Genomic DNA, 72,089 nt, shown 5'->3' with positions numbered 1-72,089 from the left:
CTCCATGTGTTGCTAAGAAATGAACAGAATGGGAGTTGTTTCAGTGTGAATGTAAGTACGATGATTTCCCACGTGTTACTTACTAGGGAGGAGTTATCTTTTCATAGCTATAAGTAGGCATCAATCTAAGACTGAGCACAGTCACTTCATTTTCCTGCCCAGGGAAACATTAGGCTGCTCCTGAGATTTTGCAGAGCTCAGAAAAAGCACCACTAGAAAGCAAGAACAAGTGAACCTCAGTAAAAGCTGGAACATAGCTCTGATGCCTCAAGAGAGAGCACCCAATTTGTCATGCTTACAATTATCCTCCTGGCTGTTCTGTAACTGCAGTACTTAGGCTCTTTGCAGTGCTGCCTGGACCATGGCTTTGGAGAATATCAGCAGTCCAGAAGCATGTCAAGAACAGGCTACAGAGGCATGGGTACTTCCACCCTGCACTAAGTACCTATGCCCACTGCTGCCTATGTGCACTCTCATCCCAATGACAGCTGTGTGCTTGGTCTTATTCATTGTTGGTGTGGGTGGCAATGTTCTGACTGTAGTTGTGACAAGCCGGTCCCAAGAGCTGCGAAGTACCACCAGTCTATATCTGGGGAGCTTGGCTGTCTCTGATCTGCTACTGCTCATACTTGGACTGCCACTTGATTTGTACCGTCTGTGGCGCTCACAGCCATGGGTGCTAGGTACAATGCTGTGTCGTGTATGGCACTGGTCTGGGGAAGCATGTGCCTACTGTTCCATCCTGCATCTGACAGCTCTGACAACTGAACGCTATGTTGCCATTTGCTTCCCATTGCGTGCTAAAGTGCTGGTGACCCAACAGCGTGTGAAAGCATTAGTGGTGGTACTATGGGCTATTGCACTACTCTCTGCTGCACCTTTTCTATTCCTTGTGGGAGTCCAGCAGGCCAACAGCACCTCCAGTGACAATGACTTCACCCGTGAATGTGGCCCTACAGACTATGCTGAACAGTCAGGGATGCTGAGGACTATGTTCTGGATCACCACCAGCTACTTCGTGCTGCCCTGTCTTTGTCTCTACATCCTGCATGGCTTGATTGCCCGGGAGCTTCTACAAGTCAGCAAGACACACCTTGGTGGGGCATCATACCGGAACCACCATCGCACTGTGCGCATGTTAGGTGAGTAAATGGAGGGAGTAGGAGAGGGAGTATTACTTTAGTGCCCCTATACCCAGTTCATTCCTATGTCCCCCAATCCCATTGAATCACCATCTCTTCCAGGCTCATTCTGTGCCAGTCATCAAGAAGAAAAAGAAGATACCTGTCTTTTGTTTACTCTGCTGGCTGTGTTCTTGTGGGACGGAGGGAAGGAAGGAACAGAGATCTGGGTTTACACTGTATCTGAGAATGTGGAGTATAAATTATAGTCTGTAGCCAGATACCATCCGTGTTCTTTTAAAAAATCATCTTCAAGTCCTTTGTCGATCAGCTATGTGGCAGCATTTTTAAAAAGTCATCTTGCATGGTACTAGCCAAAACAAGTAATATGGGGGCAGGGGAGAGAAAAAAGACCAAAGTGCCTGGCCGCTAAGATTCCTGACCATACTTTCTTAACCTCCCAGGGCAAATTAGTCTTGTGCATGTCTGGTAGATTGTGCTCTCTTGTCTCCTGGGTAGTTCCAGCCCTGTTCAATAGCAAACAGCCTCCTGAGCCTTTAAAAGAAGTGTTACTACAGTTTCCTGACCCCAAGAACTTCTAAGCAAACCCACCATGTCTAGTGTCAGTTGTGTCAAAGCAACAAGTAATTGTCTTTCCTCTTTTCCTTCCTTTTCAGTTGTGCTGATTTTGGCTTTTGTCATTTGTTGGCTGCCCTTCCACATCGGCAGGATCATATACATCAACCCAAAGAATTCCAGGATGATGTATTTCTCCCAATATTTTAATGCTATTGCATTACTGCTTTTCTACTTGAGTGCTAGTATCAACCCAATACTTTACAACCTTGTCTCAAAGAAATACAGGGCAGCAGTTTGTAAGCTACTGGTGACCAAGCGATCTGCAGAAAGGGCTTCTACTATTACCAGAGAGACTGCTGGCTACGTAGAAATCAGTGGTTAGTAACATTAAGATCATATGCTTATGAGATTCTGATTCCATTGCTGTCACTATTATACTTTTAAAGCAGATTGGTGAAATCAGAGCAAGTTTTGGCTATTTAAGCTGCTAAACTATTAAAGTTCAAATGCTTGTTCATGTATATGCATATGTAGAATTGTAAAAAACATACCTAAAAGAGCCGTTATCCATACTACCTTTTTGTGCAGATGTCAACCTTTTTGATGAATGGCTTCACTACCATTGTCATTTCAGACATTACATAGTCTGTTATTTGGGAAACTCTTAAAAATGTGGTTGTGACTTTTGCTAATTTGCTTATGCATCCCACAAAATGAATAAGCAGCAGAGAGAGCTGAACAAGAAACAAGAACAAGAAAGTGTTTTTAAAAGGTTACAAGCAATGATCCTCTGAGGACTATACATGTAAGGAAACACAGTTGAACTTGACAAACTGTTGAAAACAGATAGAAATCCATAGTGGTGCAATGCACTGATGGTTCTCTTCGTAAATATCACCACAGTAAATCCCATCATTACTTCTCTGCAGTGAAGCTATTCTGTAATGGAAAATGCTGTCATGCTAAATGTTAGAGACCTTGGCAGTAATTAAAAAAGAAGGGCAGGTTTGTGAAAGCAGAAACCTGGCCAGATATTTTTTTTACAGGAGACTATATGTCCCTGGGATAACACAGTTCAAGTACCCAAATTAATAATGATGTCAAACAATTTTTTGCCATTTTAGCTAAAAAGGGTGAGCACCATCTTTCACCATTACAAAAAAAGGATGACTTAAACTAGTTTTGTAACAGTCAGAGAAATGGCAAATTCACTCCAGAAATCCCTTAATAATCTTTATAGGCAAACTAATAATAGATCGTCAGCAGCGTTTCAATCTTGTTTGCAGATTTCTTTCTGTTATTTACATGTGAGCATATACAGTCAGCACTCCATATCCACAGATTTTTTTAATCCATGGATTCAAGCATCCACAGTCTGAAAATATTTTTTAAAAATACAGTATATAAATTTTAAAAAGCAAATCTTAATTTTGCCATTGTATATAAGAGACATCAATTTACCATGCCATTGTATTTAATGGAACTTGAGCATCCACAATTTTGGTATCCATGGCGGTCCTAGAATCCAACCCTAGTGGATGCCAAGGGCTCACTATATATTATTTTCATTTAAAATATATATTTTAGCTGTGTACACTAAAATCAGATTCTATGGTCACACCACCCAAATATAGCACTTTGATGCGACTTTAACTGCCATGGCTCTATCCTGTGGAATACTAGAATCTGTGGTTTTCTGTGGTATTAAGAATTGTGTGCCAAAGAGCTCTAGTACATCACTATACTACAAATTTCAGGATTGCATAGGATGGAGCTATGGCAATTAAAAGTGCTCTAACTGCCCAGCATGAAAGAGACTGATATTTCTTATCAACTTGAAAGAAACGAGACTGAGAATTAGTGAAAATCTTAGAAAATTGTTCAAGTGTAAATGATTTGTACATAAACCAAAATTATTTTCTGTAAATATTCCACAGCAAATTCAAGAAGTATCTGCTGTGAATGTTATTGATTAAATATTTGAGAGTCAATATCCTCAAAAAATGCTCACTCAAATATTCAATGTCAACTATGCATCTGTGCTTAAGGCAATATGTATCTACTTGGAAGAACCTGAACTTGGTATTGCGAGAATTACAGTTGAGATTAAAATATTGCTTTCCCTGATTTTGTAAATATGGGATGCAAAAGAGATTGGCTGTCACACAGAGAGACCAAATTGGGAGGGTTTGGATCGGAAAAATCTCACATGTTACCATGCCTATCAAATGTGGCAAATGGTGCATACTCTGCAAATTTATGATACAGTCCTAAATTGTATTGGAAGTCCAGTTCATACAATATCCTTTTTAAGAGCAATGTTCAGAAAATCCTTTAGGAAAGGATTGTAAAGGATTTTTAAATATCCCACCAACATATCAGCCGGCAATTCTTCCACAGATAATGATAGGTAAAGTAAGCCAGTATGGTATAGTAGTTTGAGTGCTAGACTATGAGTCTGGATACCAGGGTTCAAATACCTGCTCAGCCATGGAAACCTCCTGGGCAAATCACACACTCTCAGCCTCAGAGGAAAGCAAAGGCAAACTCCCTCTGTACAAAACTGGCCAAGAAAACCGTAAGTTGAAAATGTCCTGAAGATGCACGACAACAAGGTAGAATGGGTAGATTTAGAAAAGAATGCCTTTCTGCCAGATGTAAACATATATTTCTCAACAAAGTATGCTCTAAATTTTATCTAATTTTCATCAACAACATATGCTCTAAACTTAACCTTATCCTATTATTACTGAAATCCTATAGCAGTTCCTACCAAGATAACTGTGATAACGAACCTTAGATACCCATTTTCCCCTGTTCTATGGTGTATCATTTTTTAAAGATGCAAGTTATAATTTTAAGTATTGTTTTTCAGTAATAGCCAATTTGGAAATAAATCTGAATTGAAAGCTGCAATTATTGTTATGAAAATAGATAGAACTGCAGTAATAAAAGCTAATGTTTTGCCAAGGCTTTTATTCCTTTTCCAAATGGTCCCTGTTATAAGAAACAGAATACCTTACTAGAGATTTTGAGATTTAATTAGCTAGCAAAGAGACCCATTAAAATAATGTAAAACATTTGGGAGTCCCTAATGTCAAATTGTATTGCCAGGCCTGTTGTTTTGTATGGATGTAGGCATGGACATTGCTCAGAGATATAAGATTCTTGGAACTTGTGGACCATAATTTAACATTTGGTAGGCATGGATATCCTTAGTGTAATAAAATTAAGGAACATGCTGAATTTAAAAATAATTTTATTAGAATGGCCTGTAAATTTGTTATAGGTACAAATAGAAACTTCTTCCTAAGATAATATTAGCGACCTTACTAGCATTTTAAAGAAAAGAATGGGTTAAAAATTGAAGATGGTGGCTTTATGATTATCATTTGTAAACTTTCAAGACAACTGGAAATTTAAATCAAAGGCAGGTTACATACCGCCCATTTGGGGTGGCCTGCACCCGCCCCTTTCCCCGCTGTATCGGGGCCTCAGCTGTCAGACCGGGAGCCTCCGAGGCCCCGATCCGCCGCTTTGCAGGCTGCGGGGAAGCGGCAAAAGGCTTCAAGCCCCAAGGACACCCCAACGGCAGCGGGGACTCCCAGAAAGGGGCCGCTCAGCCCCTTTCTGATTAGCGTCGCTGGTGCAGCCTTCACACGGCTGCACCAGCATTGCAAACCAGGAAGGAGCTCCGTTTCAGAGCTCCTTCCTGCTCCGCCAAAAGGGCGCATTAAGCGCCCTCGCGCAGAGCGATGGCGTCACGTCTGCGGCATCTCATTTGGAGGCGGCGTGTTCATGACGCCATCATGGCAGTGGCCGTGTGGAACAGCCGCCGCCATTTTGTGCACACGGAGCGCGTACTAGGGTTAGGGGGTGCGGAAGCACCGCCCCTTCCTAACCCTAGTACGCGCTCTGCGCGTACTTTAATGGCAGTCTGTAACCCGCCAAAGGTTTTTTTTTATAGAATGCAAGCATCTTATATGCAACTTAAGGGCAGATTTAATCAAGGAAAGAATAATGCAGCCATAGAGGTTAGAAAAAACGAGTTTTATGGTGACAATGTAACTTTAAAACTGTTTAAACTATGCTGAAACTAGTGACAGAAAATGAGCCTGTAAAAGAAAATATGGTTAATTGGGCCCAATATTTTGGGCATAACGTTTATATTGATGTACAGGGAAGAAATGTGGTCTAAAGATATAAAACGTATATTGTGCAATATCTTAAAAGAAAACTTTTATAAGAGGATGGTATTCTATATAAACTGTTGCAAATGTTCCAGAAAGTTTCAAATCAATGTTGAGGATTTCAAGAAGGGCTCCTTTTTTCATATGTGGCAAACCTGTAAAAAGGCAAAAAGTTACTGGTCTATGATTTATATGTTAATCTAAAAAATTAAAAGTAGATTTTATAATGTTACCAGACTTTTTTGTTGGGTATTATGGATTAAGAATTTAAAAATAAATGTGGATTAATTCACCAATGCATAACAACAGCAGCAAGAATATTATTTGTTCACATTTGGAAATGGACTGTATTCATTTTCCTCTTTTTGTCTTTTTCTTTTCTTTCTGTATTTTTATTTTCTGAATGTATGTTACCTTGATTGCAAATTGTTGTTCATGTTAAAATTAATTTTAAAAATAAGGAAAAAAAAATTAAAAACCCTAAAGTCCTCACTGCTCGAAAAAGCCCCAGCTATACCAAATTTTCTTGAATACTGTATTTTTCTAGTCTACAATAGTGGAACAACTGCTAAGGAAGAGCAAGGAAGAAAGTCAAAGGCGGCTTACTGTTGAAAATTTTTGGAGAATCTACACAAAATCAGCTTAGACAACTAAGAAACAGAAATAGTAAAATAATTCTCATGGGATCAAACATTGATAGGAAGAGGGATTTCAGCCAGGAAATCAGAAGAAGATTAAGAATGGGGAGAGCAGCTATGAAAGGACTAGAAAAGATCCTAAGATGCAAAGATATACAACTCAGCATAAAAGTTAGACTCATACAAGCCCCTGTATTCCCTATTACCATGTAATAATAATAATAAAAAAAATTTTATTTATATACCGCTAAAATCAAAGTGGTTAACAACAAGTAAAAACCATCATGTATGGATGTGGGAGCTGGACAGTTAAGAAAGAATATAGGAGGAAAATCAATTCATTTGAGATGTGGTTCTGGAGAACAGTGAGGATTCTGTGGACAGAGAGAAAGACAAACAAATGGGCCCTAGAACAAATGAAACCTGTACTCTCCCTGGAAGCCAAAATGACAAAACTAAGGCTGTCATACTTTGGCCACATCATAAGAAGGCATAACTCATTGGGAAAAATTAATGCTAGGAAAGGAGGGAGGGAAACAGAAAGAGAGGAAGGCCACATGCTGAATGGGTGGACTCTGTTAAGGAGGTCATGACTGTGACTTTGTAGGAATTAAGAACAGTGGAGGACAAAGAGTCTTGGAGAAGTCTCATTCACAGGGTTGCCGTGGGTCAAAATCAACTCAAGGGCAGTTAACAGCAACAAATAACAGTCCCTAATGGTCAGAACAAATTAGGCTCCATAAAATGCCTTTCTTTTTATTGCATTGCAAGTTGTAAGTAAGAGCTCATTTCAGAACAGCTTTCTCATCCACAAAGTCTTTGTGTAAACAAGGAAAAAGATTTTAAATCATGTTCCCTCAGTACTAACCTAAGGAAATGTTTAAAATTTAATTCACACTTATCTTGATGGTCCATGGTCTAATCTTCAAATCTTGTGGAATATCAGGCAACACATTAAGGTAAATATTTTGATCAGTTTCTGAACCTTTTGAAGAAGAAGAGAACCACTTGAACAAGAAGTAATTTATGAGTTCTAGGAGGACAAATGAAATTCTAGTTTTTGTATTGCTTTATTTTTTGTTGCTAGGTAAATTATGAAAAGTTATAACCCAGGTAATTCAAACTTCCTCTGATTAGATCATTGTTGTGTTCCTTCAAGTCATAAGTGAACCTATCATAGGGTTTTCTTGGCATGATTTGTTCGGAGGGGGTTTACTATTGCCTTCCTCTCAGGCTGAGAGAATGTGACTTGCCCAAGGTCACCCAGTGGGTTTCATAGCTGAGTAGGGAATCAAACCATCGTCTCCAGAGTAGCAGTCCAACACTCAGACTGCTACACTACACTGGGGGAAATGTTTTAAGCTGGCAAATGATGCCATTGCTTCCCAAACTGAAATCAGTGTATAGAATGGTTACAATGGTATTTGTAAAATAATATAAGTAATGCTTAGAAAGGAGATACTATGTGGGACCCAAGGTGTACTTTCCAGCATCACAAGGGCTTTGCTCACAGAAGGGTCTCCATCTAATGTTCAATAATCCCCCCTGCACCACAACTTGCTCTGTTCAGCAGAGACCCTCAACTTACGTGTACCATTTTCAGGCAACAAAAGGGGCTGCCCCGTGGAGAAGCAAGATGCGAACATGTATTTGTGCCCGCCCAAAGGCATGCTTCTAAATTGGGATCTGGCTCTATATGAATAACTAAGGCCTGAAACAGACGGGCTGAAAGCGCCGTGCCAGCACTAAAATTAGGGTTCCAGAGCGTGTGGGAACCACACGCTCTGGAATCCTAACACATATGGATGGTGTCATTTTTATGTGACACCATTCATATGTGGCATGCGTGCATGATGCAACCGCAGTGCCGCATCTGCACCACCAGACACCACGCTTGCATCTTGGATATATCAGAGCCAAAAAGAACCTGGTTTTTCCTCACAGTTTGGCTGCTGTGGCGTCTCTCCGGAAGAAAACTGGGCGCCCTAAGTTTTTGAAGTGTATGTAACCACAAGACAGTACTAACAGCTACACTTGCAAGCGAGCAGTTATTTATGTAGCATTTAATTTTTAGCTCTTTCTCAATTTTTAAGCATTTTTTTGTGACTGCACATTTTCTTTGAATATAAATCTTTCTGTTTGTGACCCATTATCGTCTCTCTGTCCCATAAGTAAGCCTTCCCCTTCAAATAAAGCAAGGCATTAAAAGACAAATGAAAATATATCATCAGATTTTCTTTCACTGCTACTGATAATTCTTTTACTGTGGGGTAATGGTAATTTCCAAGGTAACACAGCAAAGGAGTTCTTCGGGGGAAAGCGCTATTTAGCTTAAGAAAGGCATGGCTAATATTTTCTGCAAATAGATCTATTAAATAGGCTGGCAGCACATATTATCTACTTGCTTTGCTAAAAATCATACTGTTTCAGTGTTTCCATGGACATTTCATCATATTGCATCATACAACAAATATGCTACTTTATATTCCAGGGTTTTATTAGTTTCCTGCCAGCTGGGATGCTATTGTCATTGATCAAAATGCTCAGAGATACTGAAACTCAAAACCTGTTTTTCATTGAAATGAACATACTGGTTGTTACTCCTTATCTGAGATAGGTTACTTCTCTCTCGGAGGTGCATTATTTCCTTTATCATAGGTATACTATCTAAAAAGGAAGACAGCCAAAGAGAGAATAAAGCTAGTTGTACAAGTGGTTAAATACAATAATGAAATTACTGCCAAAAATAATGAAACTTTTTGCCTGCAATAAAGTGATTTTCAAATGAATTGCAACAATTGTTTTAATCCAGAAGCCATGAATAGGCCCAGATTTCTAGTGACTAATACATTCACTAAGGTGGAAATATGGAAGCAATGATGCCAGATGTTTTCCATGTAATTGAGGTGGTGAATCTGCTCGGCATTAAATTTTAACTCTAAAAGAGACATCCAAGTTGCTGAACTTTGTCACCAAAATAGAAGAAAAAGCAGAAGAAAATCCACCTCCATTTTCTTCTTTCAGTATTAGTTGAAAGAAGCAATATTTATTACAGTACAAGTGCATTGATTGAAAAATGGGCTCTATTGTAATATATAGGAATAACTGGCAGACTCAGTGAATATAATGACTAATTCTGTTGGTTCCTAGTTTATGGACTTTATCACATGGGGGGAAATCAGGAGAAAAGAGGGGGTTCAAATGGACATTAGCCCATGAAAACTGCACATCATGGTGAAGATTTTCCACACACATTGCAATTAAAAAGTTAATTCACGGAAATCCCGTGAATGATTTATTGCTGGCTATTACCTGTTTATTGCAGGGATGAGTCCTCTTTAATTGCGACGTTGTGTGAAAATCTTCACCGTGATCCTGCGATTTTCATGGGCTAATGTCCATTTAAACCCCTGCTTTTTCCTGAATGTCCCCATGTGATAAAGTCCTATGTCTTATCAGGCAGATAATGGTAGATTTTGTATGTATAGGTACTTCTCATTACATTGTTCATACCAAAAGCTCCAACAAGGTCCTAAAATTCAGGCAGAAGTAGTATTCCACATAGACTCTATTAGTTTAAATAGGCAGGATACAGACCGCCTAAAAAGGATGGTCTCCCACTGCCCTGGTTTGCTCTGTGGGGAAGAGCTCCCCACGGAGCAAAAAGAACCCATAAAAAACGGGTTCTTCTTGCTTTGCGTTTGTGATGCCGCAATGCTCCAATGGAACACTTGCAGCATCACAAACGCCCTGGGATGTGCGGACACTAAGCGTCCATCACGTCAAAATGGCGGCGCCTGTGTGTACAGGGCACCGCCATTTTGACGCCTCCATCACGTGCTAGGGGTGAGGCCAATATGAGCGGTGTGCCCTCGGCCAACCCCTAGCACATGACGGGGGCGCCCTATCCGCCAGTATGTATAGCGCCATAGATCTTATCTCCACAAAGAGCCTTATTGCATGAGAAAATAAAGCCGAAACGGAACGGAGAGTAGTGGCTTTCTCCATATGCTGGCATAGCATTTTTGTTCTTTTCTCAAGGGAGATGGTCATAAAAGTAGGCCTTTTGTTGCACTGGAAAAAATCTATTTGACAGCTTTTACTGCTGTCTCCCTCAGAAAGAGAACATACTTACTATAGTGGCATGTGGAGAGGCACGGAAAAAGCCATTACTCTCCTGCTACGTTTTGGCTTTCTTTTCTCATGCAACAAGGCTCCAAGAGAACATCTTTGATAAAGCCAGTGAGACTTAATTTTCCATTCAAGACCAAGCTCTCCCCCAAATATTTTGCATTGCTTTCTTTCTAGCTGTTGTGATACCCCTGCCTATCAAAAGATCCTAGTGCTCTGACCCTATGAGCCCTGGCTCTGCTATGCCACTGGTGTCCGTACATGAGACTAGGAACTGCTTGTGTGACAGTAAAGACTTTCCACAAAACATTGGAAATAAGACTGGTTATTTATGCCACCTAGCTCTTAGCAGTTCTTGTAATCCTCAAATAATGAAGATGAAGGAAACAAATAGTACAAATATTAAAAGGATTGGTATTGCAGCTAGCTGACTCCAATGTGTTTATCAGGAAATCAAAATATTTCTTCAGGTAAATGAAATATCCACCTTTTTTTAAAGAAAAAGTAATAACGAGTATTTCAAAACATATATTTGGACCCATCTCAGGAATAACTCTGGAATATTTTCACAGATATATGTCATTCCAACTCACATATAGGTAATGCAATACATAATCAGGGCTCATGGTTTCCTATACTGGAAATTGTCCGCTTTGCAAAGTACATTTTGGAACTTTAAAGATAATTGAATTTACTACCTAACACTCAAATTTCCCAATTCATTGGACCCATAGGAATGGGTCAGTTCATTGAAAGGGTGTGCAAGGATTTACTAATTTGAGGAATGTGCAATTTTACCTATGAGCTATTTGAACCTGAATATAATAAACAAACCACTTGCTTTGTGAAAGCAGAACAATGCAATGTCCTGTCGTTGTTTACTATGATGCAGATGTTGTGTTTGAAATAGTGAATGGTTGTGGCTATCTCCAAAGGAAAGAATGCAGTCAGAAATGGTTGTGATTAAAATACCTAAAGGAAAGAACACAGTCAGAAATCTCTGTATCATAAAAATGGGGCCGCCCAGCTCAGCAGGATGGCCCAGTTGCCGAGCCAGGAGAGCTGTGTCCATGGCTGGCTCCTGGCTGGCTCCGGCCCCCAGCAGCCCTTGCCACAAGCTTCCAGGCCAGCAATTGGCTGGCTGGAAGACAGAAGGGAAGGCACTTACTCCCAGACCCAGGACTACATGTCCCAGGAGGCCCCAGGACCAGAAGTACTTCCCGATTGGGTGACGTGAGCCCCAGCATTGCCCAGGATTGGCTGCGGGGCTCAGAAGGCGGGACTCCCTCTCTTTCTCGTCCCCCCCCATTGGGTGGCGGGCCTATAAAAGGCAACGTGGGCTGGGGCTTCGCCGCCATTCTCAGCCTGGCTCATCCCAACTTACCCTCCCTCATTTTGGCTTTGGGGAGCTTCCTCTCACAACTTGGGGTGGTTGGTGATTGCATAGGTCTTGGATCTCTTGAGTGTGGTTTCCAGAGCTGCGTAGCCCTGGATCAGGAGTCCAACGGGGACACGGAGTGCCGAGATTGCATTGGTATCACCATTGCAGGAGCCACATCGATTCAGCATCCCCTGGTGACAAGGGGCAGAGATGCACATATGCAAATAACTGGTTAGCATAGGGCGATGGGTGTTGTTAACCAGTGGCCCCCTGTCATCCCAAAGTTTGGCCGTGACCAAGTAATTGGGTTTCATCGATCAATCAGGGATTAATGGATGACAGATCCAGACCTCATGCACTGGATCCAACGGTACGATATGTTGTTGTTTAATAAAGTTGTGGCCTTTATTCTTCCAAATATTGGTGTCTGTGGTCTTTTCTGCGGCAACTCCCATACTTGGCAACGAGTATCAAAAAACAAATGATAAGAATCTGCTTTGTGATACTAGTTAGGAGTAAAAACTTTCATGGTTTCAACAGTAACTGGTACGCACCTTCCCAAAAGCTCACAATTGGTGCTTTTTTCTCATTAACATGAATGAGAACATGAGGTGAACTAGGCTGAGACTGGCTCCAGTTCACGTCTAAAATAATTCAGAGCTGAGCTGGAATTTGGACTAACTCCCATTTTAATCCATGCCAAGCACTACCTTGGCTCATGTTAATGAGTCGAAGTAGACAATCTCCATGTTTAACACTTTTTCTTCCCACAGAGATACATGCCTCCATGTTTACCTTCCAGTCACCAATCAAAGAACAGGGCACATACATGCAAGATATATTTGCAAGCCTAATTCACCTCAAAGGGTCATTCATCTTGTATCTTACATTGTGAGGAAAATCACATACCATGACAGATACCTTTCCCCATACCCCTGCAGTGAAACAAAACAAAAATGGATCAAGGTATCTTAAAATGTTATCCTAAATGCCATAAGCAAATGCTGTTCTGTATGCTGCTGATATGACCTAGAATCATAAGAGCTGGAAGAGACCACAAGGGCCATTCGCTCCAACCCCCTGCCATACAGGAACTCTCAATGAAAGCACCCCCAACAGATGGCCATCCAGACTCTATTTAAAGATGTTCAGAGAAGGAGACTCCAACACACACTGAGGCAGACTATCCCACTGTCAATCACATCTTACTGTTAAGAAGTTCTTCCTAATGCTGAAGAGGAATCTCTTTTCCTGCTGTTTGAAAACATTGCTCCATGTCTCTGGAGCAGCAAAAAACATGCTTGCTCCATCATCAATATGAGGCCCCTTGACATGTTAAAACATGGCCGTTGTGTCACCTCATAAACCTCTCCAGGCTAAATGTACGCAGCTTCCTAAAGTGCTCCTCATACGGCATAGTTTCCTGATCTTTCACTATTTGGTCACTTCAGCTTGTCAATATCCCTCTTGAATTATGCTTCCTAGAACTGGATGCAGTATTCCAGGTGAGGTCTGACCAAAATCGAGTGGCACTATTACTTCCCTCAGTCTAGTAGGCACTACACTCCTATTGATGCAGCCTAGGATCATATTGGCTTTTTAAACTGCTGCACTGCACTGTTGACTCATGTTCAGCTTGTGGTCTAGTAAGACTCCCAGACCCCTTTCACATGTACTGTTGTCAAACCAGGTGTCCTCCCATCCTATATCTGACCCTTTCAACAACAAAAAAAAATCTGCCTAAGTGTAGTACCTTACATTTCTCCTTGTTGAATGCATTTTGTTAGTTGTGGCCCAACTCTTTAACCTGTGAAGGTCATTATGAATTCTGATCCTCTTCTCTACAGTATTAGCTACCTCTCCTAATTCGGTGCCACCTTCACATTTTATAAGTGTGCTCTCTATTCCACCATGCAATCATGGATGTTAGGTCTAATCTGCAAAATGTCTTAGGTTTGTTGTTTGTTTCTGTGTGTCCTTAAGTCAATTCCAACTTATGGTGACCCTAAGATGATCCTATCATGGGGTTTTCTCAGCAAGTACCGTATGACTTGCCCAAAGTCACCTAGTGGGTTTCTATTACTGAATCTGGATTCGAATCCTGGTCTCCAGAGACCTAGTCTCGTGCTGAAACCACTACACCATGCTGGCTCTCTATTTCTTAGATCTCTACTCCTAAGGATTACAAAGAAGAAGACTTGACTTGAGGGAGAAAAGAATCTTACAAACAGTCAAAATGTGGTGAAAGCCTGTCTTGCCTAGCCTGATAAGATCTTAAAACAGATCTGACTAAACACTTTAAATGTGGATTACCCTTTCAACTCTTTGTGATCTCCTCAAACTAATAATAATAATAATATATTTATTTATTTATATCCCACCTCTCCCTTCTGGGATCTAGGTGGGTAATAACAGTCCAGTAAAACTTGTAATGTCATTTGATGCTAGCTTTCACTCTGGCCAAGAGGAAAATAGGAGAGGCAAAACATTGTCACTGGGAAGATATTGTCACTGTGGCCACCAGGAGGGCACTGCCTCAAAATATTTTAGCCTAATAAGTAATCCAAGTATGCAGCCAGAAGTTTGCTGGTAGCAGGTACTAAGGCAGTGGTTCTCAACCTTCCTAATGCCGCAGCCCTTTAATACAGTTCCTCGTGTTGTGGTGACTCCCAACCATAAAATTGTGGTGTCTCACTTCCTACGACCATTGGAAATATGTGTTTTCCGATGGTCTTAGGTGACCCCTGTGAAAGGGTTGTTTGACCCCCAAAGGGGTTGCGACCCACAGGTTGAGAACCACTGCACTAAGGGGTGGAAATAGAATTAATGTAACCAGTTAATATGAACCAGTTAATGTGAAGCAAAGATGGACCCCTGTGCCCTTCCTGCAGCTGTCCCATCAGCCCTAGCCTGCAGAGACCATGATAATCAGAGATGGGATGTTGAACAATATCTGCAGGGCCACAGTTTCCTCATTCCTGCTGTAAAGGGACCCCTCCTCTTATCCCAAGGAGATTATCACACCAGACCCTTTACTGCTGCAGCCTCAGCAAAAAAAAAAAGAGTAAAACATACCAATTTGATTGCAGCCACCACTGCATTGGCTTTCATTCGCATGACAGGAGCTGCTGCCCCCACCGCCTCTCCCTGAACTGTGCCCTCCCTCTTTTGTACCTTACCCAGGATGCTTTAGTATGTTTTTTTAATTCAACCTTCTTGAACAATTCCTGAGCTCTGCAGCTCCGATTTAACCTTTTAAAAGATTTGTTAAATTTCAAACCTCCAGAGCTCCGAAATTGCACGAAAAAAGATAAAAAAGTGAGGGGGAGGTAGAAAAGGGGGGAGGGGACCGTGGCACCATATGACTGCCAATCACATGAATGCCCTGGAAATGGCTTTTCACACCTGTGGCATTGCACAATTGACATTTCATTCATGGCATGGGTTCCCCCCGTGTATGAAAAGGGCCGACTGGGGGACGGTGCAGCTAAAGGTCGGAGGTAGTGTCATGCGATCAGCATCACTGATGCCAGTTGTTTCCCATAGGAATCACAGATCAAAAGCCATGTATGATAATGTCCCAAGACTGCTACAGACCAGACTTAATTTTTAAAAATGTTTGTATAAACTGTCCATTGTTATTCTGAAGAAAAATCAATCAAGCGGTCCTGATTTACAACATGTGTCCTGTCTGAATTGGGCTCCTCAACTTTTTCACACCAGATAGCACCCTCTGGGCTGCTATTTGCCTCTGAAAGTCCTGTTATGTTGCCTATATAACTTTCAGAGACAAAGAGCAGCTGATGGAGGGGTTTTGATTATTTTTATTTGAGCATGTAGAATAACACATCACAAACTGCTTGTAAAAGTCCCCATAGTTTCAAAACTGTTTTTCAATGGGTGTGCAAAAGATAAGATTCCAACTGCAATGTTTCTGTATAATTCAATTATTGGTTGGATGTATAGCGCAACTCACACTCACTACTGACTTCTGCACACAGTCATTATTATTTGATTACAAACAAAATTTATATGCATTGGTCTTAGAAACAGATCTGTCCTGATACAGCAATGATAACTCACAAGTGCATGAAAGAATGTAGCTGTATGGGGGGAATGAGCACATGGCATTCACAAGCTGTACATCAGTAGCCCACATGTACAGCAATAGATTATAGTACCAATCACATGGCTGGGAAGGGAAAGACTAATTCATACCACCTCAGCAACAGCAATTGGTATCTATGTTGACCGTGTGGTCATTACGTGTGATCTCCAACTTGCCTATCCATCACTACAACAGCTTTTGGAGGGTCACATATTCCCATCTCTGCCATAAACAATTCCATATTTTCAATTAACAAACTCATTAGGATGTAATTTAATGAAATACATTAATTTCTAAACTAACATTAACTATGGAAAACTATTTTGAAATACAAGAAAAGTACAGTGCTACCTCGGGTTACGAAATTAATTCGTTCCGCGGTGCCGTTCGTAACCCGATACATTTCGCAACCCGAAAAGGCTTTCCGTTAGCGCTGGAAAGCCGCTAGCCGCGCTTCGCATTTAAATTTCGCGCCGAAATGAATTTCGTAACCCGAAAAATCTTTCGTTACCCTGAACAGTTTTTTCCAATCTAACTTTTTCGTACCCCGGAAATTTCGTAACGCGATCAATTCGTATCCCGGGGTACCACTGTATACATACTCCAAATATTCCTAGAACAATAATATAGTAATTTATCCTTGGAATAAACATTGTTCTATTCTTGTTATAGTTTGCCCTCTAGTGGTTATTCTGAAACATTATGAAGAACAAAAAATTCTGACCCTAATTTGCACTAAAAGAGAGAGAGGATGAGATAACAGAGACAGAAAGAACAAAATGTCAGGGTTTTTTTTTACACTTGCACTGGTTTCTGTGCACATACTGAATAGCACTTTACTGGCCCAGATTCTATTCTGCAGCAGCCACCAGCACATGGCACAGGGGAAAAGCAAATGTTCCCCTTAATCTCTTGCAGACTATAAAGCACTACAAATTGAACATTCAAGACTCTTTGGGACAGCCATCTCCAGTCTGGGGCTCCCTGGGTCTGCTGGACTACAGTTCTATTATGCCAGTCTTCCTGCCTGCTGACTGAGGATGACTGGAGTCTGACCTGTCTGTATCCACCTCGTAAAGGAAGACTATTTTAGGAAAATGGCTTTCTACGTTGCCTGACGGAAAGCGTTAGGTGTGGCAAGAATCCCACCCCCCTCACAACATTTGCTGTTCAAAAACTGATGATTTCAATTTTTTTCAAGGAGTTCCAATGTTTGGGCCAAAGATTGGGGCAGCTGCTGCTCACTGATGACGAGCCAACTATGGTGACATTATTGCATCCCACATATATGTGTTGTGGTATTTATTAATGATTTTGTAAATTCTTGAATTCTTCTCTTATACTGTTGATCCTTTAATCCCAGGATTGCAGATTTCATCCTTGTGATGTTGTTGTTGTTGCTACTGCTGCTGTTGTGCACCTTCAAATCATTTCTGACTTTATGGTGACCTTAAGGCAAACTTATCACAGGAGTTTCTTGGCAATACTTGTTCAGAGGGGGTTTCCCTTTGCTTTCCACAGAAGCTAAGAGACCATAAAAGATTTAAATTTACAGCGCTTTATAAATAAAGGTTAATAATAATAATAATAAAAGATTATCAGACAAGGGACAAAACATCCTCGTCCTGTTCTTATAATTCAATCACACAAAAAAATTCATACGATGTTGTGCTTATCTGGACATTATCCCATCTGGAAAGCGTGATTGACTACAATTGCGCAAAAGACTTTCAAATGATGTTGCGTAGATCCCATCATTGTCCCAACATTGAAGTGGCATTGCCTGACATTTTGCATTAACAGGAATTTGCGTTAATGCAATGCTGCCTCAATGACAGGACAATAATGCTTAAATATGAAATCTGTTTGTGGGATTGCAGTCAAAGACAGGATAAGGATGGGGGAAGCGATCTCCTTATCCCATCCCCGTGTGATAATTTCCTTTGACTTGCCGAAGGTCACCCAGTGGGTTTCCATGACTGAGCAGAGATTCGAACTCTGATCTCCAGAGTCCTAGTCCAACACTCAAAGCACTACATCACACTGACTCTTCATCACCATCCAGGTGAGTCTTTGGAACAAAGGCACAATAGAATTGGCTGAACTGTTCATTTGGGAACTGGCCACAAGGGGGCAAATCCATGGGAGCAGCTGTTTTGTAGTTAAATATAAAGGACTGTAGGTTGACAAGTCTGTTTTTGGAGCCAGTTTTTAATTTGTTAGAGTCTTAGCACCAGAGCTAATTTTTAATTTCTTAAGTGACTTAGTGTCAGAGCTTGAAATTATTACTTTTTTCTTTTTTCTTTTTTGGCTTTGTGTTGTGTGCATTTGTTTCCAACCTATGGTGATTCTAAGGAATAAGACATCCTGGATCTCAAAGGAAGTACCTTTTTGTGTTGCTAATGGAATTTAAAATGTATTTCCTGGACTTTAAAATATTTTGTTTCCCAGTACCACATGGCCAGAAGGAGGAGTGGCTTGTCTACACAGATATACTCAGAACAACACCATCTTGGCAAAATGCAAACCTGTGACTAACATCATCAAAAGAATTTCCCTTATTATTGTTAACACCTTTGTCAGTGGAGCTTCAAATGCTTGCAACATATATTTTATAAATTTTGGCTGACCCAATAAAGGTATCATTGATTTTGGATGTTCTTGTACTTTGCTTCTGTATATGGCTGGCACAGCTACCCCGGGTATGTTTCCCAATTAGTATAATGCTTCACTATAACCTGGCATTTGGATTATTTATCATGTGATCAGAATATATTAAAAATGTTACTAAAAGCATGGAAAAAACTTTGAAGTGGTTTTGAATTTGAGGAAGGTGTTACCTAAATTGCAGGGTGCTGGGGAGACACCCCCAATTTGCACTCAATGAATATGCTAGGATAACATCTGTCTGGGCTCTTTCATACCTTTGTATAACAGTTCCAAACCCACAGAACTCCAGAGATGGTTCCCAAATTAATGTTGTTTATTTATAAACAGGGAATCAACACACACACACACACTCTCTCTCTCTCTCTCTCCCACACACAAGATGTGTAAAAAAATTAAAGGCAGGTTAAACTGGGTAGAGATTAGAAGGATGGGGCCCATACATTACCAATGCAGAGGCCAGAAGTCTAGATCGGGGGGGGGGGGGGGGATCGCAGAGAAAGTGGACTCAGAATGTTAGCAATTCTGAGGAGTCTAGGTAAAATCATGGCTTCTGACTTCACCCAAGACTGAAAACAAAGAGCAAACAGCTCTCCTTTATACTTTTTCACTGTCTCTCATATGCTTGGCAAAATTGCAGTACATGGGGTGCTTTCACCTGGGCCTACATGACAAGATATCCCCTTCAGGATCGAGTTTGATATCTGAGTTCAGTTAGAGACAAAAAACACTATTGGAGCTAGTAACAATGACTGCCAAATTTCTAATTGCTACTGAATGGAGAAGTGGTGAAATATACATAACTACTTAAATTCTGGCACACTGCAGACAAGATAAACCAACATTTCACAGATGAAAACTGGCCAAGCATCATCAGAGTATGGTAAAGGTTCTTAATGCAAAATAATATTTAGGGTAGGAGAGACTGCAGAAGTTTGTTTTTGTTAGAAATCAATGCAGTGCACTGGCACACAAGATCTGACTAAGAAGCAAAGATACCAGTGGCTCAGAGAACAAACAAAGGAGCTTATCAGATGAAGAAATAAGCCATCTCTTCCACATTCAATTCAGGATCCAGGATGCCCCAGATGTTATCAGACCTAAATCACCACCTATCTAGCTGTGATGCTGCTGCCCTGATGCATCCTGGGTTGAAGCCTAACTCAGCCAGCCATTTTTTGAAGTCAGAAACTCTCCAACTTTGAAAAAATTGAAATGTTGTCCTTGCCATTGAACAACAACAGATTAACATGGAAATCACTCCCCTCAAACCAGGGTCACACAGTTTGTGTGTGTGTGTGTGTGTGTGTGTGTGTGTGTACACACACACCCTATATATACCTCATTCACTTCCATGCCAGCATTCTTTGAAGATGCCAGCCACAGATGCTGGCAAAACATCAGGAACAAACTGTTCTAGAACATGGCCACATAGCCCAAAACCCCCACAAAAAACTATAAATTAAAATTTAATACAGACAAAATAGAGCTGCTCTTGATCAGTTGTAAGGCAGATCAGGAAAAAGTGACTCTGCCTGTAAAGGATGGAGTTATGCTCCTCTTGAAGTCTCAGGGCCACAGTTTGTGTGTTCTCCTCGACTCAGCTCTGAGCCTGGATGCCCAGGTTTCAGCAGTAGCCAGGAGTGTATTTGCACAGCTAAAACTTGTGTGCCAGCTGTGCCCAGCAGATCCTTGCCTTGATCACATCCCATTTGAACTACTGTAAAGCACTCTATGTGGAGCTGCCTTTGGAAACAGTTTAAAAACTTCAGCAAGTCCCAAATGCTGTGGCCAGTAAGCTTACTGGGACCAGTTATAAGTAACATACAACTTCCTTGTTAAAACAACTTCATTGGTTACCAGTGTGTTTCCAAGCACAATTCAGAGTTCTGATCATGACCTTTAAAGTCCTATATGGCTTAGGTCCAGTACATCTGAAAGACCATATATCTCCATTTGAACCTGTCAGAGTTTTAAGATCTATTGGGGAAGGCTTTCTCTCAGTCCTCCAACCATCAGAGGCTTGCTTAGGCCCCATTCAGACTCACTATTAGCCCTGGATGGAACTGGGCAGAATCAGGCCCTCTCCCCCCAAATCTCTCCGGAAGCATGAAATACCTTAATTGGGGTTATTTACCCCTGAACGCCATTGCAGCTCTTAGAGGAGAGTTCACATTAGCGGTAATCGGTTTTAAAAAATCCTCCTTTGCTGTCAATCAAATTCTTTTCCACTTTGGTAAAGGTGACGTTTCTTACAGCGATTGGCCAACCGGATGGGTGATTTCCCCCTTTCCCCAGGCACCCAGTATGCGCACATTTTGTCAAACCTAAAAACTGCCTGTTTGTATTGTAGGGATTTGGGTCACTGCAGGCTATGGCTCTTCCCTTGGCCCCGTTTTTAACCCCAAAATGCAATCAAATTTAAAAACCTCCCGTGTGTGTGTGTGTGTGTGTGTGTGTGTGTGTTATGGATCTTCCCTTGGCCCCATTTGCCCCAAAATACAAGCTAATGCCATCTCTACATCCTGCATCCTTGCCACCCCAGAATGCCTCATAATAATAATAATAATAATAATAATAATAATAATAATAAATTCCTCACCTTGGAATGCCAGAAATGCCATGCATCCATTGCTTTCCCTAGGCTACCCCTGAATTCCTTAGAAACAGTAACAAAAGCATTCTGTATCAATTTGCCAAATTGAAAAGAGCAACATTTGTAACATTCACATTGTAGCATTCACCTATTTAAAAAGCCTTGCAAATGCCTTTTGTAAAGTGCCTTGCTTCTGGAAGCCAAAATGAAAGGGAAGCAGGCAGCTAGCAACATTCTATACATATATATATATATATCAACCTGAAGCGAAAACAATGCGCATAGTCTGCAAAAAATAATAATAATAAAATTTTAAAAAAGAGAAATCTGCCTGGTGGGAGAGCAGAGGCTTGATCCATTCGGTGCCCTCCCTCTGACCTGCCCTGAACTTGACCCTTCCTCCTCCTCCTCCTCCTCCATTACATTCTATCTATATAGCTATCTACCATCTGCAAAAAGCATGTACATTTTCTGTCAAAAATAATTTTAAAAAAATAAAAAAAGAGAAAGCTCCCTGGTGCGTCTCCTCCTGGTCCTGCTCCCGATTGCCCTCTATGGCCCCTTGCTTTCCCCCGGCTCCTTCATCCTCCTCTTCCTCCTCCTGATCCTCCTCCGTCTCTGAGGACCCTTTGGCTCCTTCCTCCTCCTCCTCCTCCTCTTGATCCTCCTTTGTTTCTGGGGACCCTTTGGCTCCCTCTTCCTCCTCCTTCTCTGATGAGGGGAGGGAATGCTCCCCTCTGCTCTCCCTCTGCCCCAAATTTTGCCGATGAACTTGACCCAATCATGATCGGAGGCAACTTCATATTCACAGAACCCAGGTTTTTAAAAAAGAGATGGCTTTTTCTCCGAGTTGAAAAGACCTGCACCAAGTGGCATTTGCCCCTGAACTGATGTGAAAGCCTCTGATTCGGTTATGGGAGATTCGGGGCCAATATGAACTTCACGTGCAAGATTCGATTTCTGATCCAGGGTAAAAGGTAGTCTGAATGGCCCCTCTGTGAGGATACAAGAGAGGCTTCTCAGTGGCTGCTCCCACCCTCTGGAACTCCCTTCTGCAGGAGGCTAGGTAGGCTCTCTTACTGTTTTCCTTTCACAAGAGACATTTTTGTTTAATCACTTTTAATGTACAGTGAACCCTTGTTATACGCTGGAGTTTGGTTCCAAGATTCCCTATGGATAACAAAATCCATGGATGCTCAAGTCCCATTAAATATAATGACATAGCAAAATGGTGTCCCTTATTTTTTTAAAAAATGGAAAATAAAGGTTTGATATTTGAATTTTTTTTAACATTTTCAAACAGTGGATGCTTGAATCCATGTATAAAAAATCAGTGTAGAAGAAGGGCCGACTGAATAAGCATAGAATCATAAAATCATAGGATCATAGAGTTGGAAGAGACTGCAAGGGCCATCCAGTCCAACCCACTGCCATGCAGGAAATCTCAATCAAAGCATCCCCAACAGATGGCCATCCAGCCTCTGCTTAAAGACCTCCAAGGAAGGAGACTCCACTACACTCCGAGGAAGGAGTTTATTCCACTGTCGAACAGCCCTTACTGTCAGGAAGTTCCTCCTAATATTGAGGTGGAATCTCTTTTCCTGTAGTTTGCATCTATTGCTCCATGTCCTATTCTCTGGAGCAGCAGAAAACAAGCTTGCTTCCTCCTCAATATAACATCCCTTAAGTATTTAAACAGGGGATGTTTTATCTTTGTATGTCTTTTAAATAATTTTATATTGTTTTATATGATTATTTTAATTATTTTTTAATTTATTATTCTGTTTTTTTAGTAACATTTTCTGGGACTGTTTTTGCAAAAAAAAGATATAGCCGATAGAGAGAGAGAGAGAGAGAGAGAGAGAGAGAGAGAGAGAGCTGAAGTCAGTGTCTGCTGCTCTCCAAATGTTTGGCACAATAGTTCCCTTAATGCCTGTTTGTTGGCCATACTATCTAGGGTTCATGAAACAGTAGTCTAAATCTCCTGGAGGATCCCCATTTTGGTAGGATTTCTGTAAAAGCTAAGAAGAACTGTGCTGAAAATAGCCGTCCAGCATTCTTTTTCTGCATTGGCTACTCAGATGCCTGCCTATGAGTAGTTTGCAAGCAAAACTGTTTGTGTCCTTCAGCAAATGGTATTCAGCTATCCTGGTACTGAAATTCATTTACAGCCACAATGGCTGGTAATTTATCATGCAACAATTTGTCTAAAATTTATTGTTGTCTAAAATTGATGGTTGTACTTAGTTGGCTTTTTGGTGTTAAAGCAAAAATTCAGGAATTCTGGAGATTCCTAGATTCCCAAAAAACAGATATATATCCATATATATCTGCAAGTAAACTGACATGATGTTATAGCACTGGAAGCAGATTCACAGGAGTGTTGGAAGTGACCTAAATGAAAAAATCATCAATGCAGAAAGCACCCTGGTTTCTGAGTTGATACTACTGAAATGATAAATGAGATCTCCAGATATTTTAGATAGCAGGATTGTGCTGCTAGAGTTGTCAGCCACTGGCCATTCATTTTCTTAAATGTAAGGTTATCAAAACATATCTTCAAAGCACAATGTCTCATGAGGCCCAAATACTGTCACTTTGATGTAAGCTCTCAAGTATATTAATATTGATAAAGTCAGAACTGTGCCAAGCTGTTGTCTCCTTTTAACACATTATCACTGTGTGGCTTGCATTTCATAGTAATTTTTTTTAAAGCATCAGGGAATGTTGTTCTAAGGATTGTGTCCTTGTATGACTGATTGAACAATAACAATATGCAATTCAATGGAAACACATTCCAAACTTCTTGGGAGTCTGCCACCACAAGCTCCATGGGACTGGTATGCCATAGTATTTATATATAATATCACTGATCTCATAGGAATTTTTAATGCTCTTCATAATAATGAATAAAGTTCCTTCAGTGAACAGGATCAAAATCCTTACTGTGTCCAGTTCTGGGTACCACAATTTGAAAGAATGCTGAGAAGCTGGAGTGTGTCCAGAGGAGGGTGACCAAAATCGTGAAAGCTCTGGAAACCATGCCCTATAAGGAGCAGCTTGGAGGAGTGGAATGCTTAGCCTGAAGAAGAGAAGGTTATGGGTAATATGATAAAAGGTAAAGATTTCCCCTTTGACAAGGTTGTCAAGTCATGTCCAACTGTGTGTGTGTGGGTGGGGGGTGCTCATCTCTGTTACTAAGTTGAAGGAGACAGCCTTGTCAAAGACACCTCTGTGATCATGTGGCCAGCATGACTACACGTAACTCTGTTACCTTCCCACCAAAGTGGTGCCTATTTACTTTCACTTTTACATGCTTTCAAACTGCTAGTTGGCAGAAGCTGGGACTAGTGACGAGAACTCACTCTGTCACGCGGCACCTGGGCCTCAACTGCCGACCTGCCAGTCTTGCAACCATTAGAGTCAGCGTCTTAACCACTGAGCCACTGCATCCATGATATGATAGCCTTGTTTAAATATTTGAAAAGATGTCATATTGAAGATGGAGAAAGTTTGTTTTCTGCAGCTCCAGAGACTAGTGCCTGGCACAGTGGATTCAAACTACAGAAAAAGAGACTCCACCTCAACATTTGGAAGAATTTCTGGACAGTAAGAACTATACAACAGTGGAATATGCTGTTTTGGAGAGTGGTGAAGTCTCCTTCTTTGGAGGTTTTTAAACAGAGGCTGGATGGCCATCTGTCGGGGATGCTTTGATTCTTGAGTGTCAGGGGGTTGTACTGGATGGCCCATGAGGTCTCTTCCAATTCTAGGATTCTAGGATTCATAAAAGTCAATATTTTATTTGTCTCTATTTTTCATGTTTATCAGATGCCACCCTATTTTTGCCTGCTCTCGTTCTCACTTTGGAGACACCAGGCTGAAATCTGTAGTCACCCATTACCTCCTGCAGTACTTATTCTTGACTTGGTCACACACATTCATGCTTGCACACCAACATGTCGAAGAATTCAAAGATATAGCTGTGTTAGTATGTGGTATCCGTATGTAGAGAGATGTTGTAGCACCTTTGAGACTAACTAAAGAAAGAAGTTGGCAGCATGAGTTTTCATAGACTTAAATCTACTCCAAATGCATCTGAGGAAGTAGACTTAAATTTACAAAAGCTTATGCTGCCAACTTCTTTCTTAGTCTCAAAGATGCTACAAAATCTCTCTACATACCAACATGTGAAGTGGATGTTTCTTTGTTGTGCTACTGGGATACATATTAGTGTTTATGCCCTTGCTCTGATTCACATCTAATAGTATAACATCTATAGGGAATCATGGACGTTATGCATCAGAAATGCAATTTATACACAGATCTTTTCATCTCCTTCATTGTCCATCCTCATGTCATAATGTCAGACAGAGGACTAGGCATGAGTTATAGGAATGTTCGGACATCAATGTATGAAAATATCCAAAAGGAAAAGTACATGTTTATCATAAAAAATTAAATGCTAGAACAAACAGAACAAATAAAAAGGTTTATGCATTTATCATTGAAATGTTTTGTGTTAAATGTAAATAAATCTTTAGATATGAGCTTACGCCAGTTATACATTTTTTAAATATGCACCCTGCCATAATTATTAAAGGATATGCCTAATCAGTGTGGAGTGCTTGTTTACGTGACATATATCTTTATTCCTATATTTAGACTTTTGAAGAGTACATTTAATTTAAAATGCATAGATGAAAATGCAAGATTTTGTGAGGGAACTATTGCAATAACTTGTCTACTCCCTTTCCTTTAAAAATTGTATACACTGTAGATAATGTGTGTAATTGTGCTTTTTAAGCCATTTAAAACATGTTTGGGCATATAATCCTAGGGGCAATGTGTACATGTGTTTTAGAAGGAAGATTAGCATCAGTTTTTTAAAATTAAAAATGTCCCTTGCTTTTGGAGATTGAGTTACAAAAATAATACAAAAGAAGCCAGTAAATTGTAAGAACAATTTTGGTTACTCTGTATACCTCATAGTAGGCAGAGATTCTGGCTGGTTACAGACCGGCACTTTAGTGCGTGACGAGCACGCACTAAACGGCGGCGGCCCTTCCATACGGCCACCGCCGTGAGGACATCACGGCCACGCCACCTCTAGATGGGGCGGCGTGGACGCTTAGTGCACCCTGAACACAGAGCAGGAAGGAGCTCCGTTTCGGAGCTCCTTCCTGGTTTAGTCCGCTGGGCGCAGCCTTCAGACGGCTGCACCCAGCGGACTAAAAGAGAAAGGGGCCAAGCGGCCCCTTTCTCTTCTCCCCGCCACCGCGGGGTGTCCTTGGGGCTTGAAGCCCCAGGGACACCCCTTTTCAGGCTGCGGGGAAGCGGCGTTTTGCTGCTTCCCCGCAGCCTGAAAAGCGGCGGATCGGGGCCTCAGCGGCTGCCGTTCTGGCCGCTGAGGCCCCGATACTCCGGGAAAGGGGCGGGTCCAGACCGCCCCAAATGGGCGGTCTATAACCCGCCATAGGTACTCCTGAGGAATCATCCCAGCTGGTCTCAACCAAGTGAAGGGAAGCATTCCCTTTTTGAACAAGTGACACTTTTTTGTAGCCCTCCTTAATCTAGACTGTCATATATAGAGAGGTGACGTGTCACTGAACATGCAGTTGCCTCTCAGCTATAGAGTAGCCCCATCTGCCCTCTCTGTGCCATCCAGCTCAAAATACCTATGGCATACTTATACGTTTTTGGGTTGCAGATCCAAACTTCACCAGTCAGTACAACCACTGGCCATGCTGGCTGGGCAGTTCTCAGAGTCATAGTTCAAACAAATAACTTCTTCAAGTTGTGGCTACCACACAGTATTATAAGGTGTGAAAGAGGAATATTCAGGGTATCTGTATGTTGTGTGTTTTCAAGTTGTTTCTGACATATGGTGATCCTAAGGTGACCTTATCACAGGGTTTTCTTGGCAAGATTTGTTCAGAAAGGGTTTGCCTTTCCCTTCTTCTGAGGCTGAGAGAGTATGACTTGCCCAAGGTCACTCAGTGAGTTTGTATAGCCAAGTGGGAATTTGAACCCTGGCCTCCAGAGTTATAGTCCAGGGCTCAAACCATTACACTACACTGGCTTAGGGTATCATTACATCACATGGTTGAGTTTCATGGAAGGTGGCATAGAATATATGCTATATGTTAAGCCAGTTTTTCATCCTTAGACACCAGTCAGGCAAATACTGAAAAATGTAAAACTACATATTCTTTAACTGATATATTTCAGTATTTATGTGCTGCTGGATACATATACATTGACCAAATTTTTTTCCCCTATTCAGGAATTTTTAATATAAACATTTAACTTTTAAACTAATATAACATATACTTTTTGAATCACTTTATATACGGATACCCAATATTATTTATGTCAATTTTTCTTTTAAACCTAGTTATTCTTCTAGTAGAAATACTTCCTTTTGATCTAAATTCACACACACATGGAAAGACTATATTTATATGGGTTAATGATGCTCATGGCTTCTCTGATTTGTTAGAGCTGCCACAGTAAAAACTGGGGACAGCTCCAGTGCAAAGAGAGAATTCTAGCAAGTGCTGCTTATTACTGGATACATTTAAGTCAACCTCATGTATAAATTGAGGGCAAGTGTTGGGGCCAAAATTATGGATTTTGACAAAACCTCTGGATAGGTCAAGTGTAAAACTTGGGGCTCCTTCAGTGTGTGCATGTGAGGGGCAAGAGGGAAGCAGCAACCAATATGAGGCTTTCACTCCTGAGACAGCAAAGTGCGCCATAGGAGAGGGACCATTAAACAAACAGCAATCAATCATTCAATCACCAAGGACTCTGTCTGCTTGGCTCAGGACAGAAAGAAACTGCATGGGAAAATCTGAAAGAGCTGCTATCATATTACCATACTGACCCGTAAATAAGTCAACCTAGGATTTTGGGGTCAATTTTTGGGCATAAATTTTTAGACTTATAGATGAGTATATACAGTACTTGCTTTCATGAAGCAGCACTTGCTGAAAATTGTCTTCGACATAAGCATTAAAGTTACAGAAACCCTCTCCAGTTTTCAGTCTGGCAACCCTGGCTTTGTCTCATCCCTGGATAAAGCAAACCGTCCATTATACTTTTTTCTCTTGCTCGAATGGAGTGACTCTGTCACATGAACAACAGGCTCTGCTAGATTAACAATATAATTGGGGCACCTGTTGTAAAGGAAGAGGAAGGGCACCTCCCCAAGATGACACTGTTGTGAGTGCTGGTCCTCCTTTTTCTTACAGGGAGTGCATGTGCCAGAGAGGCTGGTAGGTATTTCCTGATTGGGAGTTAATAGCTGGGTGCAAGAGTTGGGAGATGAACAGAGATTGCAGCTGGAATCCTTGGAATGTAAGTAAAGGTTGTGAGGAAGTGACACAGTCTTCCCCCAGATAAGGAGGCTAAGGAGTGTGTTCATTTGCTATATGCATTTATAGGGAAGCAAAGAGGGAGGGAGCAGGGACGTAGCCAAGGGGGGGGTCCATGGGGTCCGGACCGCCCTTCCATTAAAAAAAATGAATGGCATACGCTGCTGCACTGCCGTGCCCAAGCATAATGGTGGCACTTCGTCTGGATCCCCCCTTCCTAAAATCTTGGCTACGTCCCTGGAGGGAGGGAGCCAAGAATTCTAGAAACACCCTGGGATGAAGGGATAATGAGATCTCTGGGACCCTGGAATTTGGTTTGGAATAGCTGGTTTGATTCCTACCCGGAGGGCCTATGTTGTTTGACTCCTTCCTTACAGGGGCGCAAAAGGAAGGCACCCAAACCCATATTATATTGCACTGGGGAAGGGAAAAAGACAGACAGACAGACACACACACACACACACACACACACCAGCCTTGCAAAGCAACCGGGGCTTTTCCCCAGAGCTGGGGAGTAGGAGTAGGAATAAGGAATAAAGGATTAAGAGGTTTTTACAGGAGTAGGAGTCAGAGTAACATTAAGAAAAAATACTTACTGCGGAGTAGGACAAGGAGTAACCCCAAAATCACCACTACTCCCCAGCCGTGAGTGGCACTTCTCTTGATCTGCACCCCATACTCCTGTTGATATATTTTCTATTTCAATATTTTGTTCCAATATTTCTATTGCAGTAATCCAATCAATAAATTTGACATTTTTGTGAAAATATACTAAAATAACTTGCATTTTAGATTTTATTGTTTCACCATTGAAGCATATGTTAACATAGGCCTGGTACATACCTGCTTGAAGGTCCGGAGCAGCAGCGGCATTTTTTCCTCCTCAGGGAAGCCACAGCCGCCAAACCGCACAGCTTCCCTGAGGAGGAAAAAGAACCCGCAAAAAGTGGGTTTTTTTTCTGCCGTGCCAGTTATGTCTGAGTGCGCAAATGGCGCACTCATGACATAACTGGCATGATGCAACATGTGGATACTATGTGTCTGTTACATCATAATGGTGGCACCCGTATACACAGGCCACCGCCATTATGCCTCTGCCAGTACGTGTAAGGCTTAGGGAGCGTGTGGTGTGAGCACGGTGCTTTTGCGCTGTTTGTACCACGCCAAAGACTGAGACTCAGGGCGGCTTACAATATTAAAAAACAGTACAATTAAAAGCATACAAAAATAGTACATTAAAACACAATTAAATTGTAAAGTCAAAAACTTTCATGGCCGGCATCCATAGTTTTTTGTGAGTTTTTCGGGCTATGTGGCCATGTTCCAGAACAGTTTCTTCCTGACATTTCACCAGCATCTGTGGCTGGCATCTTCAGAGAATGCTTTGCCTGGAAAAAGTTGGGTGTATATATACTGTGTGAGCCTGGGAATGCAGGAGTGATTTGCATGTATATTGTTCTGTGCTGATGGCCAGCCACAGGCTGGGAGGCTAATGATCACCATTTAGCAGACATTAATCCTCTTTTGCATTAGCCTCCCAGCCTGAGGCCAGCCATCAGCACAGAACAATACAGGGCAGCAGCTACATGTATTGACTGAATGTTCTGTTTCCATTTGATTTTTCCATATAGGTAAAAGCTTACTGCATGCCTCTTTCAATGCTAGGGGGATTTCTTATAAGCAGCTGGCTCATTAGTTCATTCATAGGCTTAGCATATCACCCAAATGAACCCCTGTGGGAGTATTATAATTAAACACTGTCTGTGTGATGTAGTCTTATCTGCCTTAGGGTGGAAAAGGAAGAATCGGTTTTGCTTCCTTTTTTGGCTCTCTCATGGTGCAAATCTCAGCTATTGCCAAATTATGTTGTGCTTGATTTTGTTTTGTTTTATATATATACACACACACTAATCATTGTGATTTTAAAACCACTGTCCAGAGAACATATCAAACCTACCTATTATAGCCATTTATTCAGTAGAATCTGCAGCAACACGTGTGAGAAATTATAGATTTAAGCATGTGATTTGCTCAGCCCTATTAATCTTTTGTTTATCCCAATTAGAAATAAAACCACAAATATGTTCAGAATGTTGAGAGTATGCATTACTAGCAGTGAGGTGCTGCTACAAAATATTTTGCCCCTTGCTGTTGGTTTCTCTCAAAGGTGGCAGATACACAAGGGCAACTTGAGCATAGATGTTAACTCGCCTGTGAAATCCCAGGGATGGATTTCACTAAGAAATTTGTTTTAGAAACTGGAGGAGTTGCTCAGGTGAAACTAAACACACCTAATGTCAATGTGGCATATTGTTGGTCTTCCCCTGGTGAGTAAGCTGTTGAGTACTCAGCACTCTTTACAATGGCGTAACACAGTTGCCTGCAGCCTGGCAACCTCCAGATGTGTTTGACTACAACCTCTACCATCCCAACAATCATGGACATGCTGGCCAAGGTGTTTGCAGTCACCAGATCAAAAGTGTAAGGGACTAGTTGGCATAGTTACTTTAGTTTGGGGCCTCTTGGCAATACAGTTTACCATATTCTCTCCAAAAACCAAGGTGGCTAGTGTCACATATCTTTTATTTCCAGAGATCTTTCCCTGTCTTTGACTATTTAGTCCCCTGAATTTGCACCTCAGAACTAACATAGAGATCTGTGGCACTCTTTGATATGGTGAACATATCAAAGCTTGTCTCCTCTGAATTCTGCTTAACTACATTTCCTCAGCTGACCTACAGTATCTCATATTGATCTATAAAACCCTAGGGCCATGTCTGGATATAGAAATAAATTGCTCAGATTAAATAGATACATGTACTGCACAAACTTAACATCCAGCAGCCTTCCTCTTCCCTGCCAGGAAAAGCAAAAGACCAGATAATAAGGACTGATTATTAATTATTATTTCCCTGATATTGTTTGTAGATATACATATCTGATCATGTGTTTAAATTACACCATAGGAGTCCATTTCTAACAACCATCTGTGATAGTCTACATTCAACAACTGCTAACAATTTTCTTTTTAAAAATATCCTTGTAACTGTATATCATTCTTCTCTTTATGGTTTCACACAATGGCTTAATGAACAAAAGCTTGCCTTTGACTTAGAATCTAATCCTTTGTTTAATTAGTTTTTTAAAAATTGAAATATTTCTAGAGTGGTGTAGTAATTAGAATATTGTACTAGGACTGCGGAAATCCGGATTCAGGTCTCTACTTATCCATCATGTTCTCTTGATGCCATTGGGCCACATCTCTCAAACAAACTCACTTCACAGTGTTGTTGTAAGGACAGAAAAGGAGGATTGGGGGTCTTGAGCCTTTTGGGGGAAAGTTGGGATACAAATGTAGTAAATACATTTCTTTGTCTCCTGCAATGGGGAGAAAATTGTAATAATTGTTTGTTTTTGCATGCAAAGTGGAAAAATACTAACGCTTGTACTCCTTCTCCAGATTCCCTGGCTACACTTCTTGAAATGCAAAAATAACAGGGCCAGCTAATCTCTCACCAGAAGAAAAGTTGTTGTGGATTGTCCAGTCTGGACCAGTATCTTCCAAAGAACAAGCAGTTCTGACACTAATGCAATTCTGACTGCTAAACTAGGGATAAAGCTTTAACATGCCTGCTCATGAAGATGACAAAAATGAGGTGTGGTGAGAGACAACGTGGGAGACTTGGGCTTGTCATTGCACTTGTTTGTGTACATCATCAAAAAGAAAACTTTGATGTAATCACTTTGGAATTAACATTCAGAGGAGTTCGCTAGCTCCTGCTAATGTATCAGAGAAATCTGAATTATCATCATATTTGAGACAACCTGTGTGCATGTGCCTTCAAGACACCTCTCGACTTAGGGCCACCCCATGAATTTTATAGGGTTTTCTTAGGCAAGTAATACTCAGAGGTGGTTTTGCCAGTTCCTTCTGCTGAAATTTAGCCTACAGCACCTGGCATTCATTGATGGTGTCCCATCCAAGTACTAAACAGGTCTGAACTTGAGTTGTTTCCAAGATCAGAATATTTAGGCAGATCAGAAAGAAGAATTACTGTAATGACAGTAACGGGAGACATCTGAAACATCAGGATTTTAAACTTCTACATGCACATATACACAGTTTGGAACTCTGTTGTCCTTCCCCAAACTTCATATAGAACAGAGAGTGTTTCTGTCTTTGAACAATTCATTGGCATTTAATGAATGTTACCATGATAATGCCAGTATATTTGAATAGCTGTGGAATTTCCTTGTGCAGCAAGCTAGGCTGGCCTTCTCTGCTCTCCTTTTGCTGGCAGGTAGAAGCCATTCTATTTAAATAGACATTGGTTGATTAATTATTGAGGTATGTGTGCTGTAAATTTATCCCTATCATGCTTTTAGATTATTTATACTGAATAATACGGTTTTCACACTGATGTTTTTAATATGATTTCAACTTTTAAAAAAAACTTTTTTAACATTAGGGTTTGGGGTGTAGTTGGGGTTTTTAGTTATATGATGTTTTAACTTGTTTGTTACTACTTTTGTTGTTGCCCTGCTGCCTTATTGATATAAGAATAAAGTTGGGATATTTATGCACAAACACAAAAGCTCTGAAATGTAGTAAAGACATGATAAGTGGCACAAGCATTACTTTCTAAGTGTAACTACCAAGGTTGATCCAAGACATTTTGCTACATGAGATAAAGCAGAACCATCCATCCATGGTCCAGAAAGGGGTTTTGGCACACAGGACAGGAAGCTGCAAAAGCGCCTCTTCCATTCCCTGGTAGTAAACATATACAATAGCAAAGGAACTAATAATTTATAGTACTTTCACAACACCCCAGTTCATGACACCTGAGGCAGTACTGTTTAATGGCAGTACTGGCCTTGGCAACTACAACACAATGTTTAAGAAGCCAAAGAAGGCTAAGTAATTGAAGAGGGAATACACATTCCACTTCACACTGTGTAGGTACCATACATCTTCCTTAGGCTGGGATACCACTATAAGACTTTGGACAGGCCTATCATCAGAGGCATAGCAACTTCATCAAGAAAACTCTGCTTCTAAGTTCTGTCTTGAGAGAAAGAGCAGTAAAATGTAGCCATGTAAGACCACTGGAGTCAGCTTGGGGTGAGTACAGTGTCCCATTATAAACTTTAATCAGATTTAGTTTTTTATGGGTATTTAGGGCTATATGGCCATGTTCTAGAAGAGTTTCTTCCTGATGTTTCGCCAGCATCTGTGTCTGGCATCTTCAGAGAATCCTTGCCTGGAAAGGAGTTGGGTATATATATTGTGTGACCTGGAAAGGCAGGAGTGATTTGCATGTGTATTGTTCTGTTGCTAATGTCAGGCAATGACATCTCATTGTCAAAAGTCATTGTCTTAACATCTTAAATTCTAATTTAAGTATTTACCAAAATCATATTTCAAATTATAATTTTAAACATTCCAACCCTCAAAAGTCAAATGACATTTTGCAGAAGGATGAATTTGTGCAACTTTTAAAAATCTCTGTCATGGTTTCCAAAACAGATGCTTTTAAAAAAAAAAATCCAATGCTAGATACGTTAGTTTCAACTATTTTCTGTTTTCAAGGACTGCAGGCAAACAGTTAATGGGAATTTTTCCACAGCTTTCATAATCCACTTGAATGATGTCAGCTCCAAACGCCCTAATTACAGAAACTATGGAAGACCTGCAGCAGAACAGGAGTTCATTATAATGATATTACATCTACTGTTAAGTATTTTATGAGAAATACTTCAATGACATTAATGGTATTGTTTACCAGGAACGAGAAAGGTATAGCAAAGCAGCAGAGCATGTTTAATCTCCACTTCAGTTCATTTTAGTCATGGTCTCAGATGCCCTTTCTTAAATGATTGCTGAGTTACATTAGCAGCCCACCACTCCACTATTCCTGCCTCTAAAAATGAAATTGCAATTATGGAATACAATTAGGACATGATGAAGTAAAAAAAATTCACCAACAAATAAACAGTAGAACTCAAACAGTATAATCTGTGGGGCACTAACAAATTATTAAGTGCCAAACAGGGAGAAGAAAGAGCAAAAACTGAACGGATAGGCAGGAGGCAGTGGGCAAAGAAAGATTTTCCTGCCTTATCTAGGTCCCAGCCCTATGCAAACTTTTTCCATTCTGATGTCTGCTAAGAAACTTTGCATCATGAAGAATTTCCTGACACATTCAGTGGTGTCCTATTGATTTGCCGAAGATTTGCTTTTTAGCCAATGGCCATGCTATTTGGAGATGACTGGAGTTGTACTGCAATATAACTGGGGGTACCAACCTGGCAGGAGACTAGTCTAGGGAAACAGCCAGTCTATTGAGCTTTTTCATTGCTCCCCCCCCCCAAAAAAAAACCCCAAGAGTTTGCCTAGAATATGATCAAACATTCCCCATTGCTGCATATTGCAGGAAAAGATCAATAGTAATGGATAGGTTGTCTTTCAGCAAATTCCCTGATAAGCTTCTGAGGAATTCCAATTTGAAATTTGCAAACAATTGCAATAAAAGAATACAGGGATCTTTGCCCCAAATAATCAGAATATGCATCTTTATCCCTGATTTCGCAGCTCTCCAGAGCAGATTTGAGGGATTCATTGGGGAGTGGGGAGGTTTATAGCAAGAAAGGAGATCACCAATTCTGGTGGCAGCAATGGGATTCAATGGATGTGCAGCATTAGTTTCTGGCCTATGGCAAAGCCTGGTAATCTTTTATCATGTTGATTTCCAATAGGAAACATTTACCCAATTTTCTGTGGGGCATGCTATCAGCCACAGTGAACTATTAACAAGATGCTCATAGGCTGAGGACTATAAAAGTGGGATCCTCCTGGAGAAGAAAATGCAGGAGAAAAGGCTCCTCAGTCCTACCTCTTGCTGAGGATTGCTGCCATACAATTGAGAAATGCATTCTACCAATTCTGAACACTGTGGCAAAACAAACAGGTGATTCTGTGAAGTCAAGTCTGTGAAGATACACTATGATGCTACTAAGCTGAAATTGTCATGCCATTTTGACAGCTAGGCTAAAATCTACATTCCTTCTTTTAAAATGCATCTATTGCCAGTGTTCTGAGCAAACTTTCTCTGGGGATTAGTTGAAAGTATTAGCTTAATGAATTTTAACACAGGCATAGCAGAGCTGGAGTCTTCTTCATTTTCTGACCTAAGGAATGTCTATTTCCACAGAGTTCAATTTCATACACAGCAAGCCCTTTGGAATTAAATGGGAGTCAATCTCAGAGGAGTGTGCACAGTAGCTCAGTATTAGCCATCCACATCAGTCTTGTAGCACAATTGCTATGCATCTTTATTCAAAAGCAAGTCCCATATATTCAATGTGTTTCAGTGCCTAGCAAATGTATTTTGGCTTGCAGTCTAAAGCAGGTAACATTTGTTATCTAACAATCTCTTCTTAAATGAATAATTGTGGCTTAGTACTCTACAGCAGCAGTGCAGTCCTCCAGATATTGTTGGGCTACAACTCCAAGCATTCCTCCCAATTGGTTATTGCTGGCTAGGGCTAATGAAATATGCAGTCCGGCAACATCTGGAGGATCCATTCCTACTCTACAGTGATACGTAGTTTAAAAATGATTGTCATCTATGTCTTCCACACCCATTATCAAGACTGCTGAAGAAATTGCCAAGACCTTTTACAAGTCATCTTATGATCATAGTCAGTGGCTTGTATGAAATAAACAAATCATGCTAAACATTTCAAAGACTGGTTGCCACCCTGCCTGTTTGTGTATGAGAGAAAGAGGAAAATATAATCCAGACATTTTATATAAATAGTCCTTTTCCTCAAGTGTTTTGTTTTTATTTTCAAGAATATTCTTTTTGTAGTGTATAGAAATATTGTTGGGTTTCTTAAGACATTTAAAAATGACAGTCAGTTCAACAAATTACATGTCATGTGAATTCATCCTGATAAAATCCTAGAGAGAATCTAGTTGCAGTACAAAAAATACAATACTCATACAAAGCTACTCAGAGAATCACTTGTAGAGTGGCAGAGGAATTATCACCTGAAAATAACAATTTAGGTTCTAATATAAATTTGGGGAGACATTTGTATGTGACATTAATGTTTCCATTTAAAATTTCAATATGCCTATATCTAATTAATTCTCACAGCAATTTATAACTGTAGCAGAGCAGAGCAATTTTGCAAAGACACTGGGGACAGTAATTATATTTTTGTCTGAGGACTGCTGAGGAACAAATAACATACAGAGACTATCCAACAGAGATGGAAAAAAAGCATGCTCACAATGAGAAAAGAGAAGAATGTGAAAAGATCTGGGAATGAATTTGGTGCAGGCTCTGATGATCTCTTCATAGTGCAAGTGAGATTCAGTTAGGTGTCTGACCTGACAGTTGAATTCAAGGTGAATACTTGCATGCTTAAAAGTCTAGTCACACATTCATGCAGCTCCAGGAATCCTGGCTCAGTTTCCCACAGTTCTTCAGTGTCAAAGTGTCTACAATCTATAAACTCCATGAGAACGGGGATGTTCATATTATTTATAACTACAATATCCAGTGTTCAATTACAGAAGCATCTCATTTATGAATTATGTTTAGGGTAGGCAGGCAGGCAAACAAAGAATGATATACAAAATTATCTCTGTGTATCTTATATTAATTTAGAGGTGCTATGCTTTTAAAAATGTATCTCCATTGGCCAAAATCCCGTAACTTCTCCTGAACTAACCTGACCTCTCCAAATCTGACAGAAATGTCATTTAACCATGCTCCAGTTGCTGGTAGAATTGACCTCCTTGCAGCTGATGCCCAATAAAGTAGGTGTTTGTGTTACAAGTTCTTGTTGTGGCAATAGTGTCAAAATCGTGACTAAGTAGTAATTGTGAACATAGAACATTTACCTAGGTTTACTCATCCATAACTGTTTTGTATTTATGATTGCTACTTAGCCATGTTTCTGTCAGGCTTCTGGGGGCTTGGAAATCCTGCAGCTGATACAGGATTCTGTCCATAATGTTTACAGAATACAGGACAAAAATTGGTGCATAAAGACTTTTTAAAAATCAGTTGGACTTTTGGCAACTGAACAACTGCTAAGGACAGGGCTGCTTATTAGCTAGGTGCTGTACTTTTCTTAAGGACCTATTTTTAAATTAAGTTTTTCACTAGGCTTTTCATTCTCTTCTGATAGGTTTTTTTCCTAATTCTATTATGTAGTACTGTATGACCATGAACCGCATTTGGAAGAACAGTAGATTATAAACTGATTAATTAAAAACAAATAAATAATATTCAATAGATACTGTGAGTTAAATAAATGATGCCTGATCCCAGCCATTGTCATTTAAATGTACGCTCAATTTATTTCACTAGGATTTACTTACAAAAACACTTAGGCCTGGAGTATGTAATATACTGATCCTGTCCAAGGTTACTTGGAAGTAAGTACCACTGTATAAAATAGGACTTGAACCCAAGCAATTGTACACAGTATGGCAATACTACAAAATAATCCTAATAACCTTTAAGTAAGTAATATTCAATGGGTCCTATTTCTTGTTAGGACTGTAGGCTGAAGGCATAATCCTACACATTTCCATTCCAAAGTGAACCCATTCATTTCAGAAAGATTTACTTCCCCTTAGGGGGGTTTGGGATAGCATCCTTCATTGCTTAGTGAGTTCCCTCTGATCTGGGAAACTATGACTGAGGGAATATTTTATATCCCCTTTTATACACCTTAAAAAGTAAAGGCAGGCAATTCCATCCCCAGTATCCAGTTTCATAGCTGTACCTATTTTGTGATACTTAGCATCCCAGGATAGTGAGGGTGACACTGCCAACTGGGAAATGGAGTAGGCAGACTGGGGGTTACTTTTACTTCTGATTAACCAAGTCTGTGATATGTTAAAGAACAAAGGTTCAAAATATGGCACTGCAGACAACAGTCGGCCAGACCATACAGGCTGCATACAGGGCAACTAGAAAAATCTTCTAAAGGACACACAGAGACCCCTGTTTTACAGAGTTCCCCTATTCAAGAGAAAACTGACTTCCACTGTTTCACTAAAGTAACAGACCGTCAACAAAACCTAAATCATCTAGTTGACAGTGGGGTAGTGGACTTTTTTTAAAAAGCATCTAATTTTAACAAAGCAGGTTCTTGCTTTGACTGATTGAAACAAACCTCCTTTATGATTCAAGCATTAGTTATTTTTGTTACTTTTTTGTCCTTTAAAAAATGTTATGCTACAAAAAGTCTCCATAATAAATGTCTTCAAAAAGTCACTATAGTACAAGTTTTAAAAAATAATGCAAATACATGTTTATTCCTCAGATTATAACACTCAAATAAATCCTTTATAGCCCACTGTGAATCACTGTCCAAGGATACAAATTGGGCTGATTTCCAAGGTACCTATGAAAAGTCCTTGTATTCATTCACTGCATGGTACTATTAAGCTATGCTTACCACTAAAATCTATTATTTGTGTGAAGGTGTTCTGTTTTCCTACAGCATTTATTGGGCCATTTCTAAAAGCTTTTTAAAATTTATTTGGCATTGGATGAGATTAGAATTGTATTTTCTCCTCCAACCATGTCCGTAGCCGCAAAGGGCTAATAGTCTGCAAACATACAATTGTACTCTCAGGCTCTAACAAGGCAATCCTATACAGGACTAGTCAAACATACATCCCACTAAGTTCAATGGAGTCTATTCCACATACGCAAGTACAGGATTGTAGAATATGTGCACCAATAAACCTATTAGTTCTGATCTACCATTTACAGCAGAGCTACAACATATCGAAAGCAGTTTCTGGTGAAGACACAAGCAGACCATGCTTTTGTGAACTGTGAGGGCACCCTAAGAATACCACCAACTGCCCAAAGACAAACAGGACATACTTCCAAAATGATATGTTAACATTTGCCCAAAGAACACTTGTACATTCAGAAAGTTTACACTTTGCTGCTCTTAAATTTTAGTAATATTGTTCAATTTTACTCTTAACACACTAACACAATGAGTATCAATAAATAAACTAGAGAAAAGCTTTTAAAAATTGTATTAATATTACATTGTGCAAAACATTTAATGACCTACATTCTATGCACATACCCTGACTAAAGTATGCAGCCAAATCCAGAAGCCATTATTCAGTTTACTCTTTCTTTGGCAACCAACTTTCCAAGGTAAAAACAATAGTAAATGGCAGCCATCCAGCACACAATTAAGCACACTGAAGTTCCCCTGATTCAATGGGACATGTGTGCTCAATAATATACTGGGCTAAGTCATTGTGTCTCACCAATCATGCACCATCCAGATCCACAGAACCTTTGCCACTGGTTCACATGAGACCAGCATTAGGCACCGAATAATGACTTCAACATTTGGCCCTCTTTTGTGATCTGTGTTACACTTACACTAATCCACTTAAGTGCAGGAGCATCCCCCCCCCCCCCAATCAAATCCTTTTCCTTGCTTTTTAGTAAAAGTTTTAGCACTTGGTTTCAAAAACCACCCTTTCATTGGGAAGATAAATAGCTTATACAGTTTAGACAATAAAGTAAATCTTTCAGGATCCATTATAACTTGATTATCCAGCAGGGGTAGAGTTTTTCTTTTTCTTTTAGTTCCAAAGGAAGAAGAACGGCTCAGTATCTATTCATCATCAATCTCTTTCTTCATCAGGATAAACATAACTTCATTAGGATGTTCTTTACTGCTTATAAGGAAACTGTGATGCCTGTGTATTAGGGAGGTGTTCTAGCATCACTGTCACTGTTCCTTCAAACAGATGCTGGTGGCAGCTGAGCCAATCTGGAATCTAAAATTTTGGTTTTTATCTTTTTCCTGTTTTGTTCCTCTAATAAAAAAAAGTGAGTTCAGCCAAGTTTAGTAAGTTGGAGATCTCCATTTATCTTTATCGTATCAATAGCTGACAACTTCTCAACGCGATGGTAAAAATCAAAAAGCTGGTGTCCGTCCACAAATATTCTAAAACGAGGGTGCTCACAAAGTATTTCAACCTGTAAGAAATAAATCATGAACCAGGATCACAAATTGAAATAACATTTCACAGAATTTAAACACTGCAAATGTGAAAACTGTTATTGATGCTATATTGCATTTATTGAGAGTGGGGTTAGTTGGATTAGATCAGTTATAGTTACTCTGATCCTATGAAATCCAGTCATGTGATTACACAGTTATAGATCATAGCCACTATATCCAGAGTGTTATACCTGGACCTAAAAGACCCAAGGGATATGGAAGAACAAATGCTGCTTGTAGAATCTTTGTGGCCAGCCATTTTCCCTCAGTGCCAATTCCATTTCTGCAGCATGAGAGTGAGTACCATTTCAAAACCCTGCTATGAGCCCAGAGGTCAAAGACTAGAAACAATTGATCTCCCAATGAATTGACAGCATTGCTCACAAACATTCCAAGTCAAAACATTCATAGAAATAAAAAAAGCCTTTAAAAATAAATTTGGCTCTTTTTTCATAAGTCTGAGACTGTCACATGGACATTATTATTCAAAACAACTATAGTACTTGCAAAACACAGTCCATCTATTATTCACCTTCCAAACGACTCTATGAGTTAAGACCATAACTGTTCCCGTTTCTCAGATAAGGAAATGAGACAGAAACACTGTAACTCAATAAAGGTAACCCTATGGTTTGATTGTTGGACTATGACTTTGGAGACCAGGGTTCGATTTCCCATTTATCCACAAAGCCCATTGGGTGACCTTGGGCAAGTCACAAGCTCTCAGCCTCAGGGGGAGGCAATGGCAATCTCCTCTGAACAAATCTTGCCAAGAAAACCGGAGGATAGGGTTGCCTTAGGGTCGGAAATGACTTGAAGGCACATGGCACACACACCATGGCTGAAGTGAAAATGACCTGAGGCAGTTTAGCTGCTGAATCTATGCTTGTGAAGGTCTGGCCTAAAAGGAAAATTGTCTCATATATGAACTGCTTTAAAGGGTTTAGAGGATGGGTGGGTTATTATAAATAAATCAATAGATACAGGTCCTCTTACTCCAAAACTACACTTATCCACTACATTTCTATCCTTAATCCAGCCTTACTCTTAATCTTAATTTAAAAGAATTTAAGGTTTGCAGTTAATTACTTCAGCACTGAACCATAAAGGGACCAAATAAGAGTTACCAAATTGTGTTGGAACTCTAAGTATATTACACTGTGTTAAAGCACACAAAACATGTTAACACCCTACACTGCTCTTTGGAATAACAAGGATTGCCAAGTAATTTAGGCTGAGCTAAATCAACAGTGAAAAAATAAAAACTACATAATTGTGTATTTTGTAGCAGAATACAGAACACACACACATTTTATATAATACCCTAGTGAATATCTTTGCTCATTGTATTCCAACCACCACCACCCATTTCTATTCAAATGAACAGTAAAAGTTCTAAATTGGAATTGAACTTCCCACATTTTTTCTAATGTACTTAATGCAGAAATCCTATACAGCCTTAAATGGGGACACAGTGCAGAGGGTCATGCCACCACATTTTAGGAATAGTTATGGCTCAGTCCACAAGGAACCCTCACAGCCCATCTGGTTTATCTAATTTTAAATCCGAACCAGTTTTTAAAGGGAATTACTTCAGGTGTTTTAAAAATATGTGCTCCTTCAGATCAAAACACTGAATCCCCTTCAATCTGCCATTCTCATCTTCCACAGCAGTTGTTCTAAAGACAGGAGAGAATTATTCCACTGTATTCAACAAAAATGGATAGTTTCAAATTGATGGATTTAAAAGTGTCACTTGTGGATATAAACATAACACTCTAGCCTTCAGGATCTTATGTCTGTGAAACCCCAGTGAAATAAAAGGCATTATCACAGATCTTGCTACCTCAACAAGTTTAAATTAACATTGGCCTGTTACAGACTGCCAAAATAAAGCTGCTTCGGGTCTCTTTGGAGGTATGCTATTTAAATGATGCATGGGTCCTAAGAGTCTGGAGGTCGCGCCAAAGCCACGCTCTATTCCTAAGCACTGGAGTGCAGCTTTGGTGCAGCTTCCGGACTCTTAGGACCCATGCATCATTTAAATAGCATACCTCCAAAGAGACCCGAAGCAGCTTTATTCTGGCAGTCTGTAACAGGCCATTGGAATGTTTATCATTTGATGACTCCAATATAATGTGATGACTGAAACATACAGTCGGCCCTTCTTATACACGGATTTTTTTATACACGGATTCAGGCATACACGGTTTGAAAATGTTCCAAAAAAGTATAAATTTACCTTGATTTTCCATTTTTTTATAAGGGACACCATTTTGCTATGTCATTATATTTAATGGGACTTGAGCATACACAGATTTTGTTATACACGGGGGATCTTGGAACCAGACCCCAGCGTATAACAAGGGTCCACTGTATATACACAATTATGGCAGACCAGAGATACAGCTGTTATAGCACTCACATCACTTCAAACACAATGTACTTTTCATCATGACTGCAAAAGATGTCCCTTACCAACAGGAAAATTAAACCATGTTCAAAATGATGATCCTAACCCGTTTTGCTTTTGCCCAACACACGAACACAAAAAACTGCCCTATACTGAATCAGACAACTGATCCATCTAGTTCAGTTCTGTTTATGCAGGAGTGCGGGGAAAGGATTTCCCATTTGCTGGCCTCATGTTTTAATTAGAGCATCACAGCACACTGCACACAGGGCTGCCTTTGAAGACAGTTCAGAAGCAGCATACAATAAAATGACTGCTAAATGGATTAATTCACATGTAACGTATTGTTCTAGTTCTGGAAAAGCTACATTGACAACTGACCTGTCTCTGAGCACACTTCAATGTGCTAGTTCTAACTAGGAACAGTTATGGACCAGAACACCTAAAGGATGGCATTCTCCTACTTAAACTTCTCTGGCCATTATGATCATCTTCATAGGACTTGTGCCATATAACAAATGAAAAACCAGCATGGAATTCAATTCCCAAAGAGGTTAATTTGCCATCCTGATTCTGGCTGTGTTATGAGCCAGATTTAATGTTGGATTTTAACAGTCTATTGTACTTAAGAGTAACTGTTGCTGATTAGTTGTTGTCACATGAACTGCTTTTATATATATATATATTTAATATTTTCCTTTGTACGGTATTTACTCTGACAGCATGGAAGAAAGGTGGCTAATAAATATTTAAACAAATTTGCAAAGGCACCAAGTAAAGATTTGTTTCTCATTCAGCCAACAAATCAAAGACCCTATCCATTCCACGGGTTAAAAAAAACCCAACTAATTATGAAGGCCATATTAATTTACAGTCTCAAGGTGCTTTGAGAGCTTGCAAAATGTATTTTGTACATTTTGGTTGATCCAACAAAGGGTATAATTGTTTTATGGATTGTGGAGATTATTGTACTTTGCTACATGGCCAACACAGCTACCCCTGGATATGTTTTCTGGATGTAAGTTACAGTATTTTAGCCACATCAGGGGAAACCTAAAGAGAACCAATGGATTTGGACTTGATCATTTGGGGTTTCTACCTCCAACAAAGGTAAAACATTTTTCTAAAAAAATTGGATTACATTTGGCATGTTTAACCAAAGCAGCACCTAAAATGTTTCTTAATGTGAAAACAAATCTTTAAAACTCCAGTGCTCTCTGCCTAACAAAGGAACATGGAGCTTCAAAAAGGACAGAAGCAACTTGGATCTCACGACGAACATGTCTTTTTGTCTTTCTAATGGAACTTATTTTTTTTTAATTTCCTGGACTACCCATGTGGCCAGAAGGACTGTGGACAGCCATATCTTGACAAAATGCAGGCTCATGACTAACAAAATCATAATTCCCCTTCCCCCCAGTATCATTTTTACCACCTTTGCCTGATGAAGAACCCATTTGAGCTTTGAAAGCTTGCAATATGGATTTTGTGCATTTTGTTTGGCTCAATAAAGGTATCACAGTTTTGTGGATTTTGGATGTTATTGTACAGTGCAATTAGATTGCCCTTAACTATGGGGAAAATATTCCTAACATTAATATGGTAAAATACATAACGTACAGTGCATATATGAAAAAGGATATATCTACATTGCAAGCAAAATCCACAGTGTCAGAGAAAACTAATGCAGGAGGTGGCTGTGGTCTTCACTTACATTGACAGCTATCCTCATCTGACTTCAAAAGTTCATTTTGCCACTTACCCTGTATTTTCAATTATATTCTCTCCCCTGTTTCCTTAAGTAGGTATAATAATAACAACAAGACGCTAGCGTCTTGTTGTTATTATTATACCTACTTATAATATAACCTGGTTTTCTTGCAAACTTTTATTTTATTATAACCTGATTTTCTTGCAAACTTTTATTTGGGAACTCAACCATCTGACATATGGCTAGATCTAGCTGTCTTGCCAGTTTGTTGTGGTTAATCAGAGTTGGCTTCAACTCATGAATGAGAAATTTCCAAGATCCCCTGTCCTCAACTGCTCTGCTCAGATCATATAGACTCAGGGACATGGCTTCCTTGGTTGAATCTATCCATCTGGTGTGTGGTCTTCCTCTCTTTCTACTGCCCTCCACTTTTTCTAGTACTATTGTCTTTTCTAGTGAGTTGTCTTCTTGTGATGTGGCCAAAGCCTCAATTTAGTCAACATGGCTTCCGGGTTTTGCTCAGGCTAGCTGCATACTAGACTAGAAAGCACAAAATTCCAGGAAGCAGTACACACACAATTTAGTTTCCTCAGGGACATTCATAAGAATTCAGGTACACGTACACATGAATTCAGGTAAAGGTTCACAAGAATTCAGGTACAGATCGTAAAGGTAAATCTAAAACCAGTATAAGACCCATTGGATAATATCTTGCATCCTCAGCTACAATGATGGAGCTTTACTGTCATAGTTAAATCCTGTGAGGCCACTACCAAAAAACTACTTTCAGGCCTTGGCAGTGCCCTAATCAAGAGTTTTGAAGGCACTCAATCATGGGGCATATTGAGAACAAACCATTGGAGAGACCAGGCACCCTGCAACCAGAAAATCACAACAAACACTTCACAGCACCTCATAATCCTTTGGTTGGGGTGCTGCTAGGCTGGTTTGGAGGGGTTACATTTGATCATTAACAACCATAAATGTGATCCCTTGCAGTTAAGACAACATAAATCCAGCTTTTCAAGCAGTATGGCATTGTTCCTTATGCTGCACTGTATTCTGCCACTGTCATTGAAAGTACACTAGTGCTACTAAATAAAGGGAGAATCCTGTACATGGAAATGCTGAATATTAAAATTGTCCAGGGCTGTTTCTATAAACAGGAGTGGACCCAAGATAGATCCCCTGCCGAAAGACGCTTGCCCTCTTCCCCAATCCCAGGCCAATGGAAATGTTTTTAAAGTATCTGGAAAAATAGGAAAAGTAGTATTTAAAATCAAAAAGAGGGCTATGATTACATATGCCAGTCTGGTTTCCCAGCAACAGAGAACACCACAATGGTCACCAAAATTGGGAGTTACGGCCAAACATGATATGGTAGTATATGCATGGTTACATTTATAGCCTCCTTATGTCAAGGACTGAGTTTAATCCTTCACTCCCATGTTTTTGCTTCAATGAAAATACCCCTACATAAACTGTTCGTTTGCTCTGTGAGTGGAGATACTTTTAGCAGATCATCTGAAGGAAGAGGGGGACGAATTTTTGTTGGTTCTACAATGTTAGGTCCAAGTTTTGCTTGCTATTTTTAAAATGTTGGGCCTGGACAAACAAGCCAAAATAAAGCCTCTTCAGGTCACTTTGGAGGTATGCTGTATAAATGACACACACATCTTAAGAGGCCAGAATTTGCACCAAAGCTGCGCTGCCCTCCAGTCTTTTGGACTGGAGCATGGATTTGATGTGGCTTCCAGCTTCTTAGGACACGTGCAGTATTTAAACAGCATACCTCCAAAGTGACTTGAAGCAGCTTTATTTTGGCCTGTCTGTTTGAGCCCATAGAAACATTAAATGCAACCCCACATTTAGATTGTCGATTAACCTTTAGGCTGAAACAAAGCAAGTGACCTCATAGCACTTCCAAGTAGGTATGTGTTAAGGAGTACGTGTATGAACGAGAGGATGCTTTGGTTCTGAGGCCTTTGAGGAACATACACTCCCAGATGCTAGGGGTGTGTGTGTGTTGTGTGCCTCAAAGTCGTTTCTGACTTATGGCAACCCGAAGGTGAAGCTATCATGGGAATTTCTTGGCAACATTTGTTCACAGAAGGTTTGCCATTGCTTTCCTCTGAGGCTGAGAAAGTGTGACTTGCCCAAGGTCACCCAGTGGTTGCATATAAGCTGGGAATCGAATCCTGGTCTCCAAAGCTGTAGTCCCAACACTCAAACCACAACACCACGCTGGCGCACATGGTTTGTGGTGGTTTGACAGACCACTTAATTACTCCCTATTCATTCCACAAATCAAAGCAGATAACATAATTCATATCTTCTTGATTTTAAAATCTAGTTGAATTTAATTGTTTTTTATATTTTTATTGTAAACTTTTAAAATGATTTTACCTATGAGCTGCCTTGGATCCCTTTCTGGGAAAAAGGCAGCAAAGAAATTGAATGAATGAATGAATGAATGAATGAATATGTTGATAATACAGTGAGCTCTTGGTATCCACTGGGGTTTGGTTCCAGGACACCCCTGGATACCAAAATCCGTGGATGCTCAAGTCTCATTAAATACAATGGAACAGTAAAATGTTGTCCCTTGTAGAAAATGACAAAATCAAAGTTTGCTTTGGGGAATTTATATATATTAAAAATATTTTCAAACTGTGGTTGCTTAAATGCGTGGATAAAAAAATCCATGGATACAGAGGGCTTACTGTATTTTACTTCAGCACCAGCATCACAGTGAAAACAATTGTCTATCATGACAATGATAGAGCCTCACCCAGGTTGTGGAGAAGGTTCTCTTCAACAGATATAATTTTAGCAGATGAACCCAACTGTTGTTGGTGTATGCCTTCAAGTAATTTATTACTTATGCAACCATAAGGCAAACTTATTACTGAGTTTTCTTGGCAAGAATTTTTTCCAGGGGGGTTGCCATTGTTTTCTTCTGAGAGGCCTTGCTCAAGGTGACCCAGTGGGTTTCCATGGCTGAGCAGGGATTCAGACCCTGGTCTCCTCAGTTCTAGTCCAGCTCAAACTACACTGGCTCTCTTCCTAGACCAGGACCTTACTAGTCAGTTTGATAACCTGTTTCTCATAAAAATACTTTTGATCTCCATTGTCAGAAAAAAGCCAATCAAGTACAAGGTCAAATATACTTCTGGAAATTCTGCAGCTTTCTGTGGACCATGTGAATGAAGCTCATTTGAGAGCCTGTGTCTTAGAAGTATCCTTTTCTGTCCCCTCTTTTAATATCTTGCAGAATCTTGTTGGATGATGTATTTGGAGATCAACAGGGAGTAGACACAAGCTTTCCCCCTCGCCCTCACAGCTAATATAGAATCATTTGATGTGCTAAGCCTCTGTACCTTAAACAAGTTCTCATACCAACTATCTTAAGGTATATTTCTGCATGCATTTGCATACACATTCCACTGAAAGGGATGTACTGTGAATAGACATCTGTGCTGGGGTTGCTCTTAGATACATACTCAGGCCTATGCTGTTTAAATGATGCATGCATCCTAAGAATCCGGAAGCTGCACCAAGCTGCACGCCAGTGCTTAGGAATGGAGTGTGGCTTTGGCGCGACCTCCGGACTCTCAGGACCCATGCATCATTTAAATAGCATACCTCCAAAGAGACCCGAAGCAGCTTTATTTTGGCAGTCCGTAAGAGGCCTCAGTTTAGGCCAGGTCTTAACCCTGTGACCCTCCTAATCAGATTTGCATGCTAGTTTATGTGTGCAGTTCTCCTTAGCTAGGTTGGATCTACAAAACATAACAGTGAGATATACAGCTACAAATACATTTTCTTTTTGCCTTGACCTCTCTATCTTCCTCTCTGAGATTTCCCCCCCAGAAACCCATGCCTGAAAGTTGAACAGCAATATTTAAAAATAAAAAGTGTCAAGTACATTATTTTAATTTTAAATATTGCTTTTTCTAATTTTCCATATCCTTTTAAAAAAATAATTAAGAGGGTAATTTACAACATACTTTTGATTTTAAATACTACATTTCATATTTTCCAGATCCAATAGATGATAGATAGATAGATAGATAGATAGATAGATAGATAGATAGATAGATAGACGCGTGCGCACACACACACACAGGCCTCAGCCTCCCATCATTTCACAAAAGAGAAAAGGGTGTATACACCTTAACAGAACCAATTAAACTATGCATTGTGGATGGGTCCTGCATTCATTTATTTGTTACTCCTGTGCCTCTTATGACATCCACCCAGGGAGACTCTCCACTGGTGTGTGTGGAGGCATACCAACTATCTAAAACACTGAGACACATTATAGCCAATAAAACAAATAGCATGGAGACAGGACCAATGAGTATGTGAATTCCGTGGCAACCACTCATAATACAAGCATATTTCTAGACGCTTTTAGTTTATGGTTTTAATAATCAAACCCAGATACTTTGCTATACCACTAAATATTACCAGCTGTCAGTTCTGTCAGTTCTCATAGCATCCCTATGTCTAGAGTTCCTAGAACTGTCAGAATATCATAATTATTATTATTAATCCACCAAGCAGTGATATCTTTATTGGCCAACCGAAATACACAATATACTTTTTGCAAGCTTTCAAAGCTCCAAACAGGAGAAAAATTAGAGATGTTAGTAAGACGTCTGCTTTTTGTTGTTTATGTCCTTAGTTATGATGGTATTGGGGGGGGGGGGGTATGGGGAGGCCAGCCTGCTAAAAGATACCCTCCCCATACCATCTTAACTAAGGACAGAAACAACAAAATGCAGCCATCTTACTAACATCTCTAATTTTTCTGCTGTTTGGTATGTAGCATCTTGCCTGATGAAGAAGCCAGTGGAGCTTCGAAAGCTTGCAACAAGTATATTGTGCATTTTGGTTGGCCAATAAAGATATCACTGCTTGGTGGATTTTTGTCTGAATTTACTAAATGGCCAACATAGCTACCCCTGCATATTATTTTTAATGTTTATGTAGTGCCATAAATTTACATGGCGCTTTACAGGCATCATCAAAACAACATATAACCTGCTAATGGCGTTCAATCATCACAAGAACACATGACATATATATCACATTCCTATGCACAGATTTAAAATCAATAAAGATACACTGTTGAGCTATTCAGATGGGCAGGAATACTTATTGCTCAATATTCTTTCCAGCATGCATATGAATAGTAATAACAGTAGTAGTAGTAGCAGTAATCATAAGTATAATGGGCAGTTTATGAAGCATACATGGGTGTCTCTGGAACTCTTAGTACTCACTCGAAAGGGCTGGTCAGGGATAAAAGGGAAGTATGGAAGAGATGACTGTTCTTCTCCCCATTCGCCAGATACGCAAGAATTCCTGAGGAACTGTCTGTCTGAGAATATGGCTTTCAATTCAATAGCTACATCAGCAGGCGGATCCTCTGAGTCGCCACACGTAAGGCTGATGTCAAAACTGTAATGGGAACAGTATATCTCTCACTCACTGGAAACAAGCAACCAAATCCAAGGAGTAACATACTTGAAGTCTAAGGCTATGCAAATAAATGCATCTTAACTGGAACTGTCAACAGCTGGCAAATAATTATAGGCCACGAAGGCTAGGTTTCCTGCTTGACGCCCCAATCTATTTCTCTCTTGCCACCATTTGCCAGGTTACATGGTTCTCTTCTCCCAACCCCAACGTAGAAACCAACCCAATTTAACAAAACACATCATGCATGAAACAACAGGAAAATGCTGGGAAAGGAGGATGTTGGCTCTCTCTGTGTGGGTCTTTTTTGGAAAAGTCCCCTCTTTGGGTCAAAAGCATTCAATATTTATGACTGCAGACAAAAATAGCTGCTTTCTTAATGTTTGGCAGGGACATTCTTTCTGTGGGAACTGAGCTTCTTGGGCCTGGGAAAGAATCGACATGAGAGAGAGGAAGGGAGAGAGCGGGCACCTGGGATGCCTCCTTACCTCTCTGGGTTGAGATCCACGATGCCCATGACCAAGATCTTCTTGCCCGGCCTCATGCCTCCTCTGATGTGCCCACAGAAGGGGACGATCTGGAAAAAGGATGGCAGGGATTGACCATGAATGGCCTCTTATGTAAGAAGGGCAGCAGCAGCAGGGAGGGAAGGGAACAGGGGGGAGCAGAAAGAGATCACTGCTTGGTGGATTTTTGTCTGAATGAACTAAACGGCCAACACAGCTACCCTTGCATGTTGTTATTATTATTAATAATAATAATTTTTACGCAGTACCATTATCAATTTGCCCTTACCAGCCGTGGGAAATAGACTTCTGCTTGGACCGGGGATCCCAAGGAGTTGTTCAAAGGCCCGTCCTCAATTTTCTGGGAAAAGAAAACAGACAAAGAAAGAATATATATAGATAGATAGATAGATAGATAGATTAATAGATAGATAGATAGATAGATAGATAGATAGATAGATAGATAGAAATTATATATAAATGAAGAGGCTCAGGTGGAGAAATGCCAACCCTCCCCAGGGAATTGGAGGAGGGGGCAACCCACAGCAGGCCAGTTTCCATTCAAGTCAGAGGGGAAAAGAAAAGAGGAGGAGGAGAAAAGCATCCCTGTTTCCCCTCCAGCCCTTTGCCAAAACAAAGGGTATTGCCTTTCCTTTCTTCCCCCCAAACACACACCTGGAGGCTAACAGGGCCCTGGGGTGGCACCCCCCTCAAACCCAGCCCCTTCCCTGCCCCACTGCCAGCCCTCCCAGACCCCCAGCCTCCTTCTCTTTTGCAGCCAGCCAGCTAGCTCTCCAAAGGCAGCCCCTTCCTTTCTCATGCAAGAAACCCCCCCCCCTTTGCTTCCTTCCTCAGCTCCAAGAGGAATCCCCTTCCCATCCTCACAGCAGCTCTTGCAAACAGGTAGCCCTGTTTTGGTCTCCAGATGCAGAGGCACCCTCCCTCTCCCTTCCTTGATTTCTTCCTTCCTTCCAGCCCTGATCCCAGCAGCAGCCCAGGGGGACCCCCAGCTCCAGAGCCTTCCTCAGCCTGCTTCTGCATCCCTGGGGAGGCAGGTGTCCCTTCCTTACCAAGGCGTCCCTCTCAGCCACAGACCCCGCCATCTTGTCAGCTGCAGAGGGAGGAGGCACAGAGGAGGAGGAGGAGGAGGAGGAGGAGAGCCCCAGCTCAGGAGCAGAGCCTGGCTCAGGCTTCGCTGGCAGAGAGAGCTGACCTGCTGGAGGAGGAGGAGGGAAGGAGGAGGCAGAGGCAAAGGAGGCAGGCAGCCAGGGAGGCAGGGGCGTCCCTCTGGGGGTGCAGCCCACAGCAGGTGACACCCTCAAAAAAGGGGGTGACACCAATGCCCCTCAAATACCTCCCTTTGGGCAGAAATGGGCTGTGGCTGCATTCATCTGCTTCCCTTTAACATGCTTTAAGAGATGGGGGGAGTGGGGGGGGAGCTCAGTGGGAGGAGGAAGGAGAGGCCCCAAGATTTATTTGATTTTAATTTCCAAAATTTCAATTTTTAAAAAATTAAAATTTGATTTTTTAAAAAATATTATTTTAAATTTTTTCTTGGAAAACCATTTTAACCAAACCTTCACTCAGGGGATGGTCACCCGAGGCACTTACCGCGCTGGAATCGTTGCCCGGACGCTTCAGAAGCGCAGAGGTGGGATCATAGAATCATCGAACCATAAACTCGGAAGAGACCACAAGGGCCATCCAGTCCAGCCTTCTGCCATGCAGGAAATCACAAACACCGATCACACTTCTGAAGCACCGCTGAAGCATGTCCCGCTTGTCTCCCGTCGACAAATCGTTCGCGGAGCAGCCATTTCTGTAATAGCGGGAAGTTCCGTTATTACAAAAACGGCTGCTCCGCGAACAATTCGTTGACGGGGGAAGTGCGGGATGCCTCAGTGACGCTTCTGATGCACAACCGGCGATCCCACCTCTGCACTTCAGAAGCGTTTGGGCAACGATTCCAGCGTGGTAAGTGCCCTGTGTGATAATCCCCTAGGTATATGTAAAGACGTTTACGTAAGAAAGGAGAGGCCCCAGAATTTTTTTAAATTACAATTTCAAATTTCAAAATTTGAATTTTTTATTATTATTATTGATATCCCACCCTTCTCCCAAGGCTGGGACTCAGGACAACTTACGACATTTAAACAAAAATAAAATAAAATCATGCAGTTAAAAACATACAAAAATAGTATATTAAAATAGAATTAAATTACTACAATAATTAAAAGAAATGCAATGCTAAAATCAAGTTTGAAAAGATTAAAACAATATAACAACACCCCGTCACATGCTTTAAAAACGTTCTGTTTTAAAAGCCTGTCTAAACAAGTAGGTCTTAGCCTGCCGGTGGAAGGATAACAAGGAAGGGGCCATTCTGTCCTCCCTGGGCAGGGAGTTCCAGAGTCTAAGGTCAGCCATGGAAAAGGCCCTCTTCTCTTGTGCCCCACCAACCGTGCTTGTGATGGTGGTGGGATGGAGAGAAGGGCCTCCCCTGAGGATCTCAGAGCCCTGGAGATCCATTTCACAGTGCCTGGTCCTTCTTTGCGGTGAGGACACCTGGGCACCCTTAGGCCCAGGCTGGGAAAAGGGCTGGTTCAGCTGGTAAAGCTTCTTTTGAGGCAGACAGGAAGAAAGAGAGAGAATTAGAAACAGAGAGAGAAAGCCGGGTGACCAGAGATCTTCACCATAAAGGAAGGCAAGGCACTGAAAAATAGAGGACAGTCAAGAAAAAATGGAGGATGTGCTCAAAATGGAGGGCATTTTGGAATTCCTCCTGGACATAATGTGGAAATGGAGGACAGGTCCTGGAAAAAGAGGATGTCTGGTCACCCTGAGAGAGAAACAGACACAGAGAGAGGAAGAGGGAAGGGGTCTTTTTTGGCCTGGCATCAATGGATGACCATCCAGGGCCAGAAGAGGTGTGAGATCACAACCTTATAAAGTTTAGCAAACATGCCCTGGTTGATATGTTTTCAGCTCATCATTTTTTCCCACTGTTAATGTCGCTATTGTAATATTCCCATATTAAAGTTCTTCAAATTTACACCCCTCCTCCCAAAGGAAGTTAAAGCATTACTCCCATTAAAACATTCAGGGGTAGCTGTGTTGGCCATAGAGCAAATAAAAAATCCACCAAACAATGATGCCTTTATTGGACCAACCAAAAGGCACAATTATATGTTGCAAGCACAATTACATGTTGAAGATGCTCCACTGGCATCTTCATCAGGCAAGATGTTAAAAACCATACAGCAGGAGAAACAATTGAAGATGTTAGCCATGGGCCTGCATGATACAGTACATTAACAAAATATCTCACAGATTGATCACAGTATGCCACCAGGCAGTCTTCTTCTGTTATGGTTGGAGGCCAAGATGTAACCATAGTCGCAGCCCAAACATTAAGAGATTCTGAGAGGAACAATTATGGCAGTCTACAGATTGATTCAGATATACTATATTTAAATTTGTTGTACCTTAAAAGATAATCATCTATCTTTAACAGAGGCTCAAACAGAAGAAATTCAACAGCCAAATTGGTGGAGTATTTTGTTTCCATGGGTTTGTTTAAATAAGAATGTCCAAAAATTTGCAAATTCCTTCATATCCAGAATAGAAAGAGCTTAAACGTATTTTTAAAAAAATGCAAGAGAAAACAAAATGGACAAATTTTCCCATTTCTGTGAAAATACATATGCATCAAGTCATTGCAACACAGCTAACCATATTCTTTCTGGTCAGGTGTTAATGTCAGAAGATTACTTTTGTGTCAGAAGGCTTTGAGAGCACTAGATGTGCCATTGTATGCTAATGCATCTCTGTGCTTCTCTGGCATCTTGAAGAAAGAAATCTAAGTCATACTCATTTCACTGCATAAATGTACACTAGGAGGAAGCTAGTCATATACATTTACATGATTGTTTCACCAAGGACATTATCACACGGTGGAAATTGGAAGATCAATGCAGTGTGATCCCGGGTGCAATCATGGGGTTTCACATTTTTGCACAAGAGGTTATCACTAGTAATCAAAGTCAATGCTAAGTCCATTCAAACCCAATCCAGGGTCAACTGAGAGATGTATAAATTCAGAGAAATATAGAATTTACAAATCCTGTTCCATTCCAAAGTTGCATTCAAGGGCTGTTCGACAGTGGAACAAACTCCCTTCGAGGTATTTAAGCAGAGGCTGGATGGCCATCTGTCGGGGATGCTTTGATTTAGATTTCCTGCATGGCAGGGGGGTTGGACTGGATGGCCCTTGTAGCCTCTTCCAACTCTATGATTCTATGATTCAATTCGAATTTGGCAGGTCTGGAACACATGTCACTGTCGTCCTTGGATTGCCTTCGAATCAGACTACAATTCCCAAGCTCCTTTGCGGGCTGCAATTTTTCCTTCCCTCCGGGTGTGGGGGGCTTTTCTTTCCTCTTGGAGTTCTGGAGCTGTCTTGGGGATGAAGCAGCCCTCTCTTCCCACAGACACACACACATACACACACAGCCTCCCTCCCTCCTCCTCTCAGCCCTTTCTGTCTCTTTCCCTTTGCAACTGGAGGGAAGGGACTGGCTCTCTCTTTCTTTCTCACAACCCTGTCACAGGGTTTTCTTGGCAGGTTTATTCAGATGGGGTTTGCCATTGCCATTTTCTGAGGTGGCTGAGAGAGTGTGACTTGCACCAGGTCACCTAGTGGGATTCGATCCCTGCCTTCTAGAGTCATAGTCCAATGCTCAAACCAAGTACTAGGTTGCTTTGGTCTGATTTTGAATTGGTGAATTGCCTAAATAATGTGAAATAAGGGGTAATGAATGAACAAATAACATGAATTGCCTAAATAACGTGAGATAAAGGGTAATGAATGAACAAACAACGCAAAACAAAGCAAAACCACAGGAATCAGAAGCAAGCTGTAAGTGTAAAAAGGTCATGATCTGATTCTGCCCTCACTGCGCATGTGCAGGGGTGCTAATTCAAATTCTAGACTACAAAGGGTACGTACTCATATGATAATTTATTTTGCATTCACACTACTTTGGCTTTGGGATGGGTGCTGTGTTCTTCTGTGGTGTGATAAGCATTCACATATTTGCATTCATTTCCAAATTGGCCCTACTTTCTTTTCTTTCGAAATTGGGAGATATTCCTCCCAAGTGATAACGTCCCAAGTAAAATTTGAAATTTTTTGCCACTTTGCAGGGGTTGTAGTTCACAGGAATACATCTCAAGCAGGAAGACAGAAAGAGCACAGTCCAGTTTTGTCAGTCTCACACTGGAGCAAAATAATTCCAATTTACTTTGATATAGTCATGTTTCCAGCTATAGACTTGCACCTGCCTAACCCAGAACAGAAAGTATGGAGAGGTGCCTTGGAGGATAAAGTGTTACTTTGGTCTTCCTCATTTTCCTTCCACTTGCTTCAGCCCACAGCAGGTTCTCAACTATGGCAGGCTAACTGGCTTCTTTTGCTCTTTCCCCATTGAAGAGGTGGGCTGGCAGTACATGGATGGTATCAAGGATAAAGAAAGCATGTGGAAGACAACTGGTGAGATAAATCAGACAGAGCACTCAATTCCCTGTACAGCCATGCAGTTTATCAGAAATTGCCAACCTCTTTTGTCACCTGCAGCAATGCAGCAAATGATGCCTCTTTCTGAACATCACAGTGCACCATACTCAAGTTATTTGGGTACAAAATACAACAAGCTCCTCTTGCTGACTGTGAAAATGCACCAATAATATTCAGATATATAATAATGTGTTGCCCTTTTGTGCTGCCTCAAAGCTGCTGCCTAAAGGCAGCTGCCTCACTCTGCCTAATTGTAGGGCCAAACCTAAAACTGAGTGCAGATAACTGTAAACCTATTGTTGCACCTGACTAGGCTCTTGGAAGAAGAAAAATGAGCTAGACCCTACCTATGCTGCTTTGACTTTCCTTAGAAGGCCACCAGGATACTATGAAAAATTACAAATGATAATCTATTATGTATATGTCAAATAAATATGTAAATAAATCAATCAATAAAATCATGTTGGGGTACTGAATGTCTGAGAAGAGGGCCCTTTGCCAAAAGTGTGTATCAAATACAGGATCTGAAGAAAGTGGGCCAGTTCATCTGAGTCTTCCTTGAGCAAGATCTACTTTGACTCAGCCTGAAGCAGTGTTCCACTCTGAGCATTTGTATGTCTCCCCATTGATTTAAATGGGGAAACGAAGAAATGGTAGTGCTTTTTAAATATTTTGATAGAATTAGTTTCTAGAGAGAAGACTGATAATCTGAAACAAACCTTAAACAAACCTTAAACAAACCTTGGAAAAGACAGAAAAGAGGATCACTTCCCAAAAGTCATTACCTATCTAAACAAATTTCCACTGTAAAGTGAAAAATTCTGCAAAGTTTCAAACAGATAAGTATATGATTTATTTTTATTTTATTTTTTTGCAAATAGATATGAAAGGTTTTTTAAAGGAATTTATTTCTTATTTATTGGCAGAACTCAGTGGCTGTCAGGATCATAGGTCCTGCCATGCTTGGTAGCTATTTATTTTGTATATGCTTTGTAACACTGGATGATGGATTATGCTACACAAGTGGTGATGCTGGGTGGAAACAATGTTTATCCTTGTTGAAGCTGGCTAATAAGCAGATATGTGGGAAGAAAATATGCACTTTGAACCGTCAAGGTCAATTTGGTGGGAAAGCTTGGTATGGAGAGGAAAGAAGGGGTTGGTCCTGGAAATGGGAATGTTCTGGTTTGGAGATTAATGGGATCTGAATGCGTGAAAATGCTTGAATTGCTCTATGCTGAAATGGTGGTGGAGAGTAGCAGCTTTCTCCATGCCTCACCACATGCTGTCGTAGCACTTCTGTTCTCCTTCCTGCAGGAGATGGCCATAAAAGTATGCCTTTTACTGAACAGATTTTTCCAGCAGGACAAATAACAAACTTTTACAACCGTCTCCCTCAGGAAGAGAACAGAAGTGCTACAACAGCATGCAGAGAGGCACAGAGAAAGCTGCTACTCTCCCACTGTTTCAGCTTTCTTTTTTCATGCTATAACACTCTCGGGCAGTGTATGAACAGGAGGTTCTTTACTTTTACAATATACAATAAAACCATTATGAAGGTGTTACTCAAGATATTCCAGAATAGTTATTTAACATTATAGTTGCTATTTTTAATAATAATAATAATAATAAATTTTTATTTATATACCGCCCTGTGGCGAACCAATCCGGGCGGTTTACAGCATTAAAATAACATACAGCATAAAAACAGTTTATTTCCCTCCCCCCTTAAAAAGTAATTAAACAACATATCTAATTTAAAACCACAATAACTAGTTAAAATAACAATAAATTAAACAAAATAATACCAACCAATAAACCACTGCAACTTCAGTTCTAAAGAAAAGGGGGCTTTGGAGACATTACTGAGGAGGGGGAAATCCTAAGATCCTGAGGCCGGGATATTTCAGTCTGGGAAGGCCTGCCTGAAGAGATCCGTCTTGACAGCCTTTTTGAAGCTGTCCAAAGATGTTAATTGACGGATCTCATCCGGCAGGCCGTTCCAGAGCCTAGGGGCGACAACAGAGAAAGCCCTCCGGGAGGTCGCCGCAAGCCTCGATTTTTGAGGCTGCAACAAGTTCCTCCCAGAGGACCGGAGAGCGCGGGGAGGATTGTATGGGAAGAAGCGGTCTCTGAGATAGCTTGGACCCAAGCCATTTAGGGCTTTAAAGGTAATAACCAACACCTTGTACTGGGCCCGGAAACCAATAGGCAGCCAGTGGAGGGACCTCAAAACCGGAGTGATATGGTCCCTTCTGGATGTTCCTGACACAAGCCTGGCTGCCATGTTTTGAACCAGCTGTAGTTTCCGAACCAGGCACAAGGGTAGCCCCATGTAGAGCGCATTACAGAAGTCAAGGCGTGAGGTTACCAGCGCGTGCACAACTGTCTCGAGATCCCTTACTTCCAGAAAAGGGCGCAGCTGGCGTATCAGCCGAAGCTGATAACAGGCGCTCCTGACCGTCGCATTAACCTGATCTATCAGGAGCGACGAGTCAAGGAGCACCCCCAGACTGCGAACGCAGTCACTAGAGGAGAGTGTGACCCCGTCCAGGACTGGTGGTTGCAACCCAATTCTTGGTTTCGGGGCCGCTACCGTGAGCACCTCCGTCTTGTTCGGATTCAGCTTCAATCTGTTTTTCCTCATTTAAAAGTAAATTGTAACATTCTTATTACTCGAAAGTAAATACATTTGGGATTTAGACAATTATATTAAAAATACAGAATGCTATGCTACACTGGAGACAAAAAACACCTAGGTACTGAGACAAGCCATTTTTTGTAAATATAAAAGCAACTTTTAAAAAATTGATTGTTAGGCCACAGAAGAAGTAAAGTTGTTCCTTGTTATGTTCCAATTGCAATGCGCGTTATTAGATATATCCTTACCACAACTCACATTCTCATTGTATTAGGATTTGATGATACGATTTGTGTGCAAATAAGCAGGATGCATATTACCATCTTCCCAACTTAGCCATGGAAACCCATTGGGTGACCTTCGGCAAGTCATACTCTCTCAGCCACAGGGGAAGGCAATAGCAAAGCCTCCTCTGAACAAATCTTGCCAAGAAAACCCTATGATAGCCTTAGGGTTGCCATTGTATTATAAATGAATAGGTACGGTGTTACTATCTTTTAGGAGCATAGAAAATAGGCAGCAGCTTGCATGTCAGTGGGATGGTGAGTCCACTCCAGGTCTTGGTCTAAACTTTAAAGAACCTACCACACTAAGAAACCTTATTTCCAAAACAGAACCAGCGCCTTGGATAACTCTTTAAATGTTCAGGCCAAAATCTGGCATGGATTCATTATCACACTGATATACATACCATGAGATGAGAAGTATCCAGACATGCTACAGGTACTTACCTGAGGAGTGAATCCCAATGACTTAGTAAGACTTAGCTCTGAGCAAACAGGGGTTGAGTTGCAAAACATTAAATAATTTGTAGGTAATGCAGAGCTGAAGGAGAGATGCTAGTGTTGGTTTATTGTGCAGAAGCTTACTCTTTTATGGTTGATGAGTAATGTAAATTACCGGTTTTATATGCATAGTTATATTTTTGATGTGATAATGGATATGTAGTTTTTATCAGTTTCGTGGTTGACGGAGACATTAAATAACTTGAAGATATACATCTGCCACTGACGAAGACTGCTTATGAAAGAAATGCATCTGGCTTTACAAAAGATGAATGGCTTCACAACAACTGAAGGATTGAATTACTATTGTAGTCATCAGTTTATTTCCTCCTTCCAAGAACTTCAGTCTGATTGGCTTTCTTGATGAGTGTGGTTTATATTCTTAGTCAAACAATTATTTGCACGTAAATGATTTTGTATCTTTTATAACTGTGTAAAAATTTTATAAATTCATAAATTGATATAAATTTTCTCTCTTAACCTTTTTCAGTGCTAGACCTTCCCACTTTCAAATCTCACTTAAACGCACTGCCATTCTGATAAGGTCTGCTTTTGTTGTGACTAATAGCTCACCTAACAATGTCATGAGCCAACACAATTACCAATAATTTGAACAAGCAAAATGAAAGCAACAAGCCTAATATCTTGATGTAAAAGGAATTGGTAAGGGATATTATTATGAGTATTTAGAAGATCATAAAAACACATAATTTCTGTTGCTGATACCACATCTAGACAATCACCCAGACACCAGGAGGGAAACTGGCAAATCCATTGTAGAATACAAGTGCTGTAAAGAGCCATTCATGCGGATGTTACAGATTAGCTCTGACAGCAACGTCCATCATCCGCTAGTGTCTGCCCCGCCTTTCAGTCCAGATTCCAGAGAAGTCGAAAATGGAATACAAGTGCTGGATTTTAAGCAATGGTGTAGCTGTTGAAGAAGTTCTTTTTCTGCTAGAAACAGCTGGCATAGACTGGATTAGATCAAAATATTGTCTTCATTATTTAATTGCTACATAGGTTATCAGTTCATTTGAGATGTGGTGCTAGAGAAGAGTGTTGAGGATTTCATGGACTGCCAAAAAGACAAACAAATGGGTTCTAGAGCAGTTCGAGCCAAAAATGTCCCTGGAAGCCAAGATGATAAAACCGAAGCTGTCATACTTCAGATACATCATGAGAAGGCACAACTCATTGGAAAAAAATAATGATGCTAGGAAAGGTGGAGTGAAGTAGAAAAAGAGAAAGACTGCATGCTAGATGGATGGAAAGGAGGTAATGAGTAAGACTTTGCAAAAACTAAGCAGAACAGTGGAGGATAGGGAAACTTGGAGATGTCTCATCCACAGGGTTACCATGGGTCAAGATTGACTTGAGGGTGGTTATCAACAACTTAGGTTGCCCAGACAAAAATGCATCCAGAAATGACAATCTTTCCTGCATATCTTGCCTTCTTCAGTTTTTTGCTAGATAACAATGCCATCTTTTTGCATGCACAATGACGAGTCAATTGATACATTAATTCTTCAGCATACTTGCACACTTTTCACTTTGGGCAAGCACTGCTGTACTTGCAGAGGAAGTAACAACATAGAATAGCACACTTCATGTTCTCTAAAGAGGTTTATTCCATCTTTCAAGCTCCTGCTACCCACACAAACAAAAGTGTAGTTTCCCAAGAAAGTTACCTAAGTAACTCCTGATCAATTTTCTGCTGTTTAGGGCAGGAATGAGTTGTTCACTCACAAGAAACAAGAATACAGTATGTTGAGATGGTCAAAATACTGCAGTGGGAAATGATTGTGGAAAACATTTTTAATAAGGATTGGGGAAAGAGATATGAAAGTAGCAGAAATGTTCCTGATATCTACCAGTTATAAAGTTAATATTCAATCAGTTTAGAGGCAAATGATTTCCTTTACTACTACGCCTTTTGATGATTTCGATAGTGGTGTATAATTGTTTTTTACTCAGTATGAATTCATCTTCATCAGATTCTGGGCATAGTTTAATTTAACTAGAAACTTATCACTCCACAGTCTGACATTGTATGCTATACTAATATACTCGTTTCAGTGCCTGTTGTGTGCTTTGCTGTCAAGATGTGAAGTGTTTGAAGGTTTCACAGTGATTCCCTTTGGTTTCGGGGTGGAAAGATGTAGTAATAATCTGCGAAAGATAAGCAATGAGTAAGAAGAGTGTCTGACATGAATCTGAGTCATAACAAACAAGAGCTGAGCCAAACCAATTTGAATATGAAACAAACATTTATTAAAGCATCTGCAACATCCTCTTGGCATTGAGGAAACAATTGCACCAGTATTCCTGTTTTAATGGCAATTGGTAATCCAGACTACATAATAGGCATGAAACACAGTGCCAAATCAAGATGGAAAGACCAATTAAAACTCTGCATGGCAACATAAGGTCAGAAATTGGACAAGTCCTTTGATGATGTTCAAAGTGTAAAGGAAACACAAGGCTGGTTCTCTTTCGTGGTTGCATGGCCAAGCAATATTCCATCTCTCATCTTTAGTCCAATAGGAAATGCTTAAATATTGGTTATTTTGTGAACCTGCCACAGGTCGGTTTCCCAGACCATGAATCACGATGCAAAGAATCCCCATCACCTTAACTGTAGCATGGAAGGGAAATCTTAAAACAGCAGTTTTTATCATCAAACTGCTGCAGTGAGTAACCAAAGATGAAATCCTCAAGAACAACCCTACAAGATGGCAGATAGTGGGTACCTTTAAAGAACATTATTATAATAGCTTCTGGGGAACTGACAGTTTTGATGTTTCTTCTGGAATTGCCTCACTAACACACTGCTGTTCACCTGTTGTTTCTACCACTGGTGTCCAGCAGAAAGCCTGAAAGTGTGTTGTTTCAGAGGCAAACCAGTTCTGGATCCACTCAAACTCACCCCCCTCCCCATGTTCCCTACTGAAGCTCCGGGATCATACTGTGAATGTATGCTAACCTCATTGTTGGCATACAAGTATTCCCCCCCCCCCATTGAAATGGGTGTGTATGGGCGGGGAAGGATCAAGATCTATTGAGGGGGGGGGGTGGCAAACCTTTCTCATCATCCAGGGCACTTGTGTTCCAGAATTGTTCCACAGCAGAGTTATGCAATGGATGTTCCCATCAAGAGACATTAGGAATTCTCTGCCCGATCTGTAAAATATGGGAGCTATTAATCTTTCTGAAGTGGACCAAAATTCTACAATGTTCAGAACAAAGAAAAATATGGGTGATTAGCAACAGTATTCTGTGCAGTCATGCTGGCCACATGAACATGGAGTGGTCTTAGACAACGCTGGCTCTACAGCTTAGTAATGGAGATGAACAGCACCCCTTACAGTCAGACACAACCAGACAACCTTGTCAAAGGGTAAACCTTTGACTTTAACTTTTAGAAATCTATTATTATTTACTTATCTGCAGTTTCCAATTTTTTTAACATAATTTAAAAAGTAAGTGTGGGCTTTTGTTTTTCTTCATTAATATTATTTGTTTATTCTTATTTTAGCTTAAATTGCTCTTAACAATTTAATAATGTAATAATTACAATGCAACAATTTAAATATAAAACTTTATATAAAATATATAAATATATTTATATTAAACATCTGAAATGTGAATGAAATAATTTCATGAAGTCATGTTCTCTCATAGTAGAGGGGCAAGGGAGTGCTTCAGCTGCAAAAGAAGAGGTGTTATCTGCTAAACTTTTAGTATAATTCATCACCATATTCCTCAGGCCCTCTTTTCTTCAAACAGTCGAGGTTGGGCACCCAAACATGCACATACCATTTGAAATGTTCATGGAAACACACCCACTGCACAACCACCTACGCTCACGCAACCACAGTGCAAATGGTGTAGTGTCAGCACTGTTGAAGCAAGAAAGCAATTAACGTGACATGAGTTCTCTCAAGGGAAACTTAAACTTTCAATGGCACCTAAGTGACAGATGGAGTTCTGCTGCAACCTGCTTTCCGTAAGTTGGCTGCCTCGGAGGCTGAAAAGCAGGTTTAGCACCTTGTAGGTAGCTCTTTTTATTCAGTAAGTCCTAGCCCACCTTCTTTTCTGTAAGGATAATGCACAAGGCAGAAGAACAGGGAGATAAAATGGGATGGAAACTCAGCAGTGTTGTACTATTGAGAATGCAGAAGCTTTAATATTTCCAGGCCACAGGAACACTTGAAATCAGTGTTCCAAATACAATGGATGCTTTATTCTACCCTTTTGCAGGCATACTTTTCTGCTATGGGCACCTACTGCTTACCCTGTTATTCTGCTAACAGGAGCCTGCGGATATTAGAAATCAATGTAATAGTACCACTATGGTAGCATATGCTTTTAGTCAGGGAGAGAGGCAGTGATGTTACATTGATCCAATATAATCTGCAGAAGAATGTGTTTCACAAACATGCGGCTACTTTAGTGGTTTGTTTATGATATAACCACAGGGCATGTCCTAGCAGATTGCCTGCAGCAAAGAAGAGCATTAATGTAGCTAAGAAAGCATTTTATGTGTCAACGTGTGAGCATCTATTACACTGCACATCTTGCCTACAGCTCATGATGGCCAAAATGTAGGATTACATATCCATCCCATTTACATTACAGAAGACATTGCTTACAATACACAGACTGCATATTTCAAAATGCCTAATTTTAACACCAGTAGGCTCTGCAGAGTGAAACTGGGTTACTTTCTAGACTGACTTTCTCAACCTGTGTCCTCAAAGTATGATGGAAGATGTAGTCTAACATATCTGGATTATATCAGTTTGGTGAAGGCTGGTCTAGATAGATCTTTTCTTAAGTAACAGAGAAATTCAGGACCTGATTATTATTAACTTAATGTTCATTAGAGCAAAGGGGAATCTCCATGTGAAGAAGAAGGTTTACATTTGAACACAAGATACTGAGAATAATACAGGAGGCTGCTTATAGACTGATTTTAAGTTTCTCAAGGATGAGGTGGCCACTATGGGAATGTGTCTGCTGAATACCTACCGTATCATCAGGATCATTCTCCCCGAGGCCCTTTGCCAAGAGAACCATCTGAGACCAAGCAGATTATGGCAAAAGAGAGACCTTTAATGGGATGTGCTATCATAGAACCAGCTGAAAGGCAATCTGCATCCATCAGTTCTGTAGACACAGTGGTGACTATTTTGAAATCTAAAGATCTAACAAAATGCCCATGGGTCCTTCTGAAGTATTGTGACACCAGGTCCTGACACCAGACCTGACCGACTGACAAGCAGACTAGTGCTGCAAAGGTTTCCCTGGCTCCAGTTCTTTTTATGGGCAAGTCGTGCTTCCAGTCTGAAGAACAACATCCAGCAGATAATCAATCTGCTTGCTACTACTCCATAAAGACTTCTTTGTCTCTGTTATTTTAATATAACTCTTGCCTTTGCAATCATGACCAAAATATTTACTGTCAGTAATTACACTGTATATTGCATAATTACCCTGTTTGTTTGTTGTTTTTAAAATAGTGTCAGTATCAGGCAGCCACAAAATCACATTGTTAATATTTGCTTGTAAACAGAGGAACCTCCCTTAAAGGCTGACAGCTTTTGATCAGCTTCTAAAAGCATGGAACTCCAGACACCTTTTAAATCACTTTCAGGAGTTTAGCGCACAGATAAAAAATGCGACTTACCACTGCCAATTTCAATTCAAAATTGGGATGCATCTGGATTTTATCGCTTGCATTTTGCTGCTGAGGCTGTCCTATAGGTGAACTAGGCAGCCGCCTAGGGCGGCAAAATTTAGGGCCAGCTTGGCAGCTTTTTTGTATAACTTTTCCCGTAATTAAACAATATTAAAGTGAAAACTCATTACAGCAAGTGACATAAAAGCAACCTACTGTATGACGGTTTCCTTGTATAATGGCCAAAACATAAATGTGTGCCACCCACCCTGTTTCCATGGTATGGTCACATGGTACATCATCCGCCTTCTGCATGTGCCTTGAATGTAATCTCAAGGTCAGCAGCCCCCTCGCCTCCCACTGCCCACCCACCTTACCCTTGGTGCCACAACACGGAACGCCAGTCGTCTTGAGTTTACTGTTTACAATAAACAAACTACTCTGTTTTCGTGTTTTGCATTTTTGGTAGTAGTGATCATGCAATAGTGTTTCAGTGTTTGTGTTTGATTTTGAATGTTTGCCTAGTACGTTTAATACTGGGGTGCCAAAATATTTCTCGCCTAGAGTGGCCAATTACCTAGAGCTGGCCCTGGCCAGCCAAGTGCAGCCCATCTAACTTCCAGTTAGAATCAGAGGCCAGAAGTTGGCTGGCCTCTTTTCAAAACCTGGAAGCTCCTGGCTTTCAAACTGGCCAGCTGAGCTCGGACTCTAGCGGGAGGTTACCTGGGATGTACCCAGTCAGTGGCATTGGCAGCAAAATGCACGCAATAAAATTCAGAAGTACCCCGAATTCAAATTGAAATTAGCAGTGATAAATCACATTTTAGCTGTGTGCAAAATGCCTGGGTTTAGTGGCCAAGAACAAGCCAGCTGTGACTTGCAGCCAACTTCCATTGCTATTAGAAAAAAATGCTGCAAGCATCAATCCAGCCATGACACATACACTACATAATGCAACAATTCCACTTTAACTGCCATGGCTGCCTCCTGTGGCATTCTGTGGTTTGTAGTTTGGTTAAAAGCAACAAAGGAGCCACCTGGTTAAGAGCACTCTAAAGGCCTAATTGGCCAGTCCCAGGATTCCACAGGATGCAACCATGGCACTGAAAGTAGAATCATAGCACTGTAATAGTGTAGTGCAAAGGGGTACATGATTTACAACTAGAGCATTAATACTCTCAGGCCACAGGAGCACTTGAAATCAGTGCTCCAAACACAATGTAGGGGCTGTACAGATTGGGAGAAAGGGGCAGCCAGAGGAGCAAACAGTATCCTGGAGAAAATGCTTTTGTTAATGTCATGGATAGTTCCTTCATAGGAAGTCAATAACTCAGTTTGCAGTCAGTTATCAAACTAGGTATACATGCCTATCTATTTACAGAAATTACAATAGCATTAGCCTAAGTAAGTAGCAGCCTAATTATCAGTAGCCTAAATTCACAACCAGTCTAGATTTCTTCCACTTTTTGTGATGTTGCCATAGTGGGTGTGTCCTGCCACATTTCTATTTAATAAGATGTACATTCCTAACATACTCAGTGTGCATGATCATTTTTTCAGTTCATTTAATAGATGCACTTAGTGCCAGTGGGAACATGTGCCTCTGAAGCCTAATGGTTTCCTTTGAATTTCATCATCCATGGTGATTTGATTCTAATGTGTACTTATTCAATCCAACAATATCACCCTATGTCCAAAGGTTCCTTAGGTCTTTAGCTGAAGGTTCACCAGACTACCTTGTTACCCTTATGGGGTGTGTCTGAGCAAAAATGAATCAACCAGTCTATCAGCATGTTAATAACTAGAATGCAAACAGCTCTTTTGGGCATGAGAACAGCTTAGACAGCAATCAACAAGCAGTCCAAGCCAACATACTTCCATTTAAACCAGTAGATAGATGGCAAGGAAACACAGCTAAATTAAATGTAAGTCTGCTCATCTGAAAGGTCTATAGATAACACAATACCATTTTGATCCTGAAGTCTTGGATCTGGTCAGTTCTCATGACTTCATAAAAATCTGCAGGAGAAGCAGGCAACCCTCCAGACATTGTTAGACTGCAACTCCCAACATTCTTCACATTGTTTATGCTGGCTATCTGCAGTCTAGTAGTGCCCACCACTGGTCTATGTCAGTGCCAGAACAGTAGTGAATAGTATTTATGTAAGCAATATTTTCATAATTTAGCTATCTGGGCTCCAAATCCAGATCAGGGAGATGACATGAGTGGTGTGAGAGAGCTTTAACCCTTTGCCTCCACTACAGTTTCAATCCAGAAATTTAATCAGCAAATACACAACTCTACAAAGACAAAAAAGAAAGTCCCTGAGCCTATCTACAGAGCTTAGGAACATATTTATATTCTGCTTTGCTTTATCTGCCCATCAGGATAAATTTTCAGAGTGCCTTAAAATGATTTTTCATCTATTAAAAAACAAACCAGAAACAAGTAACATATCATTTAGTACAATAAGGCTGCAAACCCTACTTACTTTTGTAGGAGAAAGCACTACTGAAGACAGTGAGATCTACTACCTAGTAAACATGCATAGATAGCATTGTGCTATGATAAAAGAAAAGCACAAAAGCCAGATGGGTGAACAAAAATGTTATTTTTCAGTCATGTGGGGAGGGATGTTAGATTGATGAGCCATTATGTCTATTGAGGGAGAATGGTCTAGTAACATGAGATCACAGATGAAAAGTCCCATTCCCCAGCTGACACCTCTGAAGGCAGGGGATCTTGGCGACAGGCCCCTGAAGATGCTTTTATTAATCAGGTAGACTCACTTTAGAGAAGACCACTGTAGCCACATCAGATCTTCTGCTTGTCTGCAAGAAAATGACCCTGCTCTGTTTTCCCTATGTGTACATAGTGTGCATAAGGAATGGTGCATTAAGAAACAAAATATTGTGGCTTGGGATGGAGATGTATCAGTTTCTTGAATTTTAGAGCACTTTTCAATCATATTACTGAAGTGGTTTTACAGAACAAATAAACAAGGATAGCATAAATGTTTAAAAATGCAATAAACTAAAAGTCAATTTTTTTAAAAAAGTGCATGAAACAGCAAGGACTGGACTTGTACTGAAAATCTCAGGTATACACACACACACACACACACACACACACACACACACACGCCTGTTCCTAAAAGGACAAGGGACCAAGAGATCCTTCAGTATGACACACCACCAATGAGAAGGCCCGATCTTGAAGATTCACCCACCTCACTTCAGGTGATGGGGGCACTCCCAGAGAGACCCCATGTGAAGGTCACAGACATGGAATCAGGGGATCTTTCACACACTTTGGTCTCGAAGCAATAGATCCAGAACAGTCCTTTTATGCATAGAAAAGACCAAGATTCAGGAGAACGAAAATAGAGAGGTAATTTTAATTAATTCCTCTTCCCCTACCCACAGCTAGCCCCCATACTCTTTCAAAGGTCAACCAGGGTCTGGATCACCTTTGAGACAGCACACAGGTATAGGGGGAAGGAAGAAGCCATGGAGATATTTCCCTTCCCCAGTTGGAATATCCTGTCCCCACTTAGAGGAAATCTGGATAATGCCTGATTTGAAGATTCAGGATTCTCCACCAATTGTAGCTTTCAAATAGTCTACAAAGAAGGCTCCATACATAGTATGCATTCCACTAGAATAATCAGCAAGGATGATTATTCCCATTAAGCACAGTAAGTTGCAGGTGTGATGAAAAAGTGCAGCAAATTGTTAGTTATTTACATTGTTGTTGCTATTATGTTTTTATTGCCAGCCTGGGATAGGGAGAGACACTTTGGGATTCTTCCTGTGCTAAAATACTTAGGCTTCATCTGAGTACTATGCACCTTGACTTCAGTGGTTGGAGTGGTTTTTATCACTCTGAAGGCAAAATGTCTTGGGTTAACCTGGAAGTGAGCAGATAACCAAGGCCAGGGTGCTTTGGACACAGACTAGTAGTACTAAAAATAAGCAGAGAAATCCTAGCGTCTCTAGATTACTACTGTAATCCTTGCAATGTTGGAAGCTGTCTGTGTGCTCCTTCCAGTCATCAGCACTCAGGAGGAGGCAATCTGAGCAAGTAAGTCAGCACTTCTTGCTTTGCATTTGGAATTCAGTTCCCAGTGTTAACTAGCTGTTTTTTAAAAGAAGCCACAAGACTGCACAATGACCACAGCACAATAACATCCAAAATCCACAAAACAGCGATACCTTTATTGAGCCAACCAAAATACATAAAATACATGTTGCAAGTTTTTGAAGCTCCACTGTTTTCTTCATCAGGCAAAGGTGTTAAAAATCATACAGGGGGAAAAAAAATAAGAGAATGGTAGTGTCAACACTGACCACAGTGTTGCTGGTCGTTCTTTACAATTTCTTCTTATAAAGGGCTGCTGGCCATGTGAATTATATTCTATACATTACTTTTAAAACAAATTTTAAAAAACTATTTATATATCAGTTGTATCTCTATCATGCCTTTTCTCGAATAAATCCAACCCACTCACCCCCATTTTATCCTCATAACAATCCTGGGATGTAAGTAAAGCTGAGAATGGATGAGGAGTACCTTGGTGTTGGCCTATAGTGCAGCATCATACGTTTTCATATTCCTTATTAAAACATTTCATGCTCTCTTTCTTCCTAACAAGGCCTATAGTTGCACCGATGCTACCTTCCCACCTAGCCTAATATATGACTGGCAGTAAACTATGAATGCCAATCAAATCCTATAGTCATTTACATGGGAAAAGTCCTGTTAAATATGACTTACACATCTGACTAAACATGCATAAGATTGTGCTGCATATTAATAATAAAGCAAAAGCAATCACCAACCTAACAAACATTTCAAGTAGAACAAGTTACCAACACATTGCCCATTTGCATTCTAAGCCTGGGTAGACTATACCACTTCCTGCGATAGTCAAAATATCAGGGTTGTCATAAATAAGAAAGTATCTGGCCAGTCTACAGTTTTTACTTGGAGCTCAAAACAAAATAAAGTGTCTGGCAGATCTCTCACAATGGAGTGAGTTCCATCGCAAAAAAAAGCCCTTCCGTTGTACTAATAGCTCTTGATTCAATGTCCTCCTTTGGCGTTGTTTTAATTTTGTACCAGATCGTGGAAGTTGTCTTTACTTGTTCATCTCCACCCCACTTATAATGTTTTAGCATCCTTTCTCTAAATTTCTTTCTCTTTCTCTTCTTTTTCCTCCTCCTCTTCCTTTTTTTCAGTGTGCCTCGCCTTAGCAAGCCACTGGCATAGAATTACCTTCACTAATGCCAGTATTAGTTAAAGTCAGAACATGGAATTGGCCATTACTAATAGTACAGTTCTGCAAAATGTCGATAGTGTATGTTTGTGGAGATAAACAGAATTATTAGAATACATTCACAGAGCTAAAGAGTCTTTTTGAAGAGGATAATGACCTTCATATTTACTTCTGAAGAGGCGAATATCCACAATAACTGAAAATCTCCTTATATTTGTATATACTTAACATTCAAAAGCCTAAACACTGCAAATTAAAACAAATACAGAAGATTCAGTAGAAATTACAGGATTCAGGTTTTCCTTAGACTAGTGGTTCCTAACTTTAAGGCTTTAGACAGTATTTTTGTCATCATTTCATTCCAGTCATCATTCAATATTTTTTTCTTTTGGTTCAACTAGATGATATGCAGCTGTATATCCAATAGTGAATGAAGAAGTAATAGTTAAAAGGGTTTATGTTTGTAGAGAAAACCACCCAAACATCCGTACATTACAAGATGAAGCAGTGATTCAGTGGCCATACAGGTTTCTCCTCTGGGAATGATTTTCTCAGTGAGGCAGAAAGGAAGGAAGGAGCAGAAAGGTGGAAACTGAAAAATGTACTCTCAGTATTCCATTGATATGGTCAGCTGACTGATCAATAAACTTGTTGTTGTACTCTCAGGCAATCACCAAATTGTAGCTTTGTATAAAAATAATAGTTGGACCTAGAAGAACCTTCTATGAAACATGTACAAACCATCAATATATCCACATACACGATTACATAATTGCCATTCCAATACCTCATCGCAGATTATGCAGGATGGACATACAACATCATTACTGCAAATGATCTGACTAATCCATGAAAAACAATGGTGATATCCCTTGCTAATATGAGAGGATGCTGGAAAGTTCTTGGTCTGACCTGCTCACCAAAATCTGAGCATAATCTGGTTGCTGTAACTTGAAAAACTGTTCTTTTTTTAATTAAAAATTGCTAATTTTCAGGATCGTAACTCTAATATCTATTTTTTTTCCAGATCATTGATAGAACCATGTCAATGAAAAGTGTGGGATTTTCAAGTGCTGAAATCTGGGCCATCATGAAGTTCCTGTTCCTACAGAAGAAAACTCCCAAAGAAATCCACGAGTAT

At 40.5% G+C, this 72,089-nt stretch overlaps 2 protein-coding genes across 3 annotated transcripts; one reads left to right on the top strand and one right to left on the bottom strand.

Moving 5' to 3' along the window:
* Nucleotides 1-361: 361 nt before the first annotated feature.
* On the top strand, nucleotides 362-2,082 carry LOC149313482 (motilin receptor-like). The gene is made up of 2 exons (XM_089522840.1): nucleotides 362-1,142; nucleotides 1,799-2,082. Exons 1-2 carry the CDS (start codon nucleotides 362-364, stop codon nucleotides 2,080-2,082), a joined length of 1,065 nt encoding a protein of 354 aa, XP_089378966.1.
* Nucleotides 2,083-36,594: 34,512 nt separating this feature from the next.
* Nucleotides 36,595-52,107, bottom strand: LOC149313481 (galectin-related protein). Of its 2 annotated transcripts, none has more exons than XM_089519181.1 (5): nucleotides 51,871-52,037; nucleotides 51,275-51,346; nucleotides 50,968-51,056; nucleotides 50,284-50,461; nucleotides 36,595-40,843 (listed from the first exon to the last, which is right to left on the bottom strand). In XM_089519181.1, exons 1-5 carry the CDS (start codon nucleotides 52,024-52,026, stop codon nucleotides 40,700-40,702), a joined length of 639 nt encoding a protein of 212 aa, XP_089375307.1. In that variant the 5' UTR covers nucleotides 52,027-52,037; the 3' UTR covers nucleotides 36,595-40,699. The 2 variants fall into 2 exon arrangements, with proteins under 2 accessions (XP_089375307.1, XP_089375308.1); XM_089519182.1 differs by lacking the exon at nucleotides 51,871-52,037 and adding an exon at nucleotides 52,056-52,107 and having other exon boundaries at nucleotides 36,596-40,843.
* Between the last annotated feature and the right edge of the window lie 19,982 nt (nucleotides 52,108-72,089).

Source organism: Sceloporus occidentalis, unplaced genomic scaffold (assembly GCF_023333645.1).
Source record: "Sceloporus occidentalis isolate IW3139 unplaced genomic scaffold, rSceOcc1.0.p SCAF_4, whole genome shotgun sequence".
NCBI classification, from domain to species: Eukaryota; Metazoa; Chordata; class Lepidosauria; order Squamata; family Phrynosomatidae; genus Sceloporus; species Sceloporus occidentalis.
The sequence above is the reverse complement of the archived record's forward strand: the minus strand, read 5'-3'. Positions and strand labels throughout refer to the sequence as shown.

Coding starts and splice junctions, on each gene's coding strand:
- LOC149313482 (XM_089522840.1), top strand. CDS start 362: ATGGCTTTGGAGAATATCAGCAGTCCAGAAGCATGTCAAGAACAGGCT. Junction 1,143..1,798: donor TCGCACTGTGCGCATGTTAG/GTGAGTAAATGG, acceptor CTTCCTTTTCAG/TTGTGCTGATTTTGGCTTTT.
- LOC149313481 (XM_089519181.1), bottom strand. CDS start 52,026: ATGCAGAAGCAGGCTGAGGAAGGCTCTGGAGCTGGGGGTCCCCCTGGG. Junction 51,057..51,274: donor AAGTCTATTTCCCACGGCTG/GTAAGGGCAAAT, acceptor TCCTTTTTCCAG/ATCGTCCCCTTCTGTGGGCA. Junction 40,844..50,283: donor TCCCTGACCAGCCCTTTCGA/GTGAGTACTAAG, acceptor TATTTCTTACAG/GTTGAAATACTTTGTGAGCA.